At 37.3% G+C, this 52451-nt stretch overlaps 2 protein-coding genes across 3 annotated transcripts; one reads left to right on the forward strand and one right to left on the reverse strand.

The window, feature by feature from the left end:
* Positions 1 to 1121: 1121 nt before the first annotated feature.
* REEP5 (receptor accessory protein 5) lies at positions 1122 to 19945 on the reverse strand. The gene is made up of 5 exons (XM_014055972.2): positions 19604 to 19945; positions 17845 to 17938; positions 5102 to 5240; positions 3413 to 3581; positions 1122 to 2227 (listed from the first exon to the last, which is right to left on the reverse strand). The coding sequence occupies exons 1-5, from the start codon at positions 19719 to 19721 to the stop codon at positions 2178 to 2180; spliced, it is 570 nt and encodes a 189-aa protein (XP_013911447.1). The 5' UTR covers positions 19722 to 19945; the 3' UTR covers positions 1122 to 2177.
* A 6444-nt stretch (positions 19946 to 26389) lies between these two features.
* DCP2 (decapping mRNA 2) lies at positions 26390 to 50554 on the forward strand. 2 transcript variants are annotated; one of them, XM_014055970.2, is made up of 11 exons: positions 26390 to 26546; positions 29849 to 30000; positions 34324 to 34451; positions 34728 to 34826; positions 36255 to 36407; positions 38499 to 38611; positions 38742 to 38852; positions 41803 to 41935; positions 42434 to 42535; positions 43766 to 43814; positions 44771 to 50554. In XM_014055970.2, exons 1-11 carry the CDS (start codon positions 26494 to 26496, stop codon positions 44926 to 44928), a joined length of 1251 nt encoding a protein of 416 aa, XP_013911445.2. In that variant the 5' UTR covers positions 26390 to 26493; the 3' UTR covers positions 44929 to 50554. The 2 variants fall into 2 exon arrangements, with proteins under 2 accessions (XP_013911445.2, XP_013911446.2); XM_014055971.2 differs by having other exon boundaries at positions 41821 to 41935.
* The last annotated feature ends 1897 nt before the right edge of the window (positions 50555 to 52451 follow it).

The following is a 52451-nucleotide window of genomic DNA, read 5'->3' on the forward strand; positions in this document are numbered from 1 at the left end:
TTTGCAACAATACAATAAGTGCATCATTGGCTTTAGTGACATATATTATCTCATTTTACATGGAACATATTCATATATAGACCACATTTTGTGTGCTTGTTATACTAATGGGATTTAGGTTCCAATAAGATGCTGTGGTGCTCAGTAAGGGGGCAGCGCCCAGCTGCTCAGCAGCAGAATTAGGCCTGGTTAGGATGATATCAGGAATCTAAGAGTTGCAATTTAGATTGGGAAGTTAAAATATCTACAAAGTGACATCAGCAAACCACTTCTATATTGTTGTTAATAAAATTACATGCATGTTTCTAATGACAACTGGAAGTTGAGTTTGAATTATTTTTTTTCTAGAGATTACTATTTCTGAGAGACACTTTTCCTTGTTCTTTACTACATCTCTACAATTCAAAGTATTTTATTTTTAAATCCCTTTCTTTTGAAATGTGTGCTTAAGAGATTCTGTGCTATTAGCAATATTGGGAAATTCCCCAAGCTAGTGGGATAATTAATTATGTTGATGGATATTAGCACATGTAGTTTAATATTTCAGTCAGTAGTTCTCACTATCTGTGCAATGGAACATTGTCCTTATAGAGGAGGGATTCAAACACATCATCACAGTACCTTTACTGAAGAAACGCATTTTGAAACATCACTAAAATCATTAATTGTTAAACAACAGAAATGACTAAAAATGGAAAGCAGATGGTGTCTATAGGCAATTAATGCATTTTTCCTTTTAAATAAATCGACGTTAGCAATACAAGATACATTTGCAAGTGCTAGACCAGGGTTTTTAATCATAATTTATTAAACTGTATTTGCCTGGTATATCTGTTAACAGTCAAATGTCTGAATTTCTGCATAGTCAATAATAAAGAACTGCTTTAGCTTTTTGTGGCAACTAGGCCAGTACATTTGAGCAAAATGTTTTTTTTAATACGAGATGTGACTGCCCACCTGCTTTCTTTCATAAGCATACATTGTTCCCTCATCTTGCTGCTGTTTAGCTGAAAACCAAGGGGAGCCTATAGAATGAATAGCATTCAAGTAAGTAAAGCATTAAGTAAGCATTCAAGGCCAAGTAAAATCTAAACTAAAACACATCAAAGAACACAACAAAGTCCTTTTTAAACTTTTATTTTAGAAACTGAGCAAGCATCATGTGGGATTGCTCACATGAAACACCATCACTATAAAAACCCATTACAGGATTGAAGTTCAGTGAACCAGAATAGAGTGCCAATGGGGAAGAAGAAAATTTCTCTGCTTTAATAACAGTTGTTTGGTTACACCACTCAGGTATTATTGTAGGAGGAGAGCCAGCCTATGCATTAGCAAAAAAAAAGTATTCTTGTAGTACCTTTTCTGAGTAGCAGATTTTATTAAAAAGCACAGACTTTATGAGCTGTGTTCTCTGCATCTAATTAGGTGAGCCACCGCTCAAGAAAGCTTAGGCTTTTTAATAAAATGTGTTAGAAAAAGTGCTATGACATTCCAATATGATGACGTTCAATAACTTTGGGCAAAGGGTTCATTTTTCAGTGTTTAAAGGGAACGGCTAAGTCAATATACATATACTAAACCAGATATTGCAAGTTACAACCAGTCTGTACTTCACGCAGAAAATCAGTTTCCAGCACTGTCATCTCACTTTATTCTTGCAACATTATAAGCAATTGGAGAAGGTCTGTGTGAAAAGAGATACACAGCAACACACATGACTAATTAATTATTATTCCTTGTATATATACAAAGCTACACACACCAAATCACTATCGTTACACTTTGATATTAAACTATGCTATAGCAAGAACTAGTCAAACATGAAATGAGATTTGTACATACAGCTGCTGCATGCACAAATGGTGTAATATTCAGAGCCTGGGGCATATTTTCTTTTGAAAATTACATGAAAGGCAAATAAGACATTACTGAAAATCTTTCTGCTTAGAAACTGTATAAGCTTTAGATGCCATCTACCGCAGTGACATTAAATAAAAATGCTTACTTTCAATACAGAAAACTGCAAAAACAGCAAGCAATCTTACAATACATTCTTTTAATAAACTCAAAAAGGTTTACAAGGCAACATTATTCAAATTACTGTATCACAGTCCCCAGAAACATCACACTGTATAAAGGTAGCGATAAGGAGAATTTTCTTCCAGTTAATTGCTTTACATGCTCTTCTTCTCATCGCCCAGTAAATTTATTGCAGCTTTTTTAACTAAAAGAAGGAAAGAAATCCATTATTCTTAACAATATTATAACAAGGTAACTCAAAATTATTGCTACATTTACATGAGTAGAATTATTTTCAACTCCTATGGGACAACATCCACATTTGCATATAATAACAAAGAACTAGGAGTAGAAATAATGAAAAGAGAGAGTGGAATGGAGTAGTCAACATACTCCATCTCTAACTAAAATGGAATTATTCCACTCTTTCATACATAATTTTGTACTGTGCTATATTATTAAACAATTTACAAGTACTCAACATGATGTAATCAGTATAAATTACAAAACATAAATATATTTGAATATTTGATTAATATACTTAGTTACTAAATTTCTTGGACAGGGTTTTTGGGGGGCTGCTACTATTTGGGAAAATGAATAAATAGGATAAGTATCACAATCTTCCTCCCTGACTATTCTACTTTCTTCTGAAATTTCACTGTCTACGAAATCTATAGCTCATTGCTGCAGTCTTCCTAATAGAGCAGAGCAGTCTTCCTCAACCTAGAGCCGTGATGGCGAACCTATGGCATGTATGGCAGGTGGCACGCGGAGCCATATTTGCTGGCATGCCAGCTGTCAGCTCCAGCACGCATGCACGTGCCGGCCCGCTGATTTTTCACCCTTCCGGAGGGTCAGGGGACCTCGTTTTCACCCTCCCAGGGTTTAGGAAAGCCTCCGGAGGCTGGGGAGGGCGAAAAGCAACCCCAATAGGCCAACCAGAAGTTTGGAAAAGATCCATTTCCGGCTTCCGGGGGGCCTCCGGGAACCTGTGGGAGCCTGGGGAGGGGTTGCGCATGCATGTGCAGGTGGGTAGGGAATTGAGTGGGCACACACAATTTTGGCATGCCATAAGAAAAAGATTCACCATCATTGACCTAGAGTTTCTGAAATAAATTAGAATGCCCAGCCCATGTGAATGAAATCATATACATCTGGAGAAATAACACTTTCAGAAAGGCTGGTATGGAGACTCAGCTTGGAAAAAAAATGACCATTGAGTTTTTCTACAAACAGTAACAAATTCTTCACTCACATAGTTCAGAAACAGACAATCTCGTTGTAAATTGTTTTTCCCCCTGATTAACTTAAGTAAAAACAATGCATTAATGCATAATTATCTACGAAATAGACTTGTGTAAATTTGGCATTGCTGGCCTCAGCTTACCTTCCTTGGTAATGGTGTCTGTTGTCTCTCCAGCTTTATCTTTTAAGTCCTTCATTACATTATCCACCTGAGCCTCATGCTTCAAGAAGACAGGGCGTATAATTCTCTTGTAAAGGAACTCTGCTCCATTTGAGGGACTTGCGGCCATACACCACACCAGAAAGCCACACTGTAGAAACAGAAAGAGCAAATAAGAATGCAGTGACCAGCAATGGTATTTAAATATCAGTAATTCTAATGCTATAATTTAGGCAGCTTCCTAGACTGAAGTTTTCACTGTGATAAATACATTAGCTTTAGCACTGCCTCCTCATCTCATCTGCAATATGAAGATAATAATATCTTACACAGAAACTATAACAATGTGAATAATGTGAATAATTTTAGACATTAAAACAATGCAAATATTGTATGGGTGCTGCAAACCCCTGTAAAAGACATTAAATGTATTGCAGATAAACTCTACTGTACTTGTTTTTTTTAAAAAATGGGAATCCAGTATAAAACTCTTAGATCTCCATCAGTTCATAAACTAGAAATAAAGGAACATTTAGTGTGATTACTTTTTCCACTAATCTATAATCCTAGGGTATGAAGCTAGTGGAATATGCTATCTGAGTTTATTTTCCAAACAATAGCAGAAATTCCTGAAATTTGTCCTTGCATCTCTTTGTGCACTAGAACATAGGAAGAAAGATTTAGAAAATCAATGTTCCCTGCTTAAGACACACCTATTAATAAAAATAATTTCAAAATAAAATAATTTCCCTCTCAAATCAGGTTTCATTTCTTGTGACTTGATGGACACAGCTGTGTGATTTCTTGGCAATAATATAAAAGTAGTTTGAACTGGCTTCTCCCAGGTATGTACATAATTAGGAGAATAAAAATCTTCTAAACATAAAGTAGCAGAATAAGATTCGTGCATGTTTCCCCAAATAGACAGCTGCAAATATGTTTTCCAAAACTGATAAAAATAATGCAAAATTTCACACTTTTTCCAATACTGGGTCATAGCTTAGGTTTAAGAGAAAGCAGCCTGTAAAGCGGCCTGTCTTCTATGGCCCAACGAGGGATGGTTTCATGTGCAACCTAGATGTGCAGATAAAGCTTCGCTCACTCACCCACCAATTGCGTGGCTCAGTCTCTAACAGGCCACGGACTGGTACTGGTTTGTGGCCTGAGGGTTGGGGACCCCTGCTGGAAAGCACTTTTAACCTTTCCAAGATGTCGCACCCCTTTCTGCAGTCATGTGATCATGATCTGGGTGCTTACCTATAATTTTAAATTTGTCCCAATATATAAATGGAACTACAAACAGACTAATACTAACTTTTGAAAAAATGATGCTTAAAAGCAAATGGAAGTTTGCACGAATTTATGATACTTTAAATTATTCTTTTATGCATGAAGAAATGTTGTTATCCCATTGTTGCTTGGATATTATCACTATTCCAGCTAACAGGTTTGGGTTTAAGAAGCATCTTCCTATAAGAACCAAGACTTGATAAGTTTGGAAACTAAATCACAGCTGGAGATCAAGTTCATTGTATAAATTAGAGCTACTTTATAAGCTAAGATTAAGCTACATTTCACTATGGTCATTCTACCATACAAGCTTATATTTCATATTGTGATGCATGTGTCTTGAGAGAGGTAAATGCATACAGGGAACAGAAAACTACTAACCTTCATCAAAAAGTAGAATGGGAACCAAGACAGAAAGATATCAGAGAAAAATTCGGCTATGCTGAATACTCCATACACCACCCAGTAGGTCAGCCACTGTGTATCATCATCTTTGTTAGGGCTTTCGATGGCTTTGATGCTGAAGGAACAAATAATCAGGAGATAAGCCACATCAAACATATGGAAAGCTAATTTTCTACTCCAAATAACCTATTCTACAGCTGTGTGCTTTATATTTACTAACAACTATGTGACTCAATGATGGCAGAAAAAATGGTTAAAAAAAATTGAGTCCAGTTATATAACAATTCACTTAACTGCATTGCATAGCAGCTGAAATTCTGGTCACAATTGTGGTCATAAGTTGAGGACTATCTGTGTATAGTTAACTGTATAGTTAAGTGTAAAACTGCTCAAATGTACTAATTAATCTCACTGTAACAAATAGATAAGCAATATTGATTGGATTATTTATGATAAAAGATTGATAGAATCAATGAAAACTACAAAATAATGAGCTATGGAGGAGAAAATGGAAGAAACAGAAACAAGTAAAAAAAAAATTAGACCAAAGCAGAATGACTATAGGAAGATAAACATTGCCACTCCCATTGCATGTTTGCTTGCAATATTCCTTCATTTCAATTTTATCCCAATCATATAGACTCATAGGGTTGGAAGGGACATTGGAGGTTTTGTGGTCATCGACCAATGGTGGGATTCAAATAATTTAACAACTGGTTCTCTGCCCTAATGATTTCTTCCAACAACCAGTTCACCAAACTGCTTAGAAAGTTACCAACCGGTTCTCCCGAAGTGGTGAGAACTGGCTGAATCTCATCACTGTCATGGACCTAATACAAACACTTTATCTTCATGGAATTATTTTCTCACTTAATTTATCTGCCACGGAACTTATTGCCCTTGTATATTTGTGTAATATCTCTGCATTGGAAACGTTTTAGGTATACAGCAGCAGGACCCAAAGAAATCTGTCAATGGGTGGTTAATGCAGTGGTCCCCAACCTTTTGGGTACCAAGGATCGGTTCCGTGGAGATTTTTCCACAGACCAAAGGGTTTTTTGCATGCTGCCTGAATCCTGCGGATGGGGCTTTGCTTGTTTGCACGACCCGATTGTGGCCATGTCATGGCCCAATACCAGTTCATGGACTGGGGATTGGGGATGCCTGGACTAATGTATTCATGGAAAAATGTAAAGGCATACTGTGTTGACATAAATGACCAGTGCAAAAAAAAAAGTGCATAAAATGGTGTGGCCACATAGAATGGATAAGGGAATGGTTTGAGAGGAAACAGAGAGAATGGAGGTGATTAGATAATTAATAAAAAAGGGGGGATGGAAATTTTACTTGAATTGTAATATGTATGTAGTTGAAACAAGAATGGTGTGCAAGGTTAGAAAAACATAGAAAAATATAACCAATGGTACTGATATAAATTAGATATAACTGTACTTCATTTACTTTTTCTTGTCTTATGCCTTTAGCAATAGCAACAGCACTTAGACATACACCACTTCACAGTGCTTTTATAGCCCTCTCTAAGCAGTTTACAGAGTCAGCATATTGCCCTCAACAATCTGGGTTCTCATTTTATCGACCTCGGAAGGATGAAAGCAGCAGTCAGCAGAAGTAGCCTCCAGTACTGCACTCTAGCCACTGCAACACCAAGGGTTAAATTTCTTTGTCTATTGCTTCATACTCTGTTTCTGTGTTTTATATACTGTAATCTTAGTATGATAATGCATGCAAATATGTATACTTGCGCTACCCATTGGACAAGAAATATTATTCTTGGTTATTCTGCCTGACAAAGGTATATTTCAATTCAGAATTCAGAGAAAAAATTAAAAGCAAAACATGAGGAGCAAGGCTACAGTAGGCAAGGCTTCCATCAGAAGACTGTGAAGTTGACTTGCAATGCATGTTTCAACTACAGCACAGAAACATGTGGTTTCGATAATGCAAAATAGATGAAAAACAAGATTAACTGGTTTTAGTGCCAGAACTGCTCGAAGGATAAATAAAATAACAGTAAGAGAACAGTAAGACTAAAGCAGCAGAAACAGAAGTGTAATATTTTATTGTTAATTACTAGTACGATTCAGTATGTTGACACACCATCAGTCAACCCAATTTGATTAAAGCAGTTATGGCTGCTTTAATCACAAGCTCTTGAAGAAGCCAGAAAGAAGCCAGAGTTTGCATTATAAATAAGAAAAAGGTATCTGTAGGATGTTTCTTCGACCAGTTCTTAGTTTGTTTTTCTACCTTTTTGGCCAGATATTTAGGAGAGGAACAAAATCAAATCAGAATTATGCCAGGAAACTTCGAACAAACCAGGCAACTCCCTATGTACTATATGCTAAGTATTGCAGTCAGTAAGACAACAAGAAGCCATTGTTTCAAATTATGATTTACAGGAAGACCTCCACTTACAATGATTCATTTAGTGACTTTTCAAAGTTACAGCAGCAATGAAAATAGTTGCTTATGACCATTTTTCACTTACAACTGTTGTAGCATCCTCATGGTCATGTGACCAAAATTTGGACACTTGGCAACTGGCTCATATTTATGATGGTTGCAGTGTCCCAGGTCATGTGATCACCCTTTGTGACTTTCTGACATGCAAAATCAATGGGGAATCCAGGTTCACTCTACAACTATGTCACTAACTTAACAACTGCAGAGATTCACTTAACAACAGTGGCAAGAAAGGTCACAGAATGGGGCAAAACTCACTTAACATAGGACTGCCTGTATTTTCCTAAAATAAAACAAATATTTATTTGGTTATCTTGTTCTAATCTTACTCTCAGCCAAGAACAAGGCAATCACATCAGGCATAGTGTAATTGTGCAAATTGAGTAAGCAGCTGCAAACAGTCTAACTTCATTTTTCATTTTCCCTTTATTTGTATGCCGCCCTTTTCCCTGGGGGGACTCAGGGCGGCTCACAGTTCAAAAAAAAAGGGGGGGGGAAGGACAAACAGTTTCCAACATACAGACAATACAACATATTAAAAAAACACAACAGCCACACAATTCAAGTGGGGTTAGAGTCTTAACCCCAGGCCAGCCGGGACAGCCAGAACTTTAGGGCGGTGCGGAAGAACTGGAGGGTGGTGAGGGTCCGAATCTCCACGGGGAGTTCATTCCAGAGGGTCGGAGCAGCCACCGAGAAGGTTCTCCTCTGGGTAGTTGCCAGTCTACACTGGCTAGATGATGGAATTCGGAGGAGGCCTAATCTATGCGATCGTATCGGTCTAGTGGAGGTAATTGGCAGTAGGCGGTCTCTCAAGTACCCAGGTCCAGTACCATGAAGGGCTTTGTAGGTGATAAGTAGCACCTTGAATCGCACCCGGAGATCAAAAGGCAGCCAGTGCAGCTCGCGGAGGATAGGTGTTACGTGGGTGAACCGAAGTGCACCCACGATCGCTCGCGCGGCCGCATTCTGGACCAGCTGAAGTCGCCGAATGCTCTTCAAGGGCAGCCCCATGTAGAGCACATTGCAGTATTCCAGCCTAGAGGTCACAAGGGCACGAGTGACTGTTGTGAGGGCCTCCTGGTTCAGGTAGGGACGCAACTGGTGCACCAGGCAAACCTGGGCAAATGCCCCCCTGGTCACAGCTGACAAATGATGTTCGAAAGTCAGCTGTGGGTCCAGGAGGAACAAAAAGCATATATTGCACAAGACAGCAAAGGGTAGATTTTTCTACTGAAAATGAGTAACTATTGAAGGCAAATGAATATATTGAATGAGGGATTCAGCTGTACTTCCAAATTTGGTAGCAGACTTTTTTTTCTTACATATCTATATCTACAGGCATATTATTCAAAACAGACAAATGGATAGATGCCTGGGTATGAATTTCTAAATTCAACCTGAATATCTCACTGAATTTGATAAAAATCCAGGGAACCTTCAGGATTAAATTTAACATTATTCCCCCTAAGTAAATAGAGAATATCCACAACTCTCCATTGACTTATTATACTATGTGTTAATGACTGTTAGCAGAAGAGCAAGGGGAGAAAGTGGGAAGATGGGGGACTTTACATGAGAGAGTGTATATGGCTGGATTAGTTTTTTGTTTTTTGCTAAAGAGGAAGATAATGGAGGAATATTTATCTTGACAAAGGAGAGAAAAGAGTGGAATGAAAAGTTAACACAGATAGACATTTTATATGTACACACACAATCTCTCTCTTATCAGAGAACCTGGAAAGAAAGCAACGAAGTTCAGAGTTGTGTTAAAAAAAAGTGTTGTTTCTCTAAAAGGAAAAGCCAAGTTAAAACACTATAACCTATCTTTAAGTTTGTCAATTCCTACTCTCCTATCTCCTCCGCATCTGTTTTAACTCACTGGATAGATATTTTCCTATTGTGTGAGTGAGCCATGACAAGCAAGTTAATTGGTACAAGTAGCCTTCAGTTTGGTCACTTATTCAAAAGCTATTCAACATTTTGATGGTGCTGAACGAGGAGAGTTACAGATGGACCTCATCTCAAAGTGATGATTGCTGCCGTGTCCCTACAGTAATGTGATCATGCTTGGCAACCAGCTCCGCAATTACAACAGTCACAGTGTTCAGTGGTCATGTGATCACCATTTGTGACCTTTACTGTTGGTTTCTGACAAGCAGTCAGTGGAGTAAGCCAGCAAGAGGTTGCAAATGGCAACCACATAATGTCCCACCTAACAACTGGAACCAAAACTGTTGGAACAGCTGTTATTAAGTTGATGTGGTCACATGATATCATGTTTTATGACCACATTGCTTAGTGACAGAGTTTCCGGTCCTAATTATAATGAATCAAGCACTACCTGTTATTTTTTTTCTTTGACTTTATTACTGTATTTTTTTCAGAAGTGAATAACCAATGCAGACAACTTCCACCAATTAAGGCATGGCAGGCATAATAGGATAAGTCTTTCTTCAGAAATCTGCCCATGTTGTGGACTGTGAACTGATTGTCCCTATCTGGCTCTCCAATTGAGCATCTTCAAGTTTAAAAATGATGCAAAATAAAGAAATATATGGGAACATACCAGGCAGAAACCACTCCCAAAATGAGGAAGGCATATTTTGCATCTATTTATACAACTATCCAGGTGCTGTAGAATGAGCAAACTGGAACTTACTAGTTGCTGGACAACCACTCTTACTTCATCAGAAGGGGAAGTGTCTAAAACTGACAAATACAGGGGAAGTGGTAACCCTCTCTGCTTCTCCAAATGAAATCCTAAATTCTGCTCTCAACTCCTTTGAATGATCGCTGGGGTGAATGTGTGTGGGGGGGAAAAAGGGGTAAGGATTCTAAAAGGAATGCAGGAAATATAGGGCTAATGGAGATAATAGAATAGAATAACAGAGTTGGAAGTGACCTTGGAGATCTTCTAGTCCAATCTCCTGCTTAGGCAGGAAACCCTACACCATTTCAGATAAATGGTTATCCAATGTGTTCTCAAAAACCTCCAGTGTTGGAGCATTCACAACTTCTGGAGGTGAGCAGTTCCACTGGTTAATTGTTCTGTCAGGAAATTTCTCTTTAGTTCTAGGTTGCTTCTCTCCTTGATTAGTTTACGTCCATTGCTTCTTGTCCTGCCCTCAGTTTCTTTGGAGAATAGCTTGACTCCCTTTTCTTTGTGGCAGCCCCTGAGATATTGGAACACTGCTATCATGTCACACACACAAACACAGTTCTTTTCATTAAACTAGGCATACCCAATTCCAGCAAGTGCTCTTTATATGTTTTAGCCTCTGGTCCTCTAATCATCAATCACAGGACAATGATTGGTTGAGAAAATACCATACTAATAGAGGTTGGCCTCTAAGGACACAGCCTGTACTTTTCAACACTTCTGAAAAACATTAATAGTAACCTGAGTTTCCCTGCAAGATAATGAGTGGTAAAGCATAATAGATTTTATACACCTTGAGGCTGTCCTTGGTTAATATAGGAATAATAAGAGAAATGCATGTTTCATGTTATTACTGGAACAACAGTTTTAACTCTACTTCCTCAAGGTCTCAAAGGATACAAGACGGGAAGGAGAAGCCAAGTCGTGATGTCACAACATGCGGTCTCGATACTCTGAGACCGCCGCTGACACTTTTGCCACTGGATGGTCCCTTGAGACCTAAACCGTCCCGAAGAGATGGTGAGCAGGCAGACAAAGCCTTGCTGGTCTCAGGGATATCGCAAAATCCCTGATAGACCCAAGGGAAGTGCTTCAAGCCGGTGGTAAACAGGCAGCCCCCAGGCTGTTGAAATCGGGACGCTCCAGAAGGAAGGAAGTGAAAAGAGAAAGTGAGTCCATCTGGTGAGGTATTTTTTCTATTTTGCTAAAAGACTGCCCAAATAAATGTTTCTTTAAAGCCAAATTAGATCCTTAAGCAAAAGAACTGAGCGGCAAAAATAATCCTAATTGGATTGCTGTGGAAAGTTTTTTTTTCTTGTAACTATTTTTTGTGGATTGAAGTGCTCGTAAAGTTTTTCATCTCTCTTCTTAAAGTGAATGGATTGATTTTTTTTCTTCTGCTTCTTGTTGCTTTATTTTTTGACTTCTGGATTAAAACCTTCCTTCTTATTTTAACAATTCTTCCTACTACTTGTTATTAAATCACACTAAAAGAATTTTAAAGAACTTTGTTCCCTATAAGCCAGAGATAAATATTAGAAGGTGAAAATTAACTGCCACTCGGAGGTCAGAGGCTGGGTTTTTTGAAACAATGTATCTCTTTTCTTTCCTTATTTGACTTCACTAACTATGTAGCTGAAGGGTTTGCAACTTGTTTACAGAAACTGATAAAGAACCAAGGGCACGAATTGTTTTCACAGGTGCCTCTGAGAATTATTTTTGCAGGGGAAAGAAAGAAAGGGGGGGGGGGAAACAGAACCCTTCTCCTTTGAAGAGCATAAAAGATCTTGTGTTCAAGTCAATCTAAAATAAAAAAATCAAAGAGGCCTGGAAGGCTAGAGTGGCAGTCACTATGAGTTTTTTTTATTTTTCTTTCTTTCTTCTGTTTTGGAAACATGGATCAATACTTAGATGAGGAAACCTTAAAATTCCAAAATATCTTGGCTGGAATTAAAAATCTATTGGAAGGATATGGGAGAATTGAGAAGAAGTTGGAAAGACTAGTCTTCCTCACAGCAAAAGATGATGGGGCTAGAGCCCCAAAAATTAAAGGGGAGAATGAAGATATAGAAGATAAATATAAGACAATAGATGAATTTATTAATGGAGCAAATGTGGGTGAAAGTGGAAAGAAGGGAATATGGAAAAGGGAATTCGATGAATTGGAACTCTACCCTAGATTCCAGGACACAGAAGAAAAAAAAATACTAATGATGATAGACATAAGAGAATTTTTTTCAGAAGCAAGATTGACAACCAAAGACAAGCTAATTTTAGTAGCAACTGGTGGGCAACGAGATTATCTGAGAGACCCTTCAAGCAACAAAGTGAGGAGAGAAGTCTATAAAAACCTTATAAAGAAGATAAAAAGAAGACTGACACCACAATTGGCAAGAGAGATAAGACTGTTTTGTTAGTGGAAAGATACAGGTTGACAATTAAAGTTGATAATAAAAAATTAGTTGATTTTGGTGATTAATAAGTAGGAATTTTGTAACTCTTAGATTGTTTTAGATTGTTATTAAATGTTTACTTGCTAACAATTAATTAATCATAATAATAATAATGAAATGATAATGATACAGTGTAATGATATATACATGTATTGGCAATTTAGTAATTTGGATATAAATTGTAAATTGTGACTTGGGAAAAAGACCTATAAATTTTATTAACAAATTTTCATTTAGACCTTGTTATAAAGTGTAAGGGTTTTTTTGGGGGGGGGGCTGTGATGAAAGGAGATGGGGAATAAATAGTAAATGATTTTTAGCCAATTATAATAACAACAAGGAAATGTCAATGAACATTGTTTAACAATATATACATGCTATGGTATTGGCAAAAGTAACTTGGATATAAATCCTAAACAGTGAGTTCAAAGTGTGGAGAGAAGTCTATAAAAACCTTATAAACCTTACACCACAATTGGCAAGAGAGATAAGACTTTTGTTCCTGGAAAGATATAGGTTGAGAATAAAGATAATAAAAAATCAGTTGATTTTGGTGATTAATAAGTAGGAATTCTGTAACTCTTGGATTGTTTTAGATTATTATCAAATGTTTATTCGCTAACAATTAATTAACTATAATAACAATAAGGAAATGATAATGGATACATCTTAATGATATATACATGTATGGTAATCTAGCAAAAGAAATTTGGATATAAATTGCAAATTGTGACTTGGGAAAAAGACCTATAAAATTTTATTAACAAATTTTTATTTAGATATTGTTATAAAGGTGTAAATGATTTGTAGCCAATTACAATAGAAACAAGGAAATGTTAATGGTCATTGTTTAACAATATATACATGCTATGGTATTGGCAAAAGTAACTTGGATATAAATTTTAATCAGTGAGTTGGAAAAAAAGGGGGGGAAGGCTTAAAAACTTTATTAATTGACTTTTATTTAAAAGATGTTATAAAGGTGTAATGTTATTGGAGGATGTTTTGAAATAGCTAATGAATGTCATTATGTGGTTGTGTCTTTAAGTATGAATGATTTGAGGTAAAAGCATGTTCAAATAATTGTAGTCAAATGAGAATTATGGTACATTGATACAAATACAAAGATTTTTGACTTAAAGTGTATAATCTAATATGAACTATAAGTAATGACTGTGGAAGAAATGCACGAAAGTTATCTGTAACCAATCAACACACTTTTTACAAGATGTAATGAAGGATAATTCTTTTTTGTGTTTTTGTTCAATTAAAATAACTTTTTTAAAAAAAAGGATACAAGACAACAGTAATCTCACAAAATAAGGGAGGAAATTGCTACTATCAACACATGACATACTGTGGCCAACAGTGATGGGACAAGATATAAATTGGAGCTTTTTTATTTTTTTTCTTCCTTTTCCCCTTTATGTTTTGAAAAATTCAGTCAGCAATATAATCGTTTCTACATTTCGAGTACTTCCAAGTACTTCTTTTTTTTCAATAATAATAATAATGAATAAAATAAGTTCTATGCATGAAATCACAAGAGCAGAAAATAATACCGGAGGGAGAAATATAATAAGAACTACTGAAATTAATCTTTTTGAAAGTGTTTTATTTTTTTAAAAAATTATCAAGAACATGAGCTGTTTTTGTCCTCAAGAATTTGCCCAGTATAGTCTGCTTTGAATGTAAATGTCTATGGAGATTCTCTGTCATCCAGGTCATGGTTGTCCCAAAAGTGCTTTTTCAAAAGGCATTTGGATTCCCCCCGCCCCTGAAGATGCTTTGCTTCTCATCCAAGAAGCTTCTTCAGGTCCAAGAAGCTTCTTGGATGAGAAGCAAATTGTCTTCAAGGGGGAAAAAACACTTTTGGGACCTCGAATGTAAGACACTTCAGAATTTTAAGACTTTTCCAGCCAATCAGAGATGTTAGTAACTAAAGACAGCAAGACTCTTATTTACTCAGCCAATCTCCTGCCCTTGTCTAATTAAATGGTGATTAGGCTACCTTAATTTCTGAGATGCTGGGCAAAAGGACATTTTGATAAATGCTACCTATTCATGTAGCCCTAAGCTATCATCCTCCTTTTAAAAAATTTATGATTCCTACAAAATATTCTATGAGAGCTGTGCAATGTTTCAGATTTAATTTCTCACAGTTGCTCCAGAGCAAATTGAAATGCTAATGTAGCACCTTGTCTGTAATGTTTGAAAGCATCATCTTTTCTCAGGATTACATAGCTACTCACCAAACAGCCTTCATGACTATCAAATTACATAAGCAATCTGAATTACATTTTGGAATTTTGGAAGAAAACTCTGTTGATCCATATTTAAAAAACAACAACAGCAACAACAAAAAGTGACCCAGAGATGTTTGCATTCAATTTGCATTCAAAGTCAGATTAAAATTTTATGAGTGGTCCATATGCTGGATCACATTTTGTCTATTTTAATATGTGTGACATTTTTGCATATGAAAAACTGAATGGTTAGCCATTTTTCCATTCTACCCAAACATTCTTTGCATGTCATGCATGCTGCATTTCTTCACCATTTGTCCTCACTGCTGTGATATTTGAGATTACTGCTCCATGTTTATGCATATGGAAAAGCAATTTCAACAGACTGAGACATCTTCTCAAGCTGCATTACAGCCTTTCTGGGAGCATCAATATTTAATAAGTCATAAAGAACCCAATGCATTCTATTGGAGATTCACCCCTTCTACTTGTATGCAATTTTTACTTATTCATTTCTGCTAGGTTATTGCACAATGAGTTAAATGTTAATGGTTATACCGTCTTTTACAGGAAACATGCATTTCCAACCACAAAATACAGAAGTTATTAAACTCTGAACAGAAAGGAAATATATCTAAGGGAGGCACTATGGTAAATACAAACTTTTCAAGCAGTTTTGAAGCTGCTTTGAAATGTTGCTGTGAGTTCATTAGTGTTTTATCAAAGTATTACAAAACAGGTCTATGAAACTAAAGAAATTAAGCTGTAAAGTGGGTGGAAGAAAGGAGATAAAATTGATTTCCATAGGTGTGAGCTGGCAACATTGAGAAGTACTGCATTAAAAGTATGGATTGGCTAATCATTATATAATGAATAAATTAAATGTATACATCATTAAATGGTAAACATGTGCATGAGAGAGTTTGTATTAAATAAAGGCACAGATCTGATCCACGTGATAAAGTAAGCAATATTGTGGCTAGGTGAAACTGATTGTCCATATTGAGATCATGGAGCAAAATTGGTTAAGCCATATCTGTACTCATGATTTCCACTTATCTAATCCAGCCAATGTTGTCTTAACACTAAAGCAGCTGTTATTCTCCCACAATACAGTATGCATTGCAAGAATAATCAATATTTTACTGTCAGTTCTGGGCTATCTTTCATTCTTTGCAGTTTTGCTTTTAAGGCAGCTAAGGAGGAATGCACACATGCAGGTTTTTTGTGAACCATTATTATAATCAAAATGGAGGTTAGCAAAACACAATTCATAGACGACATAATACAATATAGCATGGCCTTCAAACACATTTGGTAAGAGTGATATAAAATACTCGTTAAGATCATTTCTTCATTGAAAGATGACTTTATGTGGAATATTTCCAGATATTTTTGTCTTTCTTGACAGAAGCAGGAGTGGACATTTAAATTGACTGCAGTACTGGGGGCAGAAGAATTTAATTCTTTATTTGTGCTAATCAATTTAAATCTATTATCCTTATAGCAGAAGAACATATATATGGACTCCTACACTATCTGGCTTTTCTTTTACCATCACAAAATGCAGCTTCAGAGTATTATCAAATAAGTAATGCAATGGTAGTTTGCCAAATTTTTTACTACAATTTTTTTACAACGTTTCTGCGCTTGTGCAGAAGCGTCTGAGTGGGAGGGCAGAGCCTCCCGCCACTGCTACTACCAGTTCGCCCAATCCGGGCTGAACCGGGAGCAACCTACCTCTGAAGTAATGTATTATTAATGTTTACCCCTTGTCCCAACACCTTCCAAGCCAGGTTACAAATCTGCTATGTTATTCTGAGCTGAAAATCTGGATCATCAATAGATGACAACAAAGACTTAAAATCCTAAACTCTTAACTAGTCCCACTTAGAATGTAGTCATTTTTAAAACAGGCAATACAGATTACATATATCATTCAAATACCTCACCATTTCTAACTATTGCTGAAGTGCTGCAGTGGTTTAGAACCTTAAGAAAAATACAGGTCGCTGAATATTATTTAAAGAAATGAACTGAAACTAGAAATGGCAGTGAAATACTAGTTTTAGTCCCTGGGTGGGATTCATACATGCAAATACATGCTGGACAAAATTCAAAGCTGAATATTTTTCAGCCATCTTAGAAATAGCACAAAACAGTTGTAAAAACTCTCCCTCTGTCTTATCTGCACCAGCAGTTTCAAATACTAAGTTCTTATACCATATCACAGTGCTAAACAGTAGACATCCCCAAATGAAACCACCCTGAGGTTTCATTTACTACATGGCTCCTTATACTTAAGTAAGTGAAACACAATCTGAAATTGTTTCTCTCCGCTAACTAGGGCATCCTAACATCACATCCTCCTAACCCACTTCACTGAAGACAGTGTACATTTTCCAATCCTCCCAGAAAAATTACAGCATGAGTTGTAGCTCTAACTGTAATTCAAATCAGCTGCTGAAAACATTCAGCAGCAACCTTCAGTCTTGTTTCTTCTGAGAACATGTAGATTCCATAGTAAAAGATGGAGTAAGAGGTACACAGAGTAAGAGATACACAGAGCGAGACACTATCACAATACCCTGGTTCTTCCCCTGATCTTTAGTCTATGGCTGGTTCTAAGTTTGCAGCAACATGCAAAGGATTACAATCAGGCTTGCAATTGGCATCTGCATCCAGTTTTCCTATTCCCAATCTCTAAAATGCCACAGGCTTATTTTAAAAGCACTCTGGCAAATGCAATCCCTCCCCACAGTGTAATGGTTTGCAAACTATTGGCAACCAAATCGACGAGAAATAATATTACCTTTTACCCGCAACCAACTCCCAGCATGTAGCAAGAGAAGGGTTAGCTGCCAGAATACTTACGAGATATATGCAGGATAACCAAATCCGATCAGGTTGCACAGCAATGATGCTCCATAGCCAATAACCAGGTAAATAGCCAGCAAAGCAATAATGGCTGAAAGAAAAAGCAGAAAGTCAATCCATCAATCAGGATGGAGACTTACTAGGATGGGTGGGAAACATGATAGGGGTCCTGTTACATAGAGGAGCACCCTTTTTTAAAGAGAAGGAGCAGAGAGGAAATGGAAAAATATTTCCACAAAATTTCAGCTCACTCACTCTTACCAAAAGTTACACTCAGGATGAAGTCAGCTTGCCATTTACCTACAGATTTCAGATAGTAGACATAGGGAAGGGTGGGGACGAAACAGGAATTAAGAAGGAGCTAACCTGTTATACTAAAGGGATACATGCTAGATGAGAGAGGAAATCAAGACTTTAGTTCATCCCAGATGGGTCAGCAAGTCAATAACTATCCAGTGGAGTAACTCTTCTCCCTCTCCATTATTTACCTACAGATATGATTTTCCTAAAACTACCGAGCTGAGTTCTGTTTCCTGAGGAGCTGATCCCATTTATACCTCTAAGCGCACCCCCCCCCCCAAGAAGGCTTAGGAGTTGCCCTGAACAGCTGTAAGGGGAGGAAAAAAAATCTCATTTGCTGTAACCGGAGTATAGCCAGGCTATATTTCATCACTCAATATCCCAGGAGCTTTGGCCAGCATTTCTCCCAACTATCCTCACAAGGTTCCCTGCAAGATTATCAATAAATATGAAAGAAAGTGGTAGGTGACAAGGAGGTCCAGAAGCTTCAAGTACAGGTAGTCCTCCACTTACAACAGTTTACTTAGTGACTGTTTGAAGTTACAATGGCACTGAAAAAAGTGACATGGCCATTTTTCACACTTATTATGACAGTTGCAGCATCCCCATGGTCACATGATTTACATTCGGGTCAGTGGTGGGTTGCTAACTGGTTTACTACTGGTTTGCTCGTGCTTGTGCGAGTGCTTGTGTGCGCAACACTTCTGCGCATGCATGCCCAGAAGTGTCCAGGCGGGTGGGCGGAGCCTCCCGCCGCCACCACTACCAGTTGGCTGGTTCAGCCGAACCAAGATCAACCCACCTCTGATTCGGATGCTTGACAACTGATTCACATTAATGACGGTTACAGTGTTCCCGGGGTCACGTCATCACCTTTTGCAGCAAGCAAAGTCTGTGAGAAAGCCAGATTCACTAATCAAACGGCTTATTATTTTAGGAACTGCAGTGATTCACTTAAGAGATGTGGCAAGAAAACTGGGGCAAAGCTCACCCGAAGAAATTTCTCCCTTAGCAACATACATCTGGGGATTCAATTGTGGTTGTAAGTCGAGGAATACCTGCATGCCACCATCTCGGAGTGGCGAGGTGGAAGACAGCAGTCACGTTCTCCCTATCCCCCAAGGGCGCAGTGGAAGAACAAAACAAGCCGAGAGGGAAGGCTGCGTACGTACTTAAGACAAGGCTGGCTACCTTCCTAACTGGAAAGGTCGCGTCAATCATTGCAGCATCTTACAGAGCCCGTATCGTCACTGGGCCTGGAGAAGGGAGATTTCAGAGCCGAGCCAAGGCCACATCTGCCAGCAAACCAAACAAACGTCCACTCCAAGGCGACGCTCGTCTTCCAGAGGAGCCTCCATTCCCCCCCCCCCCGCGCCACCGTTAGAGAACATCGAGGCTTCGGCGGGCCAAATTCCCCCCTGCAAGGCTGGGTGGGGATGTGGAGTACAAGACTCACCGATGGCGACGTAGGACCTGCTGACGCCGGTCTTGCTCTCAATTTTAGCCAGCACATCGGTCAGGCAGTTCTTCTCGTGTAGGAACTTGTCGAACCTCTCCCTCATGGACGCCGTCATTGCTGAAGCGAAGACCCTTTGGCGCCGCTGTGGCTTTGCCTTCGGCTGCGCTCGGTCTCAAGAGCTGATCCGCCGGAGCAGAATCCTGCAGCGGGGCTGACGCTTCGCCTTTCAAAGTGCGGAGGGGTGGTGGGAACAAGGCAGCCGTCGGCCTCCCGTCTAGTAGGTTGGAAGGGAGAACGAGAGAAAGGGAGAAGGGCGACGTCACTGCATGGGATCCGTGTGCGATCGCGTCAGCGCTGACATGGCCAGCCTACCCACCCATCGTCCTCCCTTCCTGCCTCGGGGCTGCGATTTATGCCACACCCAAGAGCGCCGGCAAATACCCAATGCCCTTGCGCCAAGAGCGGGCAAGCGGCCGTGAGGGGACCGGCAAGGCAGCGGCGTCCCTTGCCTGACTCGGACCTTTGCCTCTCCTTCCAGACGCCGTCAGAAATGCTCGCGAGCTTTAGCCTCATCCACACGCCATCGGGGCTCCGGTGTTGCGATGGAGGCTCTTCATCGCACAGAGAGGCTGGAGTAAAGTTGCTTTTTTCGATGGAAAGCGAGTGGTAGGGGGTGAACCTTCTGATTCGCACGGTAGGGCTGTGGAGTCTCTCCTGTATGGAATCCATGCAAGAAAGAATGAAGAAGCAAAACATGTTTATTGTTGATTTTCAGGGGGGCTGTCTTCATTTGGACGTTTGATGGTAGTGATGGTGCCGTTTTTATGATTGGATGCACACGGTCTTTTGTGTATATACTCTCAGTGTACATATCATCAAGAATAAAAATATACACTTAGTGGTAGTCAAAGTTACTAATAAGCTATCAAATTGTATTAGGAAACAAATAAAAAAATATAAATTGAAAGATACAAGCAACATGGTTACAGTAATAAGTTGGAAGAGAGAGATAGTTGGAAGAGAAGAATAATAGTAATACAGTCTTAGTAAAGTTTTGACAGAGTTGTGGAAATTAGTTGTTAAGCAGAGTGATGGCATTTGGGGGGGAAACTGTCCTTGTGTCTAGCTGTTTTTCTTCATCTTTCCAGTTACCAGTGTCAGCAAATCTAATTTTGCCCTGGGGAGGGGGCATTCAGGGTGCAAAGTGCACAACCATAACTATATTCTGTTCAGAAGATGCTCGAAGGTGAAACTACAATCAAATCAAGACTACCTTTTTAAGTAGGCTTATGCACAGGACACAAATATTAGAATTGGGCTCTAGCACTGAGTTCTGTTGATCTGGATAGAGACTGGATCACTCTGAACAAGAATAGCATAGTAAATTATTGCAGAGAGCTGGGCCCTGATAATACCTTCTGCTTTGGCACTACAATAGTTGATTCCTAAGAAAGCATCTGAGCATATGTGCAAAACAGTTTTGAAACAATGACAGCTGCTACCTGGTTGTGCTGCCCTCTACCCCTATGGTGAGAGAAATGACACCAAAATCTTTGTGTCTTACTGTCAATAAAGAGCAAGGCAAACTGAGCATGGGTACAGTCCATGTTAGAACTTACTTTATGACAATAAGGGTGTGTGTGAAACATAGTTACTTCTATAAAGTAAATAGTAAAGTGCAACACAATCTAAAATAATTATTTACCTAATCTATGAGAGTGCTAATGTTTTTAAAAGGCCAGCCTTTCCCCATCTAGTTATATGAACAAAAACCTTAAGGAGTTAATCAACAGTGGAAATATTCAAATAATAGGAATAGTTCATACAATATCTTAAGTCCCATAATGGCTAAACCTGATGCATGAAACACAAATATACTTATTTCAAATACTGTTAAACTCCAACAGCCAAGTAGTCAAAATCCCAACATCTGAATTTCAGTAAAATCATCCCTTAGCATATTGCAGATGTCGAATGGCTGAGCCTATAGAGCATGGAAGGCTGGCACTTTCAAATTTCCTACCAGTGAAGCCCTCCAAATCTTGATGTCCTCACTCTAACAGTGATGCATGACATAAGGCTGTAATAGCATGTTTTTTTTTCCTGAAGACTGTAAAGAAAAAGTGTAAAAAAACCAAACGAATTTCAATATTGCAATGTCCTGGCTGTGGAACATAGATGCATGGGGTTAGATTATGTAGTTCTTTCCTTTACAGACAGACCATTAAATTTTATTTAAAAAGACAAGTAATCTGTCAAATCCCTTTTTAACTTTTGCTATTAAGGTGCAAATAATCAATGTTGGTACATTATCATTTATGAAGCTTTTCGGATCACAGTGAAATGACCGGCAACTTTAAAAAAGTTACCAAAAAAATTGCAATGCATTTGGCAGAAATCTTATGGCTCTCATCTACTGCAAATGGTGCATTTTTTGGGAAAAGTTTTGGTATTATAGACAAGATTATTATAAAGAAAATTAATATCTTTATACCCAAGTGGAAGAATGGGTAAAATCACACTTTGCAAGTATGTATAGAAATAATGGTAAAATATCATTATAGCACAAAACAAAGGAATAGCAATCAAACCTAACACATATACAACTAGGCCAGTGATGGTTAACCTTTTCCTGTCGGATAGCCCAAAGTGTGCCAAAAAAACCGCGTGCATGCACCCCACCTCCACACATGCATGCATGACCCCCTGAACATGCCCCACTCCCACAAGCACATGTGACCCCTTGCATGCACCCCTCCCCTCCACACATGCGCACATGCCCCCTGCACATGCCCCACCAGCGCACATGCATGGCAGAGACCGAATGACCAGTTGGTTGGCAGGAGGTGCATGTGCTTGCACGGTGGAGCTGAACTAGAGTGATGGCTCACGTGCCATCAGAGAGGGTGCTGCGTGCCACCTCTGCCACGTGAGCCATAGGTTTATCATCATGGGACTAAGTCCTTCAAGCTCCTTTCCAACTCTATTATACTGTTACTGTTAATATTTCTTGCCTGAATATTTTTCCTATTCTTAAATAGATAGAGGACTCTTGAAACAGCTATTCCCTCTGCTTCCATTAATCTAGACTATTCTAGCTTCTTAGAGATTCCAAACTTTAATCAGAAGCTTAGAAAATGTTCTTAAACCTCATTTCTTTTCATTCCAGGCCCAGCAATTTCTGCCAGAATACTCTCTCCAATTTTAAAAGCTCCAATCTCTTTTTATCCATATTCCATACATTGTCATATACCAGAATTACTATTGTCAGGATGCATACTCTTTGTCAAGCTTGTAGCATGCAGTACTGTTAATGTCTGTGAAGCAGGCACATTCACAAGTAGTAGAGTTCAATTGCTAAGTCATGACCAACTATTTGCGATCCCATGGACCGTAGTATGCCACGTGGCACGACATAACCGCGAATGTCAAAAGCGCGCCGACAACACCGCGGTGCTAAAACCACGATGTCAAAAGCGCGCCAACAACAGCGCGCCGACAGAAGCGCGATTTAACTTAAGGTAAGGTTTAGGGTTAGGGTAGGTTTAGGGTTAGGTTTAGGGTTAGGTTTAGGGTTATTTTTAGGGTTATGTTACAGCGCGCTTCTGTCAGCGCGCTGTTGTCGCACGGTTTTGACGGTGCGGTTTTGTCACAGTGCTTTAGTCACACACGCTTTAGTCTACCGCGGTTTTGTGGTGGAACCGTATGCCAGGCTTTCCTGTCCTCCAGTGTCCCCAAAATTCATATTCATTGCATCAGTAACTCCATCTAACCATTCCCCTTTTGCTTTCAATCTTTTCCAATATCAGGGTCTTTTCCAATGAGTCCCCTCTCATTAGGTGGCTAAAGTATCTGAACTTCAACTTCAGTGTCTATTCTTCCAGAGTCAGGGTTGATTTCCTTTAGGATTGACTGAACTCCTTGCAATCCAATGAACTCTCAGGAGTCTTCTCTAGGACCACAATTCAAATGCATCAATTTTTTTAATGCTCAGGTTTCCTTATGGTCAAACTCTCACAGGCATACATATTATCATAGTTTGGACTATACAGATCTTTGTTGGTGAGGTGATGTCTCTGCCTTTTAGTATGCTGTCTAGGTTTTGCCATAGCTTTCCTCCCAAGGAGCAAGCATCTTTTAATTTCATGGCTGCAGTCTAGGATTCTAGGATCTAGAATCTAGGATCCCAGTTTAAAGTTTTCATGGAAGCCTTCATGGCACAATTATATTTAGACAACACCTGTCCTGATATCTATAATATGCACAAACCTCAAGGGGTAATTATTAATTAACATTACCAGAGACTGGCTGATACAAAATTGTCTTGCTTGGCTTCCCATTTTTGAATTGGATTATGCAAAAGTAAAAATTCAAATTAATGACAGTATATTTCACAGACACATATAATTCAGTGTTGATTGCAGTTTAAGAATTGCTGAACAGATGTTTAAATATTGTGAAAAGCAATGTATATTTATATAAGCGGCATAATTATGAGCAGATGGTATATATATACATGGCCACAGTTCCTGACAAGTAAATACCAAGGACATGACAGATGGCAACAGTTCAGCAGCTAGTTCTTTTAAGATTTTCTCTTTTTATTGAATAATTATATGCCTATTACCATATAAAACCTTTTTCTACTTTATTCACTTTAGTATAATAAACAGAATAGCAAAACAGAAACAGTAACAATAGTAAACTTATTGGTCCAAAAGATAAGAATTAAAATATTAAAACAAAAGAAAAGAAAAAAGAAAAAAATCTCCCATAATCCTGAAAACAAATAGCAAAATTTAACAAATAACAATGCCAAAGGGATTAGAGTTAAGGTTGAAACAAAAATCTAACCTATATATAGTGAGCGTTTTACATAAAATACAATGTAATACTATATTGTAATCAGATAGAAAAAAAAGAAAAACAATATCTAGTGCCACTATATTATTGTGAAATATCGTAACATCTTTCCCAAAGATATATTGTTTAATATTCTAAACTTCTAAAAATAGAGATGAACTATGGTTCAAATAAGCATATTAGTATGAGTCATCACTAGGTTCACGGGAGCCTATTTTCTGAGTAAATGCATCTAGAATTTCAATTTTAGATTGAACATAATGGGACTCAGTGATACATTTACAATTTATACAGTCCTCTGAAAATCCCATGTGATTACTCATCCAATTAATGACATGTGAAACAAATTTTGTTTAGATGGCCAGAATGACATTAAGTGTTATAATACCCACTTCAAACTAAGGTAAAAACTCCTTTGTGGAGCTACTTTTTAAAAAAAGGAAAATTCTGGTCCAAGATGTATTTTTTTTATTGCCTAATGCATATATAGTTTATAAAAAAGAGCTAGGTAAACTATAATACAGTAATTCAGCACCCTTTCTCATTGTAGAACAGGCTAGCATCTGGATCATCTCTGCCCATTGGCTAGTTTCAGCCGAGACACTAAACTAAAATTAGCCAACCATGTTGTAGACAAGACACTAAACTAAAATTAGCCAACCATGTTGTAGACAAGGGTGCTGTCCCAGCTCTGTTCCTTTTTTCTCAACGTGATCCAGCTTATTCATTAAGTGGGTAGTTTTCTGAATCCAGAAAACTGGATTCAGCAAACACCCTTAAGTTAAGCATGGGCATCTTATATGAACTGCAAACTAGGGCATACAAAACCTTTGTTAGACCAAAACTTGAATACAGCTTGTCTGGAATCCGCACTGTATATTGGACATTAACACAATTGAGCAAGGCCAGAGGTATTTCACAAGAAGAGTACTCCACTCCTCTGCTCGCAACAGAATACCTTATGCCACCAAGCTTGAAATTTTTGACTTGGACAATTAAAAGCTACGCCGTCTACAATCTGACCTAAGTGTAGAACACAAAATTGTCTGCTACGATGTCCTACTGTTATTGACTACTTTAGCTTCAATTGCAATAATACATGAGCAAACAAGAGATACAAACTTAAGGTAAACTGCTCGAAACTCGATTGCAGAAAATACGACTTCAGCAAGAGTGGTCCTTGCCTGAAACCCACTAAATGACTGTTGTTGCATGCTCAAACCTCCCTAACTTTAACCTTAAATTGTCTTACTGTTGACCTCACTCCATTCTTAAGAGGTCAGTAGGAGTGTGCATAAGCGTACCAGCGTGCCTAACATCCCTGTCCCAAAGTCCCCATTTGTACCCATTTCCTGTGTTCTTATTCAGGTTTATTCTTATTCCTGTTGTTTTGTACGTGAGTGACAAACTAATAAATAAATAAATAAAATAAACAATCACTAAAACGAATAAGCAGGAACACTTTGAGAAAAAAGGAAGACCTCACGAATCCAGCTTTAAATTACAAGCTACAGTATTGGGGAATTAACCGGCTAATTAGGAATCTTTCTGGCTTTGCTTCAGCCTCGGGAACTACCTACGATGCAAAGCATGGGCAAAGCCGGTGGCCAAACCACGGGAAAGAACTGCAACTGCAAGAAGTTTTAATCCGTAATCTTGTCTTTAAGGACGCGGGATCGCGCCCCAAACACTCCGTCTCCTCTAGAAAGGCTCCCTCTTCTCCACCGCTTCCCTCCCGTCCCCGTTGCTTGCAGCAGTGAACCGCCTTCCCGCCTTGGAAGCTCTTTTCTTAGTAGCTCTTTTCTTGGTTACGTCACGATGATTGGCTACGATTTCTTCTCAACTCCACCAATTCGAACGTCGGCGGATCCGATTGGCTCTCTCCGAAGCCCCCTTCTTTCCTATGGGATGGAATCGGCGAGCTCCCGCCTTCGCTCCCTTCGCCTGGTTTGGTTTTGCCCCTCCGGCCTGTGTCGTGCGCTCTTCGGGCCTCGTTGAGTCGGGATGAGCTGCGCTCTTTCTCCATGGATACCAAGCGTCCTGAGATTCCCGGCAGCGTCTTGGACGACTTGTGCAGGTAAACGCTCCCGCCCAGAAAAAAAACAGCGGGACCGGCCCCTGCGGTCCTTCTCCTCCCCCCCAAAAAAATGCCTGCCGCCCCCTCCGCCCCCTCGGTGCGGTAGTAAAGCGGTTCAAGGGACCCCCACAGTTGCCTCGGTTTCGGTGAAATAATGTTTAATTAAAGTGCTTGGACGGAGGGGTGTTTGTGTATTGACCATACCTGTATGGAATGGATGGTCCATCCATTACGCTGAGCCGTAATTCCTGAATTATTAAAACAAACTGCAGTTGGGCTGGATTTCCACACAAGGTTAAGCCATAAACCATGATTTACTTGCAGCAATGACTGGATTCCTGCAACCCGTTAAGTCAGAGATTGTGGCTTTGTGCAATCTGAACCTCCAATAAGATCCACTTAATAAACTCTATAAAATGAGTTTTGATCTTTTAATTCCTTCCCCTCCTTTCAAACATTTTTGCTGTTCCGTTGAGTTGTTCAGTTTTCCAATAATTCTGAAATTGTTTAAAAACCTTTCAACCCCCCCCCTAACTTATTTAAAAAGTTACATTCTTTTAAAAATGGGGAACATGCTAAAACCAGCTTTAATTAAGAAATTGATCAAAAGCATTAACATTTATTGTGGAAGAGAACCAATAGAGGTGAAATATCCATTAACCTTATGCATCTTAAATGAAGGATAAAAAACAAGGCCTGAGGCTAAATCAGATATTTTAGTTCAATTCTGACTTAATTGATTATAAAAATATTGATTAGATTTAAGTAGCCGCCAGGATGAGTTTGTAGCTCTTTGTAATTATATGAATGCAAAGCTTTTAGTTAGTTAGTAATTAAGTTTTTGGATATTCACAGTTATATATAGTGTGGTTTTAATAGCTACCATACTTTAGATACTTAAGTTATTTAATTAAACTGAGCCACATTTCAAAAGGATTAGGATTAGGATTTATTTCATTTATATGCCGCCCTTTTCCCCCGAAGGGGACTCAGGGCGGCTCACAATTCGGTCAGGGAAGGGGGTACAAACGGGGGATAAAAAGACGAACATAAATACACAATTTAAAAACACACAACAACCATACCATTCGAGGAGGGGGGCAAAGCTCTTTAGCCCCAGGCCTGTCGGAACAGCCAGGTTTTAAGGGCTTTGCGGAAGGCCTGGAGGGTGGTGAGGGTTCGAATCTCCACGGGGAGCTCGTTCCAGAGGGTCGGAGCAGCCACAGAGAAGACTCTCCTCCGGGTAGTCGCCAGTCGGCATTGGCCGGCGGATGGAATTCGGAGGAGGCCTAATCTGTGGGATCTGATCGGGTCTATTGGAAGCAATTGGCAGCAGGCGGTCTCTCAAGTACCCAGGTCCAATACCACGAAGGGCTTTATAAGTGACGAAGGGCTTTATAAGTGACGACTAGCGCCTTGAAGCGTATCCGAAGACCAATAGGCAGCCAGTGCAGCTTGCGGAGGATAGGTGTTACGTGGGTGAACCGAGGTACACCCATGATCGCTCGTGCGGCTGCATTCTGGACAAGCTGAAGTCTCCAAATGCTCTTCAAGGGCTGCCCCAAAGACCAACTTGCAATAAAACTCGGAGAAAGGGCAAGGAGAATATTATTCTGTTTTGCTTTTGTTGGGCAGGGTGTTTCTTTAAAAAGGGATGGAAAATGTAAAATAACTTTTGACAAAGTTAAACATTATTAAAGAAGTGTGATGGATTGGATTGCAAATGTATTAAAGTTAGTATCACTAACTGGTAGCCATGATCTTTGAAGAGGAATTGCCTTATGTTAGATAAAAGTTGAGATGCCTCTTGGGCTGGTCTTACTCGGATACAAGTACATAATCTACAATTAAATTAAGTGTCCATTAAATAATTGCTTGTAAAAATGTAATTATAGAAAAAACATTTAGTTAAGGAAACTGTAATCGAAAAAGGTGACAGCCCATTTTGAACTGTTTCAAGATTTTAAAAAAATGCTGGGACGCCCTAGTAGATTTAGTGACATATAAATGGAATACATAAATGTCCGTATTTGATATAATTTGCTATTGAATGTCTAGTTAAGTGTTGGTTACAATGAAAATGGCTTCTGACTGGTAATAACTTTTTAAAAAACTATTTAGTTTATAGTTTATAAACAGTATTGTGCAGACTACAGATTTCTAAGATTTGATTTGTTGTTAGATTCCTGAATTTTTCCCAGTTGATGAAAAATGGAAAATATTAATTTGATAATTTGTTCTAATAGTTTAACAATTACATTCATATTCATCATTCTATAGTTACAGTAATAATTTACACAACATTATCAGTGTTAAGCTCAAAGAGAGCAACAGTAAATTATTCAAAATGTTGTTACAACTTATCCTTATGGAAGAGTTATATTATTTGTCCTATGGAAAACACTTGTACGGGCCACATCCCAGTAAGTAGGTGGAACAAGGAAAAGTAAAATTCTGAAGCAGTGTAACTTTAAATTAAAGTTTAAATTAAAGGAGCCAGTGTGGTACAGAAGTTAAGGTGCTGGCCTAGAAATCAGAAGACTGTAAACTCTAGGCCTCCTTCGAAAGGCCCCGAAGACAAGAGTTTGATAGTAGCCTGGGAACCCAGGGTGATATAGAGTGTTATCAGCTAGCTGGTTTGATTGTTGTTGCCAGGGGTTTATTGGGTTTTATAGTTGGTGTTTTATTTTTGTAAGCCACCTGGAGTCACAGTGAGTGAGTTAGATGGCCATATAAAATGGATGGATGGATGGATGGATGAACAAACGACTGAATGAATGAACGCCAGCTAGGTGACTTTGAACAGTCATGCTCTTTTGGCTCAATCCATCTCACAGGGTTGTTTCTGTGGGGCAAATAGGAGGCAGTAGTATTAGGTATGTTTGCTGATTTGAATTGACAATATAGTGTGTGGCGGTGGGATGAAGAAATATAATAATAACAATTATTTTATTTTCCTCCTGGATTGAAGAGTCTCAGGGTATACCAAAGAACTGCATGGTTGTGGAGCTGCAGGTTGTGAACTATTATCCTAAAGAAATTGAATCTTCGGATTTCACTAATCTTGGTTTTGGTGGTGTATTAATTTTTATACCAAATTTTGGAATGCCTCACCATAGATCTTAGTTTCAGCCATTGGCATTTGTTCAGAATTAATATAGTCTCCAGATGCCTCAAACTTGCCTGTCCCAGTTTTTAAATCTTTTTGCACCATGGACTTGTATTGAATTCATTTATGTTGTATTTTAACCACAAAAATAACAATATATTTATTTCTTACATTTATTTTTTACTTTTGACAGTCGATTTATTTTGCACATCCCAAGTGAAGAACGAGACAATGCAATTCGCGTCTGTTTTCAGATTGAGCTTGCCCATTGGTTTTACCTGGATTTCTACATGCAGAATACACCAGGATTACCTCAGTGTGGGATAAGAGATTTTGCTAAAGCTGATATCCTTTCTATGTGGTTTTGTTTAACATACAAATGATATTAAAACATAGGTAGGAAAAAGGTTGCATTGGAAAATCTATGCAAACCACTCAGAGTGGCTGGGAATCACGTTGCTTATAAATTTAACAACAATAATAATTATACTTGCACCACAGAAATAGAAGCAGGGGATTACATCAAGACAAAGGAAGGAAGGAAGAAAAACATGCATTGGCTGATTATGTAAAAGGTAGCCAAGGACAAATTAAAAATTGGAACTTAATGTACAAGAAACAAAACATCAAAATAATTTCATAAAAACATGAGCCGAACGCTGGCAAAGAAAAGCATTACATGGCCAATTTCTTCAAAAGATCAAGGGGAAAAGATAAAAACAGATGTTTTACAAATGGAACATTTAAAAAAGAAGCCGAAGGCTTGATTTTTGGCTGCTCAGACAGTTAATGCAATCAAGACCAGAATTGAAAAATGACCAAATAATTCAAAGTACAGATTGTGCAAAGAAGTAGAAAAATAATAATAATAATAATAATAATAATAATAATAAATAATAATACTCCACTTCTGCAAGAAGGTTGCACAAACTGACTATAAACAGTGACAAACAGGCATCAGAATGATTCAGTGAAACATATGTAAAAATTATGTGCTGGTTATGAAAAATTGCTGAGAGTATATAGTTGAAAGTGTAGTTGAAAATGAATAAATTAAAATATTGTGGGATTTCCAAATGCAAATTGATTAATTCTTGATGTATATTACACCAGATTTAGCTATGGTTGAAATAAAACTGAATAATTGCTGTGGAAATAACGGGATAGTTGAATAGTATAAAGGTTTGGGAAGATCACAAAGTATCAAGTTCTGAAAATTGAAGTTGAAAGATTATTCTATAAACTGACAATAATTGGCACACTGGATCAGGGGTGGGTTCCAGCAGTCACTACTGCTGGTTTGCTTGTGAGTATGCTGCACACTTGATGTGTACTGCACATGCATGCACACTATGTGCGCATGAGCAGTGCAATAATAATTGCTCTGCGCATGTGCAGAAGCCAAAAACAAGATGGCAGCACCTATGGCACCGCCCAGAGAGCCAGTTCGGAGGCATGGCAGGCTGCCAAATCACTACGGGTTTGGCCGAACTGGTCGGAACCCACCACTGCACTGGATGCCATACGAAAAAGTCTTGGACAGCGCTTAGAAAATATGCCATTGACAGATTTTCCATCTGTGAATTACAAAAGGCTATACTGCTTGGATCTGCATGTATACTAGCCTAATACATTAAACAACCTGGGCTCTTGGGAAAAACGCTATGAAGGCCAACACCAGCTAAAGAACTGTCACCTGTGATTTTACTTTGTTGTATATATACGGTAATAATAATAGCAGCAGCTCCCTTCAGGTATAGGACAAGCCGTAAACAAAAGTGTGACCTCAAGGCTGAAAATAATTGCTTATTCCTACCATAAATTATGGATCAACATTTCAAAAGGCTGAGTTTAAATATATAAAAATGAACAACCATAATATATTGAACTCAACTATTGTTAAAGAATATAGATTGCCTCTCTACTGAACTGAATCTGGAAATTTATTTTGTGGAAGCATCATGTGTATGTTGACGCTCGGGATTAAATGTACTTTTAACTAATCATAGTCAGTTTCTCTTATATATCTGAATTAGAGAATGCTTATTAGACAGTAATGTGTTTTTGGTTTCTTTGCATTTTAAAATGAAGTAAGTCATGTTTCTAACTTCCGTGACCACAGGATTGGACTTCGTATTGTTGCACACCAGTTTTCCGATAAGATTTATTTTTGAAGTTGTATAATAATTTATTTGCAGTAATAATTTGGAAGTATAAAATAGAATTAACGGTGTTTGCAGATATAGTATGTAACTTCTAGGTAGTATAAACTGAAACAAGTAAACTAGTTTCAAGACAATCAACACTTTAAAGTCTTGGCATGAAATTTAATGCTTTTGAAAGAAAAGGAGATGAGGATGTATCCCAAGGCTACTGAAAACCTGTTATCCTGCTAAGTGTTAAATTAATGCTTTATATAGCACAGTGTTATCTTGCTGGAAGAAAGGAAAGAAATCGTTCCTGAATTCCTTAGAATGAAGCCTTATAACTTGAAAGTTCAGAAACTGCAAATTAATTTGGAGTCAAGTGAATAGTCAATACATATGTTTTAGGACAGAATTCCTCAATCTTTTTGGCTTTGTGGACTAGTGGGGGGGGGGCGTTGGGCAAGCATGTGTGCATCTACAACTCCATTTGATCCCCTCTACCCCTTGGTAGGTCCATAAAGCTGCAAAGGTTGGGGAACTTGAGTGAGGATGTGCATGCCTGTTTGCCCATCACTTCTCCTGCCCTCAAGGGGGCTGAAAAGGCTGAAGGCCTGGTAGTAGGCCCTGGGCCAGGGGTTGGGGACCCCTGTTTTAGGATATACAATTCCATCAAACTATTTTCTTATGCTGATTTCACCTGATTAATTAACTGTACATTTAGACACTTGAGAGTCTAGGACTTGTGTACCTAACCCCCAAACCGCAGCCCACTACCAGGCCTTGAATCTTTCAAAATGGGGTACAGGAAGTGGCGAGTGAGCGTGTGCACGTGTAAATCCCCATTCGTGTGAGCAGTGGGTGTGTGCGTGCGCTCCATTTACTCAAGCAGTGTGTGGCTGCTGCTCGTGCAAATGGAGTTGCATGCGTGCCCACTTGACCTCCATGCATGTAAACCATCCCCTCCCCCAGCCAATCTGCAAACCCACAAAGATGGGGGAACTCTGGTCTAGGAATTTACTCCAAATTAAAATGCGGGAGTGCTTTATTCAGGAAGGCATTTTCCCAGTTAGGTGGCTGATTGAGTGTTCTGCTTTTGGTTTGAACTTACTGTTTTTCACTTTTATAATTTATTACCTATTTTATACATTTATTCAAATACCAGCTGTTAAATACATTTGCATTTTATGAAAATGTTCGTAGCAGGATATCCTATTTACCCTGGATTTGAAAACCCAGTGTTTTTGTGTAAATATAATAACTAACTAGAAATATATCAAAGAACTATTTCAAGAGGAAGGGTTGGAGCCATAGGTTTATTAAGTTCTGCAACATATTTGTTAAAAAGGAATAGGGTTTTTTAAATAGAGAGATTATACTTTTTTATCATTTTCATTTCTGCTCTCATGGGTCAACAAAAGAGGCAGCCAAACCATTTTTTTTCTTAAAACTGAAATTGATCTAATCAGCTTCATCTAAAAGCATTATAAAAGTATCTTTTGGTAATTATTGGTGACTAAGGTAGATCTCACTGAACAATTGACCTGTTTAGTAGCCATTCAAAATAGCGACAACACTGAACAAGTAAAAGTATGGTCAGTCCTCACATTTATGACCATCACAGGGTCCCCAGGGTTACATGATTGACTTTCAGGCACTTCACAATTAGAGAAGCCAGCAATAAAATTGCAACTCACAGTCATGAGAGCCTTTGTTTCATGACCTGCAGTGACTTGCTTAATGACAGAATGGGAATGATATTGAAAGTCCGTCAGAGTTACATGATGTTTCACTTAGTATCCCACTCTAAAATTGTTTACTGCCAGCTTTTTCATATTATAAATTTGATCATATTACATAAGCTGGCTTTTTTTTTTACAACTTAGTCTTGGTGGTTTTAAAAATTGCTAAGGAATGTCTTAAGATTTTTAATGTTCTTATGGTTACTCAGAACAGAGTTTCCCAACATTTTAACTCCCATGAAACACATTTCAAAATGAGAGAAACTGCAATTGAAATTATTGTAAAATGGCTGCTATGAGATAGGCTTTTAAAAAAAGTGTCCCCATATGGTAAGGGAAAGAAATATTAAAGAAATTTTGAAGCGTTTGTTGAGAACAAATCACTTAGAGTTCTTTTTTTAATATAGAAAAGAAAGAACAGAAATTACTTTTGCAGTAAACTCAGTAAACTAAATAAACTAAACAAAAGGACTGGTAAATGCAAGGGCTTCTGAGGATACAGCTGGAGGTATTCGGGCCATGGGTAATAATGAGTAAATAAGAGTTAAGGGATATTGCAATTTGTACAGATGACTAGGGCAAGTGACTCCACAGTCAGCTGGATTTTCCAAATTGTTTTTAATTATCATGGACACTAAATCCTATCCAGTAGTGAATCAGCAAAAGAACTATTTTTTTTAATTACTAAAGGCAGCATGCTGAGGGAAAGAAAAAAGCAGTAGAAATGTGGTTTGATGTTTTGAGATGTGTTTTGGTCAATGGATTTCCTTGACTCCCTGTACTTTTCAGCCACTGCCCTTTTTTACTTCCTCAAGGCGAAGATGTGCAGAAGGTTTTAGATGAATGGAAAGAGTACAAAATGGGAGTGCCAACTTATGGTGCAATCATTCTTGATGAGACCCTTGAAAACGTAAGGCGTTTTCCTTTTAGCTTGGTTGAATGGAATTGACAGTGATTTAACTGTTGACTCTTAAAGGCAATCCGCGAACGCTGATCTTCCGTGTATATTTCCCTACTGTAATAGAAGAAGTGTGTATGTTATTGGTTTTGTTTTGATTTTTTAATTTTAATTCAGACTTTAGTATCTAGCTCTTGTGTATTTTAAGCTCTGTGTGTATTTATCATGAGTTGATTTTTTTCCCCTTTTATAATCTTTTAATTATGATTGAATATTTATGTTTTGCAGGTGCTACTAGTTCAGGGTTATTTAGCAAAATCTGGCTGGGGTTTTCCAAAAGGAAAAGTGAATAAAGAGGAAGCTCCACATGACTGTGCTGCCAGAGAGGTAATTCTGTTTATTACATTGTTTGACATATTCCTGTCAGAGGATGAGAAAGGGGTAAGAATTTATCCAGACAAACATGCGCTGTTATTCTCCAAAGTGAAGCTTTATAAATAATAACAGCATACATATGAAGATGTAGACAGTAGTTAGCGTAACAAACCATACAGTTTCTTGCAGTTCCTCATCTACTTCACCTGTCTCTTCCTTTATTCATATATTTAATAATTCCTTTATTATGTAGACTCTTTTTCACAGCTCAAACAGTGTTTTTATTTTTACCTCTTAGCCTTTTCTACAGCATATAGGAGGTATAAAGAGGGAAAAATAAGTCGAACCTCTTGGAAAGCAGCACCTTAGTCACCATTATCTGCACTGATTCTTGGTCTGTCCTTTCCCATTCGTCTTCAGTCCTTTTTGCCAGCCAATCAGCATTACGGATCTCACTGATTCTGCAGACTTCTCTTGGGCCCTCAACTGTACATTCCCCCCTCCTCCAAGGTTCCTTTCTCCAACACTGTGTCTTTCCTCTAGCAGCTTCAGTTCTTGCTTCTTGATACACACAGTGCAGCACAACCACACCAACCAATCAACCAACAATCTCCTTTCTTAGCAGCTCTTCCCTTTATAAATCTTCACTGGAAGGCAAGCATGTCTGTTTATGCATGTCTTCATTAGTCTGAGGATATTCTTGCTGTCTGTGTGGCTCTTCTTATTTAGTTGACCAACTAGCAAAACTTGGCAGCCTTGGTGCTGAGTTACAATCCAGTGTCAGGCTTGGCAATTCATCCTGCTAATATCCAAACATTTTAAATTGAAAATATTTTTAGAATACATATATAATATTAAATATCAAGTTGGTGTTGTCTTTGAAACCACATAAATACTGCATATTTTCTCAAGAATAGAACATGCATATTGTATATTGTACATGCAAGATACTTATACACTTTTCTACATTAAATAGATCCTGGTGCCTTTATTTGAGTTGTGATTTATCTGTGCTTCAGGTTTCATCATTGCAAGTGATTTCCAAACTTACCAAGGGTATTTGTTAATTACATTATTGCCTCCTACTTGGTTAAAATTTCCTGGGTGATAATATGTGATTAAGTCCATGAAGAGTTAAGTGATAAGAGCAAGTGAGCAGTGGTGTCTAATCAGAGTCAGTGGTATTTCCCTTCTCCAGAAGCCATCACTGAACATGACAGTTCGACAGTTTGGTAGTTCTGCACATATCTTTTTTGCTTTCGTAAAGCTGTAGGAAAGAGTTACAATTTTGGTCAGATAACATCATAATCGAGCCAGAATTTTATAGCAAAACATTTAGGAATGAATCAGATTTCTTACCTTTTCAACCAATAAAACAACAGGTTGCTTTATTCCTAAAATGTGTGCATAAATTTTATTCTCATCTTATCCTTTTTTCAGGTATTTGAAGAAACCGGTTTTGATATAAAAGATTTTATTAATAAAGATGACTATATTGAATTAAGAATCAATGATCAGCTAGCACGATTGTATATCATCCCGGGCATTCCAAAGGACACAAAATTTAATCCTAAAACAAGAAGAGAGATTCGGGTAAATTTACCTTTCAACTGTAATTGAATGCTCAGTTACTAAGAAATTAATGCTATTGTAAGATTATTGAGCAATGTCATACATTTTGATATAAACCTTCACGGTATTCCCTTTACATTAGATCTACCAAAATAAAATTGTAGAAATCTGGATGACCATTAGATGCCAGCAAAGTGTTGTGGTAGTCAGAATTTTTACAATCCAGGTCTGATTGTTTTTCCTTATGTAAAATTATTCTTTCCTTAGGCAGAGCAATGCAAGGTGAACTGTTTTCAGAGCCCTGCTGTCCCCAAGTAACCAGAGCAGGAGATAGGAAATATTACCCTTGGTTTTAATCTTTGGCCTTGCTATTTTCTTTTCTTTTTGTCACATTGTTATCTCTGGGAGATAAATCTGCTAACTTTAAAGTAGAGTAAAGGAATGTGCTGATTTGGGAGTGTGCTAGTAGACTGAAGAATTATATCTTTGATCTGTTCTTGATATAATTGAGCTGCCTTGATCATCAACAAAGGATATCACTACCGATATTTTATATCCATGGAGCTTCCTAAAGTATATTAAGATAGTCCTCAATGAATATGCTGGCAATGATTTCCACTTATGAAGTGGCACTTCCAACTTGTCCAGTTCCAAGATTCACTGAACTAAATCTTTAATTGCTTATCTGGTGCAATATTTATTTATTAAACAAATTTGTATAACTATCCCATCTCACCAAAAGCTATTCTGGGTGGCATGCAGCACTTGAGTAAAACAACAGATATTTGTTTTTTAACATGAAATTTTATATTTTTAAATTATAAAAATGAATATGCAAACCTTGGGTAGAGAAAGGATAAGAATGGCCACCTCAACAATGGAACCATCAAATCATTTCTCTGGTTCCCTGGGAGCCCCATGCCTGATAACATTACCAGGCCTTGAGGGACTTCCAAAGTGTCAAAATGGATGTAGCAAATCTAATTTTGGAGGAAAGCCATAAAGTGGGGGGGGGGGGCGCCATGGCATAGAAGGCACTTGTGGGACCCACCCAATGTAAGTCCCTAGCTGATTGCACTTGCAGCATGCTTTCTCTGCCAGATTTAATGAAGTGAACTGATGTGACCAGGGAGAGGTGATCACTCAGATAGCCCAGTCCCATGCATTAAGGACTTTAAAGATTAAAACAAGCACCTTGAATTGGACCTGGAAGCAAATTGGCAGCCAGTAGAGCTTGCGGAGCAGAAATATAAAATATGTTGTTCTAAGCAGTGCATATGCCCACGCCACTGCAATCTGCACCAGCTGAACCCTCTGGATATTCTTCTAGGACAGATCCATGTAAAATACATTTAAGCAGTCCAATCTGGAGTGACTATTCATTTATGTTCATACTTATTAGAGATAAAGAAAATTTTTGTAGCAGCACCTATTTACTTTGCAAACAGTAGGTAACAGAACATCAGAAAGAGATGAGAATGCTTGGATTCTAAATGTTTGTGAAATCATTTTGTAGTAGCCTTTTGTTTACATTACAGGTAGTCCTTGTTCAGTGACCATGCAAAGTTACACTGGTGCTGAACGAGGAGACTTACAACTAGCCCTGAAATTTGCAGCTGTCACAGTGTCCCGATTGCGATTGCGATTCAGGTGCTTGGCAACTGTTGCACAATTATGCTGGTCAATGTCTCTTGGTCACATGATTGCCACTTGCCGTCTCTTAACTGCTGGCTTCTGATAATCAAAGTCAGTGGGAAAGCTGTCAGGAAGTCACAGTTGAAGTCACATTATGTGCTTAACAATCATACATGATTCGCTTAACAGCTGCAACTGGAACTGATGAAACTTCCATCATAAGTTGGTGTGGCCATGTGATTTTTCACTTTATAACCACACTGCTTAGTAATGGAGTTGCCAGTCTCAATTACCAGTTGTTAAGTGAGGACTACCTATATTGACAATACTTGCACATTTCCGTATAAAGAATTCAAAATACTTTTTGGTGATATAAAAGTTTCCTAAAGATATGCTTTATTTCTTGATTAGAATGGAGTTGTTATTTCTATCTGTCATATCTGTAAAATGTTAAGTAATCTCTTTTCTGTGTTTCAGAATATTGAATGGTTTTCAATTGATAAATTGCCTTGCCATAGAAATGACATGACACCGAAGTCAAAATTAGGTTTGGCACCTAACAAGTTTTTTATGACCATTCCCTTCATCAGGTTCGTTCACAATGAGAGAAGAAAATAAATCTGTTATGTTCCATTTCTGTGTTGAAGATTTTAAGGGTTAGGGTTTTGAAACCTTCTTCAAAAACCTGAATATTGCTATTCTAATGTCAACCCTTTACAGACCCTTAAGAGACTGGCTTTCTCGACGGTATGGAGACTCTTCAGATAGTGACAATGGGTTCTCATCCACTAGTAGCAGCACGCCACCTAAATCCAGTATAGAAAAACAGAGGTAACTGATTGTAAAACTTGCTACTTGCTTTCAAATAGAAAGCAAGTGTTTTTTTCCCTGTAAATGAAGTGAATAATAATACCATATTTTTCAGAGTATAAGGCACTTTTTCCCTCAAAAAAGAGGCTGAAAATCTGGGTGTGTTTTATACACTGAATACAGCATTTTTTGGTCTCCCAAAACCCTGCCCCCTTCACAAAAATGGTCGGACATAGCTTTTAGGAGGCTTTCAGAGTGCTCCTAGGGGCTCAATTTTGCCCAATTTTGTTCCCCCAACCCCCCAGGAAGGGGGAACAATAGATAGCCTAAAGGCTATCTATCCCCTTTTTTGGCAAAAAAACAGGCCATTTTTTGCTCATTTTTGCCCCCCCCCCCCAACACTTTACAAGCATCCTAAAGGCTATTCATGCCCCTTTTTTGGAAGAAAAAAAAACCTGGCCCATTTTTGCAAAAAATGGGCCGTTTTTGGGAGGTTTGCAGAGTGCAAAAACTTTTTTTTTAATTTGCCTCTTCAAAACCTTGGTGTGTCTTATACTCTGGTGTGTCTTATACTCCGAAAAATATAGTAGTTTAAGACATGATTTATCTGATGTCATTTATCAGCTTTCCCAATCCTGATGTCTTTTGGATATACTGCATTTTCACATTGCTATAATTGATTATGCTTACCCAATACTGATAATAATTCCGTCGCCTAGTATAGCTATTTACCATGCCGATGAGAAATTTTGGAGTTCCTATAACAACATTAGAAAGTATTATCTTTCCTGTTCCATTTTTAAATGTAGGGAAAGAAAAATTGTGATGCAGTTTTTCATTATTAATAAGAAGTTAGCATAGATGGGAGCAAGATGTTTTTATTTTTGCACAGCTCTAATATTTTATATTCAGTAGATAAATGAGAAAGCTCATTTATAGAAGCTTCCAGGAAAAAACTATCCTCTGTTTGTCTGTCTTTCTGTATCTCTCTATTCCTGTCTACCATCTATTATCTTTATTCCAAGCATCAATTGTACATTGTTACTCAGTAAATGCAGCTTTCATTTAGATTATATATATATTTATAAATAAATACTTGTAGTATGAATATGCTGTCCTATCTTTGCACAAATACTGTATTTTTTGGAGACACACTAGATTATAAGACCCACCTTAGTTTTTGGGGAGGAAAATAGGAAATAAAAATTCTGCCTACCAGGTATTCATTTTTATTCCCATATCACCAGAAAAGCAAGCAAATACAATTGTATAATAAAATGACACATTTTGTCACTTTTCTTTCCCTAGGCAGCCGGGGAAACTCCTAATAAGCTTAGCTAGATGTTTGGGGGTTCAGCCAAAAGCACTTCACACCTAGTAAAAATGTAACAGAGCTGACTCAACAAACCAGCCCAGCGTTTGCCTGAAGGAAACAATTAAGAAAACTCAGATAGCTGGTAGGAAAAATCTCTGCCTTGCCCTTAACGGGATTATCCCCAAAAGGATAGAAATCACATAGTCACAGGAACTCTCTGCCTTGCCCTTGAGAGGATTATCTCCCCAAAATAGAAACTGGACAAAAGAAGTACCTCTTAAGGCAGTCTTCAAATCCAAATCTTTTGTCCTCTGGAAATTTTTTCAACAATATGCTGCAGTAAAAATATTCTAAGCTTTTTTTCAGCCCTAAATTAGCACCTCATTAGGGCTGAAAAAAAGCTTCCATAAAGCTACATTCAGAGTATAAAACACACCCAGATTTTCAGCCTCTTTTTTTTTGGGGGGGTGGGGGGAAGAATGATAATCCAAAAAATATGGCAGTTCTCTGATTTGACCATCTGTGAATTGACTATGTTGTATGTATTATGGAACAATAGAAATACTTATCTGCCTGCTATATTTTAGATAGAGGTAACTCAGATTTTTGTGGTCTAATAACAATAACTTTCTCCACAATGTTGTGTTCATATTTTGGGATACAATTTACTTGTTTCATGGCAGAATGTAGCTGTAGCTAAGTGGCCTTTACTGATATGGGTGGATATGGGTAGAACTCCACAAATTTATTTAATTGTATTATTTATCAGCATTTTTTAATATTGAAGCCAATGTCAATGAAATGTTAACTAAGTATTTATAATGCCAAAATATATTCTTTCAGCTAATGTGCTGAATTTATGTAAGTATGTATATATTACTATATTACAGCATGTAAAATAATAATGATCTAATAGAATAGGTCATGGAATGGAACAACTTTTTGATGAATTCATAATTGGCTGATTTACTGTATTTGGAGAATAATAAAAATGAGGTTCAGTTGGAAAGTACACTATCAAGTAGAAGGCCTCAGAACAATGTCTTGGATCCTTTCTGTTCAGCATTGTTCTTAATTACCTGGTTGGAGTCATTGAGAAAGACTTTCAAGCTACAGCTGATACAAAACTAGCTATTGCTTTAGAAAAGAAAGAGAAGATTCAAAAACACATAATATGTTGTACAGTGAGCAAAAAATAATGGTGAAATTTAACAAGGAAAAAGGCATCTAGAAATTAAAATCAGAAGGCACTGTATAGACTGGGAGACACTTGTCTTTCAGTAATACATGTGAAAAGGATATGTATGTTTTAGGAGATTATGAGTTGAGTATGAGCTAGCAATGTGATGTAGCTACTAAGAAAGCAAATATCATTTTGAAACATATCAAGAAGCACAGAGTCCAGATTATGGAAAGTAATTTTCCCATTCCTTGTCTATTTTGGCCAGGCCTCATTTGGAATACATATTGTTTTCTGGATATTGGCTGTTTTTCAGTTTTTCAGTGCCTTTGGAAAAAAGCAATAATGCCCTAAAAAAGAAATTTAATACACTGTTAAATGACTATCAGATAGAATAGACTTATTAATGCAGTTGTATTGCATGATTATAATTGTCTTCTGAACTTTTGTAAAAAGATTTTTTTTTAATGAATCAGATCCAAACTCCATTATAGTCAGCAGGTGTTTACAGATACACCCGTGGGAGACCAATCAACAAGGCAGAGGCAATTACAGCAACCAAAGCCATATAACAATCATTTGGATATGCCTGAAGCTTTAAAACTAAAGGTGAGTTTCTACTAAAAATTGTTATTATTAGGTCAGGTTTGATGAAAATCGAGTTCTATGTTTCATACATTTTTTAAATTTCTTGAACTTCTCAGATCCTTACCTTTTAAATGGAGCAAGGTATTTTTACTATAAACTAAACATATTCATTGGTGAACAACTGAGAACACTTGGGCTAGAGGGGTTGCTGCCCCCTTTATTGTAAATCAGTTTTTGGTGGGGTGTTTGGGGGTTTACTGGGTTTGTCATCTTGCTTTTTTAGACAAAGTTTGAGTTTGATTCTGTCATTTCCCAATGTTTGTTATATTGTTTTGGTGTGTTGTTAGCTGCTTAGGCTTATTTAGAGTTGGGCAGCATCAAATCAATTAATGAAAGTAAATAAATATACTTTGCTAAATTAGATGTATTTTGTTATAAACTTAAATGTATTTTAAAACTAAATATTTTCAGTTGAATGCTGTCCTTGGTTCATTTGTTGTTGTTGCATTACTTGCTTAGAATGCACGAGGCAATGGCAAAAAGCAGTATCAAGATACTCCTAATCAAAAAAAGAGAACAAATGGAGTTCAGAGCCAGCCAGCCAAACAGAACCAAACTTTGGTAAGATGCACTAAGGTAAATGCAAATGGGAGAGCACTTTGAATTGGAATTTGGAATAATTTTTGCATTAAGCACTGTGTGCTGGTGACATTATCTACTGGGTGTCCCAGCAGTGGCTCTGGAAATGTTTTTCAGTGCTTTGATTGCTGAGATGGCTTGTGTCATAATATAAACCTGTGTATTCAGCTCTCTCGGTTGGCCAACAAAGTTTTTGTGCTTAAGAGGTAGTTTTTGGGTGTTGCTATCTTAAGGACTACCTCATCTTTTACCTGGGCTTGATAGGAAAAATGGGGAATGTGCTCTGTCAATATTATCTGAGAATATGCTAGATGTGTTGAGAATATCTTGTCGTCATTCTGTGATAGTTTTGTTGGAGTCATCTTGTTAGGCTGCTGCTTAATATAGTGGTGTAGGAGCATTGACTATTAGTGAATAATATATATTTTAAGTTAGCTAGGAAGAGTCCCACAGCATGAAATGCTATTGGATAATTTTGTTTTTCGGTAGTATATTTGGTTAAATGTTCTTGGGTTATGGTAGGTCTGTCATAACTTTTCTGTCATCTGAAAAAGAATTGCTCCTCCTCCCCTTCAAATAGGAAAAGCTAATAGAAATGGAGAAAGTTTATGTTTTGGTTGAGTCAAAAGGAACATTAAAGAGGAAGTGAAGGGTAAAAAGGAAAGGCTGCTCTCTATAGTAACTACAAGATAGACAAGTACAATGCAATTTGTGGGACTTCAAATTAAAGTCTTTAAGGCTATGATTGTGGGAGAAGTAAAAGAGCAAAGACACGTGACAATGTAATTCAGACTGTATTTTGAAGAATACCTGTTAGAAGCTGTTTTCCAGGCAAATGAGTAAATCTCATTTTCCACTTCTTTTAATTTTGTGATATATTTATTAGCTCCAAAAATATACAGATCGGCATATGAAAATACGTTTGCTTGAATTTAAGTATTTTCTGTTTTCTAGCCTGGTGCTTTAACCACTAGACCAAACTGGCTCTGTTTTTTTAAAAATTTTGTCTGTTTAAAAGCACTTTGTTAGAAGGTGCATCATATAAAGAATTTGGAGATGCAGCTAATGAAGTGCCTAATCCACTTAAATTTAAGCAAATGCTTCATGCTTTTAAATGACTCTCTGTTTATAAATGAAAATGTTTATATTTTTTGGTTGGGTCACACATTTCGGTTTCTGAAAATTTTTTAATGTGATTATTTTCTTAACTAGAAATGTGAAAAGAAGCATCCAAGGAAGCTTCAAGATAATTTTGAAACAGGTATGTGTTATTATTTTACTTTAGGCAATACAGAATGTAAAAATAAAAGTATTTAACATTCATATTTCAGTACCTATTACTTATTTGTTAAATCAGTAAATAACTTTGTACCTTAGTTTAAATGTCTGAGATTAGAGCTCTATAATTTACAGTGCCCAACCTAGCAAAATCTTTGCTCGAGTCAGAGTTTCCTATTACAACTGAACAGGGAAAACTAACTCCCTGCCCTCATCAACATTATAGTCATATATTGATTTCCTAAAGGAAGATTAAACAACAGTTTAAACAATTTTGTTATGATAGTGCTAAAGCCGAGTACAGAGAGGATACGAGGGGGCATGGTTTGTTTTTAGAGTACATTACACTAATGAGCTCAGTTTTATTAGTTAGTGGTTCCTGAATAGAATACTGTATTTCAATATTATAATTTCTTTTAAAAAAGAATGTATAGCTTTTCAAAGTATAAATTCCAAGGAACGCTGTAAAGTTTAACATTAGTGATACTTGTGTTCCTTTATTCTGCAAGCTACCATTATGAGAAAATGGCTATTGTAACAGGGTACTTAAGGTGTTAATTATATCAGTCTTACTAAAGATGTCACAAACCTATAGTTGTGTCACTGCTTATTCTGAAGATTAATAATAAGTGTTAAGTTGGAATATAGGGATTTAAAGGAGGCAAAAGACCCAATCTTGGGACAAAGGCCATTGTCATTTAGAACTGCTCTGCCTAAGGTAGATTTCTCCAATCTGCTTCTCCTACTGTATCCAGTTTTATTAATTTATAAAACCATATAACTATAATTGAATTGTAGTTCCCATCCTGTCCAATTTTTAAATTAGCGAATGTCTAAGAAATACATACTGCATATTTGAAGTTTTCTTAAAGGGTTGTATGAGATTATTTTGATTCTTATTTGTCACTCACTGCTAAATTCTTTATTTTTTAAATGTAGAAACAGCATGCGATTTGTGCTGTCTCAGCGAAGACCAGCAACTAGAACATGGACAATCGGTGTCATGCAGTGGTCATTGCAAATTCTCTTTCTCCTCACGTGCTTTTCTGAGCTTCAAGTTTGACCATGATGCGATCATGAAAAATTTTGATCTCTGAAGCTTGGTTATTTGCACAAGCTGGCTAGAGTCCTGGCACAGAGCAATTGAGTGGGTTTTTTAAATCCAACTTTTACATTTTCTCAGGTTTTAAAGCAATGCGGGGACCTAGTGGTGGACTGGAAGGTTTTGTTCTCATTGTAATATGGGAGTAGCACCATATAGTGTTGCACTTTAAATGCAGTCTAGCTTTTACCTGCAAAAATGCTTTCCAGTATATCATTTAGTAGTTCCTAGCTATGCATTAGTGGGCATTTTTAACTCATTTGTTGTCTGTCTAGATTTTGGAGGAGTATTTTACCCTTGCCTGTGTTAATCTTTTACACATTTAAATTGCTCTGATGTATGATAATGGTTTTATTTGTGATACTTTGCGGTACAGCTGCTGAAAACACATACAGATTTTCTGAAGAGAACAATATTCTGTACTGAGCAAAGAGTTAGGTATTTGATGATTCAGAATGTTGAAAAACAACCTTTTGTTCTGAGAGAATCGTCCTGCCTGGGATCTTATATCACTCAAATCAATTTATTTTCCACATCTTCATTGTTGCACTGTATTGGAACTTTTTTAAAATATAGGCATGATTTAAAATTGTATTACTAGTGTGATATTTTATCTTACTTTCTGTTTAGTAGTTCAGTTGTTTCAGCTGTAGTGAGAAGATGGTGCTGATATTGGAATGTGTCTAATATAACATTTACTGTTCCCCATGTGTGAACTGTCTAAACTGTTTCCAACCAGAATTACAGGCATTTTTAAAAATAAAATATGAAAATGTATGTTTAGGGAGATAATTGTAGCAGATAGAATAAATTAGTTTTGGAAGTAGTACAAAGAAAAAAACATTATACGAAACTACGTGGCTTATAGCTTCCATAAGAGGTGTCAAACTCAAGGCCTGGTGGCCGGATGCGGCCCACAGAATGCTTAGATGTGGCCTGCGGAGCCACCTTGGAAACAGGGACAGATTGGCCCGCGGTGCCTCTGCCAGTGAAAACAGAGCTCAGGAGGTCTGTGGGCAGCCCTCCCGAGCTCTGTTTTTGCTAGCGGAGGGTTGCAGCAGACTGTCACAGCCGAAAACGGAGCTCGGGAACCCATTTTCACTGACAGCGTTCGGGCCACCACAGGCGCCCCCAACAGAAGTGCCATCAAGCTGGCCACACCCATCCCAGCCCCCCAAGTTCAAACACAACTTTGATGTGGCCCTCAATGAAATTGAGTTTCACATTCCTGCTCTAGCCAATCTCAAAACCCTATTAGTTACGCTGCCTATGGCAGAAGTGTCATGGATGGTCTGAGGAGGCTTTATAGTCTAATGGAGCTATAGAGTTTAAAATCTCCTAAAAGTAGTACAAGAGGGAATTAACTATACCAGTTTCAGATTGGCAGAACAGACAACCTGAATCAGGAAAAAGGAGCATCATTGAATCCATTTTATCCAAAACTGGTTCTTTCCACCCCTCCAAACACCATATATTGACTCTGTGCCATTTACTACCAGTTGACTTACAAGGGTTTTCATAGTAATGGAATTGTTGGCAAAAGGGCACCACCACCCTAGGCTAATCCCTTCCTTCAAACAACAAGGGCTCTTGTACTGCTCACTAGGTTTCTATCATTTTATTTCAGTATTTTGGTCTGGCTTAAAATTGAGTTTGATTTCAGAGTAGTAGCTCAAAAATGCTTTGTGCTACTTCAGTGAAAACATGGGATGGAAAACATAGGAACGTGTAGTCCTAGTCCCAAATGCACTGATGGAATGTGTGTATATACAAATTGTATGAAAACTGCTATTGAATTTTGTTTCCTCAGTGCTCTAGCCTTACTGTGACAGTTCGGATTCACAATATTCAATGAGGTTTCTGAAATTTAACTAGAATAGGCTTGAAAGTTAAGCATAGCCATTTGCTTGCAAAATTCCTGCAATATACACCTTCCCTTGTTAAAGGATCGTAAAGTGAAATTGACGTATAACTAACATATTGTAAGCCTCTTCATAACAGCAAGATAGGTGCAGATTAATTCCCAAGTAAATTCAGTTTTCTTTATTGATCATTTTGCAAATAATTGAATTATAGACTAACCTAGTGGCTGTATGCCTGCTTACTGCATTCAGCATTTATTCATAGCATGAAGTTAATTGGTTTTGCATATTTGTTAAAAGTAAGATAGTTGAAAAACTGGTGACGAAGATGTCATTTTCTTTTGTTTAATCTTCATCTGTGAAAATAATTTTTTGGTCAGTATTTAATGCAGGTTGAATAAAAGTGCCTAATTTGCTAACTTCTCAATCACTGAAAATTGGATTTTCAGGCTGCTAGTGCCAATATTCTTCTGATGTATACCTTGATTTCCAGGAATGTTACTGTTTTATGCTGCTTCCTTTGTGTGATGCCATTAAGAAACTTTGGCACAGTTAAGGGTATTTTGAACATGAGGTGCTTAAGTGAAATACTAGCAATGTGAGATTAATTTTCCTCGGTAAAGTAACTTGTATAGGGCACACATTCTTTCCTTTTAAATATAGAAAATGTTTTCTGTTTTGCAGAGAATAATTTCTTAAGAAAATCCATTGACTGACTACTACTTTATTGAGGGCTTCCCAGGAACTCTTAAGACTAATTTTGGTTTATTAAGCTAGCCTTAATACAGGTAGCAAATTAACATGCATGTGCAATAATTATCACTTTTACCAGATATTGTACATGGGTGTATTCCTTAATTTGACTTTATCAAGTCTTAAAGTATGGAAAATAAAATAATAGTTCCTGGGTGCCCTGCACTGTGAACGTTTCAGATTGTTTACCTCTTCAGTTAGTAATTGTTTTTTAATTTTTTGCAAAGAGCTTAAATATTATATCACATATCACATATTCTAAAATGCAGGCATATGGTTTTCTTAGGTTTCTACATATCAATGAAGAAAAGACAATTCATTGTCTGTAACTGATTCTTGTTTCTCTAATGGGGCATTTTAAAGAATGAAAAATAAATGATCTGTGAATGAATCTGAACTCATCTCCATAAAAAAAAATACCGTTTGACTGTTGGATTCTGCACTGCTGTTTAGCAGAGGATATGGCAATTAGTAATTTGCCTTACTTAATTGAATTATTAAGTATGTCCACTTGAATCTTTAAAGTTCAAGTTAAGTCTGCTATAAAAACAGACAAATCATATTTGGGGAGTGTTTCTATGTGTATTCTTAGTAAAGGTTTTGTTATTGAGCTTTGTCTATTCTGTTACAGATAATATTTTGTGTGGCATGGAGTTCCAGAATATTTCTTTAGATACTGTTGAAATGTTCTAAGAAAACAGATTGAAAGAAATATTTCAGCTTCAATTGTTCTCCATTTTTTGCCTGGATTTATAGGCTAAATTTAAGGAGAATTTTAATAGTTGTTTTATAATTGTGCATGTTTGTTTCAGTTTAAACTTCGATTTTGTTTCCAAGGCTGTCCAATATATAATGTATTTATCACACAGTCAAGTGATGTATTAATATAACTTTTTACCTGTTTTTTGGTTATTATCACAAAGTAGCAAGTGCCGAATGAGTTAATGAATATGTGCGTAAAGCAGCTTTTGATATTTTTAATCTAGAGGTGATGGATAGTGTAAGTGCCTCTCTTGTTTTTTCATTGCTGCCTGCCTGAAATTGATCAGTGACATTCTGTCTGGTAGCAGTGTTTCCTCGGATGCTATTTTAAATTTCAGATCAAACATTTCGTGATCTTTTTCTGGTTAGACGTGTAGATTTTGATTTTCCTATGCTAGATGAAGTATGTGGAACATCGATATTTTTGTAGTTATTAATCATGAAGCACTCAGTTCAGATGTTCTGTTCCTGCTTTCTTATATTTGAATTCTCATACGTACGATTAATCATGTGCACTGTGAAGGCTTCCTTATAGGAAAGCTGCCTATTACTAAAACCGAAATGCGGTATTCTTGTTCAAGAAGCAGGGATCTAACTTAAACTGCTACTATGTGCTGAAAACACTGATGGATGCAAAATGTCCCCAATGCTTATATTCAGTATACATTTCATTAGTTCTTCAAGTATATTTGTCAGAAATGGTGCAAGAAGATCCCATTTTTCTTATCTGGTTCTTGAAAAGACCTTTGTTTTTATGGGTTTTGAAGTACACATCCAGCATTTAGAATCACCAGAGAATCAGTCTTTTGCTTCAGCGATCAGGATTCATCAATTAAAATTTGTTCCATATGTTCCAGGAGATTTTGGACTTTCCTTAAGCAACAGATGGCAGCGATTTTTTTAAAACAAGGGGTGTTTCCAAAGTAATTATGGATGTGAAAAAAGTTTCTAATGCAGTTTTGAATGTGTGTGTTGGGAGTGGAGGTGGATGAAAATACTGCTGGACACATATAAGCTTTTTGGTGTGATAAAAGTAATTATAATTTGGTTAAGAAACATCATAAATGAGAACTAAAATGAACCTGTAATTTTAGAAAAATAAACTGCATTTTGGGGTCCTGTTTTGAAATGAGTTTTTCTGAAATTGTTTTGTTAATGTAATTTAATGTTATGTAAAAAATAGTTTTTTGCAACATATTGTAAAATGTTGTAAAATCATCTTTTCTATTGGTAAATCAGTTAAATAGTCCAGTGTTGTAAAGTGAATATTGAGTATGCATTGTGATTATTTCTAGAAAATGTAAAAATCTTTCTATAATGGCAAATATATCAATGGAAATATAAATTTGATGTCCAAATTAGTTTTTTTTTTTTACCAAAGTTAGTTTATTCTTTAAAGACCAATCTTAATTCATGGTAGTGATTGGTCTCTCAAAAATGCTAATGTGTTTTTGTTTTTAAATAAAGCAATTGTTAATATTCACTGTTATATAGTATAAAAGAATGACACTGCAATAGTAATAGCTTGTTTTTGATGAGATGGCAATTAAAATTATTACCAAAAATTCAGTAGTAGTGGGTAATAAGAAACCATTTGGGAATTTGGATTATTATTTCACAGTGGTCTAATATATTTAGTTTAAATATCTTTACTGCTTGACAAGACCTATGGAAGATTTGAGGCAATGGACACTGCAGATTTTTGCAATCATTAATTCTTGTTGTTTTAACATTTTTAAAAGCAAGAAAATTTCATCCTGACCAAAGTGAGGAACAATGGGGTTGGCTAGCAGAGTATTTCTTCCATTATATGTTAGAGGACAGATTTTTTCCCCATTTATATTTTTAAAATAAACCAAGATTGTCTTTGAAATATAATCAGATGCCAAGTATCTAATGTGTATGGTTTTGTATGTTCACCAAGATAATTTGTATTTTGAAAAGAAACATCTATAAGAATGGAACTTGTGGTAACAAATAATTTGAAATACTATGTTTCTGAACTGTAGTATGTTGTTTTGACTTTATAACTGACATATTGCATAGAAACTGCAACTAACATTTACATACATTAAATGATAGCAGTATTTAAATTGTTAACCATCTTCTCAAGCATCTTGCCCTTAACAGGGAGTTTCAATGAACTTAGGTTGCTTTGCCACCAGTGTCTTTATTATTTTCTGGATCTTCTTATATGTTTTCCATTTATATTTTTAAAATAAATCAAAATTGTCTTTAAAATGATAGATGCCAAGTATGCGATGTGTATGGTTTTGTGTGTTCACCAAGATGTATTTCGAAAAGAAACTGTAATGTTGCTACATTTAGCTGAACTTGCTCAGAAATTTTCCTGGATTATGAACTTTCTTATTCTTGATTGCAGGATGCCTTCCTGCTCAACAGGAAGATCACATATTTTGCAATAAGATAGACAATAGAAGCTATTTTTTCAAGCATTTTATCCTGTATTGGTTTTTAAAAGTGCCATATTCTCTATTTAGTGGCTAAATACATTTCTAAAGTGATGTTATATAAGAAATACATTATTATGCACCATTCTTGTATGGCATTAAAGAATTATCAGTCATAACTGTCATCTAAACAAATGTAAAGTGGAAGGTGATCTTAAGTTGGATATCCTCCAGCTGTGCAAATATCAACCCTCAAAATTCTCAAGCTAGCACTGAAGTCTGCATAGCCAGAATAGGCTAAGATTGGGGGATGGTGGTATAGAAAACATTCCAAGGGGTATGGAAAGGAGAGCTATAAAATAGCAGTCTCCAATTTTTCCGAACCAGCAGTGGTGGGATAAAGGGGAGATGCAGCTTTGCATGCATGCACTCGGCCATGACTCCTGAAGCTCAACACTGGGCTGTGGCCCAAGGGGTTGGAGACCCCTGCTATAAAATATTCCTACATATAGAGTAGCTTCAGCTTCAGAAACATTTTATTCTCCCCCCCCCCCCAAAATATCCAGGGCTTTTTACATCCCCCCCCCGCAAAATACATGAAAGTAATCTGTAAGAAAGAAGATTGAACGCCTTTTTAGCATTAAAAATTTATTCAGAATATAAGAACATTTATAAAAGTGTTATAAATGTCTCTGTATAAATAACTACAGTTTGTACAATTCTATATCAAATAAACACAAATGGCTATTTTACAGCATCTAAAAAAACTTAGAATGAGAAAAACCAATGAAAATTGTGTTTTTTCAACAAAAAAAATCAATACAAACAGGAACAATACTGACATTTAATTTAAAAATGTGCTTGCTGTGTTTTGAAAATAATACATTCAAGCTGGTGTAAAAAGCATGCCTTGAAAAAGTAACAGAAATAACATTCTGAACAATATGTCAGATGCACCAATTTCTAGAAGCCTGTTTTAACAGGGTAACACATGAAATAAGCTTTTGCTTAATAGACACAATGGATATTAACCGTATTGCGATGGTGAATCTATTCTAGCACGTCTGCCAGCTTTAGCAAAACCAAGATACTGCATCTGAAAGTTTTTCCTCAGGTAACACCACTGATGGAATGCTGGAAGAGGTGCAGATTTCTCTTATCTGACTGACATTTGGGAAGTTCAGAAAAAAAATGGCAAGATTGTTGCATTCTTTTCATTTGGCATGATCCTCTGCTGGCTGAAAAGTCATCAATTCAAGGAATCCAATTTGCATACATTTAAATTAGGGCTCTCCTGTCCACCTAGGTACCACTTTGGTGGGAAGGTAACAGCTTTCCGTTCACCTTTGGTGTATAGCCATAGTGGCCACAAGACCACAGAAAACGCCTTAGGACAATGCTGGCTCCCTTGGCTAAAAAATGGAGATGAGCCCTGAGCCCTAGAGTCGGACATGACTGCATAGGGAAACCTTTACCTTTAGAGTAGGGCTACCATATCTCTGGCAAAAATCCAGACTAGACGGCAGTTAAGCTTTCTGTATCTCTTGCTGCCATCTGTTAGTGATGTGGATTGTTCAAATCCAGATGCAGTGCTTCCAGTTGATCTAACTTGTGATTAATTTTTTAAAAAATTCATACTAAATATAATTCAGTTATTTCTTATTCAGAGCCATTAACATGCTCAAATAAAGTATGTCAAATTAAAGCACTGAAACTAGACTGTAGATAAC

The sequence above is a fragment of the Thamnophis sirtalis genome, unplaced genomic scaffold, assembly GCF_051295495.1.
Source record: "Thamnophis sirtalis isolate CommonGarterSnake01/CBP01778 unplaced genomic scaffold, rThaSir2_p1.2 scaffold_5, whole genome shotgun sequence".
NCBI lineage: Eukaryota > Metazoa > Chordata > Lepidosauria > Squamata > Natricidae > Thamnophis > Thamnophis sirtalis.

Excerpts from the sequence above, each read along its gene's own strand:
- DCP2 (XM_014055970.2), top strand. The coding sequence starts at position 26,494 with ATGGATACCAAGCGTCCTGAGATTCCCGGCAGCGTCTTGGACGACTTG. Across the intron at positions 34,827-36,254 it reads ATGACTGTGCTGCCAGAGAG|GTATTTGAAGAAACCGGTTT; the intron begins GTAATTCTGTTT and ends TCCTTTTTTCAG. Across the intron at positions 38,853-41,802 it reads TCCAGTATAGAAAAACAGAG|ATCCAAACTCCATTATAGTC; the intron begins GTAACTGATTGT and ends TTAATGAATCAG.
- REEP5 (XM_014055972.2), bottom strand. The coding sequence starts at position 19,721 with ATGACGGCGTCCATGAGGGAGAGGTTCGACAAGTTCCTACACGAGAAG. Across the intron at positions 17,939-19,603 it reads CAGGTCCTACGTCGCCATCG|CCATTATTGCTTTGCTGGCT; the intron begins GTGAGTCTTGTA and ends TTTTTCTTTCAG. Across the intron at positions 2,228-3,412 it reads AGACACCATTACCAAGGAAG|TTAAAAAAGCTGCAATAAAT; the intron begins GTAAGCTGAGGC and ends TCCTTCTTTTAG.